We start from the raw sequence: 72,089 nt of genomic DNA, 5'->3' as shown, positions 1-72,089 counted from the left end.
TCATTGTTATCCTTCGAACTATCTCAATGTTTCCTCGAATCCTCCCAACTTAAAGGGGATAAAATATATGCATCTCTTATGCCTTCAATCATCAATTTAACTCATGGTGAATCACTCTCATCCGGACGATTACATACTTTTCTATTTCTATTATTAGGAGTCTTTAGGGTTTCCTCATACCCAACTCCCTTATCATTCCTCAAACTCTGTTGCCTTTTTATTCCTTTCCACTTCAATTCCTTTTTATTTTCCTTTCTCTTATCATTATTTCATGAACCAACACAACATAAGCATTGATTTCAAATATCCCGTCATTCTGGATTCGTGTCCTCAGAACGAATCTTGACAACTTTTACAACTTAAATTCACCATTCATCATACTCGTATGCCTTTGTTCTGGCTCTAAAGCTTTACACTCTCTCTATAACCTCGGGAATTACTTTCCCAAAAACAATTGGCTGAACTTTAATCAGTTTATCATAACCTCTGGCTCCGTGCCTTTCTTGGTCTTTCACCAGCGGGTGGTCTCTCTCTTAGGAGGGTAAGTGATAAAAACAGTCTTTTGTGATTCGTCAATCATTTAGAATCTCAAATGATTCCTATATTTCCTTTAGCCAGGCTCTTGCCTCGACTGGGTCAGCTTGTTCCTTGGAACTCTGAGAGCTTAGCGATTTAAAGGTCCTGAAAGAATTTCTCACCGCACTGTCTCCTCAGGGTGGTGGTTGGGGATAATAGTCTAAGTTCTTTTTAGACAGGTCCATGAATTGCCGTATAGGAGTACCGTCTCGGGTCTCCTTTCCTTACTCGACTTTCTGTTTCCTTAGTATGAAATGTTTCATCCTACTCCCCATAATTGGGGTCATCTTTTAATTTAAAATCCTCATTTTCCACTCCATTATGTCATGGGTTCCTTCTATCTTGATGGCGACCTCCCTGACTATCACGTTCAGGGTTTGCTCTAAATCTTATTCCTCAAACTATGGCTCTCATCTAAGTTCTCATCCTTACGCTCTTGAACTTTCGGAACCCAAATTCTATAGGAATACCTCATTATTCCCTTATCATCTTTCTCGATATTAATCTTTTATCTAATTGTTGGCTCCCTGCCTTCATTCATAACTTTTTCTGGCACAATATGATCTTTTCCAATAATTCGGGCTGTATTGCAATCTCAAACAGCTTTTCGGTACCGGCTCCGGTTACCTTCACTTCTATTTCCATTTTCTCAAAATCTCTTATAAACTCTCCAAAAGACATTATCATCTTGAGTCTCTCCTTTTTACTAAGGGCATCAGCCACCATATTGGCTTTCCCCGAATGATAAAGAATCTCCCAATCATTATTCTTGATTAGCTCTAACTGCCTCCTCTGGCATATGTTGAGCTCTTTCTACGTGAAAATGTACTAGAGCACTTATGGCTTAGGTAATTCTTGCACTTCTCTCCATACAAGTAGTGCCTCCAATCCTTAGGGTAAAACTATTGCCACGAGCCTAAGCTCATGAACGGGGATATCGAATTTCATATTACCTTAATTGTCTTGACATGTACGCGATTACCTTACCGTGCTGCATAAGCACGCACCCTAAGCCCTTGTGCGAAGCGTCACTATACTTCACAAAATCTCTTTTTCCATCCGGCAATGCCAGCATAAGGGCCATCACCAACCTCTGCTTCAGTTCTTGAAAGCTGTTCTCGCATTTCTCTGTCCATTCGAACTTCTCAGTCTTACGAGTAAGCCGCGTTAAATGGGCTACTATCTTTACAACTTGAACGAACCTCCGGTAGTGACCGGCCAATCCTACCTCTGGTAGTCGACCAAACCATGGTCATCAATTCATCAGTGGTCCTTTATCCAATCCTGTCAGGATCCTCCATGGGATCCTCCTCAACAACTATCCCTTCTAGGACAACATCCTCAACCGCTAAATCCTCAATATCAACATCATCCGGTCCTGCATTAGGACACTCTATCGGATCCACAATCCGATCTCCAGTTAGTAATAAAATATCATCGCGATGTTGCTCCTCAACCTCAGGGTTCGGAGTCCCGCTACCATATACGATAACGAACTACGCTCCTATCACGATATTTATAAGGGTTCCCATAAGGGTTTTAACTGTCAGTACTACGTTAGGTAGCCCGACTATGAACTTGGCAAGAGTTCTTATTATCTTAGTGAACTTATTATCTTAACGTCCCATCATCTCTGAGGTTTATAACGCTTAGCTCTGATACCATTTCTGTAACACCCCCGGATCGGGGTCGGGGATCCGGGTCGTCACGGTCTTTCTTTCCACAATATCACTTCACTTAATTAATAATAACCAACCTTATGCTGTGACCCCACACTAACATACACCACAACCCGTTATAGTCTCAGAGATGAAATTCAAATAAGTACAAGTCTTTGAATCCACAATTTAAAAGTTATTACAACCCGAAATGATTACTTGATAAATTTACAGTTAATTGCCATTATCTGCCACAAGTTATAATTATACATAATTGATTCTCAAAAGTAGATGGTCTGATCTACAATAGATCTACCTCTGCAGCTATAGCAGCTACAACATCAACGGGAAGACGCGGGACGCTTCCCACGCGCTTGCGCTGGGTCTGCTGGAGTCTGGCCATCTTTCCTAACTGTTGTTGTGTGATGAAGAAATAAAGCAAGGGTGAGCAGCAAGCCCACCAAATAATATGTATAATGATTTACCATATATGAGCCTACTCATAATACTCATGAAAGTCTTGGTCAAAAGAAATGAACCAAGTTTGATATCTTAATGCGATGAAGTCGCAAAATATTCAGTATATATACATATATACTTTTCAAAATATTGGAAGTCCTCTTCCATGCATAATATACACAAAGTCCCAGTGTATAACTGTATAAAAAATATCGTTGCAAGGTGATCTCATATATCTAACCTTGTCCCAACGTTTTTCTGAAAATCTTTGTCATTCAAAAGACAATTATTAATTAGATATAAGTCTAAAAGATGAGGTTACCAAATACCCCAATATACTTATATCTTTCCCAATACTACTTGAACTACCACCGTTCAAGTTATAATCAGTTTCAAAAGTTCATCACATAGATGAGATTACAAGACAAGATTTGAATAGATTCAATCTTTGAAATATTATTTAATGAAATAAAGTTATGAGATACTTTATTTAGTCCCGATATATATATATCCACATATATATATCCCTTTCAACATTTCCTGAAACCTCTGTTATGTAAAGTATGAACAGAGTTTGAAACATCCAATGAATTTTGGAAAGGAAAAGAATTTTGGCATAAACCCGATATCTCGCTGATCAGGCAAAGATACCAATAAGTAACCTTTTCTACTAGTAGATGGACGAATTCCCCACTGGTCATCACCCTGGTCATAATTAAGACCTATGCTGGACTGCCACTCAGCCACTTATGCATTTGATGGACTCCCACTGAGCCACTTACACAATAATAGACCGTACCCCGGCCTGTCGCTTATGCCGACTCAATGAGAGGGGCTTACTTCCCGAACGTTGGGCAAGTAATCAATTCATTTACCAAATCTGCAACCTTGTTGCGAATATAAAATACACCACAGAGCCGGATTCCCCAGGTTTTGAGCGAGTATTTAAATCCCCTTAAAAGGAAGATCTTAAATATAAAAAATGAGTTTTGGGATCCGCTCTGACTTTTAAAAATCATTTTGAAGACTCGAAAACACTTTAAAGAGTGTTTGGAGTAAGGCTGATTTAATGAAGTAAATCAGTCCCCAGAATATTTAGAAAATGACTGAATATTATTATTTAAATAATATTCCCATAAAGAATAATCTTTATTAAAATAATTGAAGTAGAAGTATTAAAACTTATACTTGAAACGAGTATTAAATAACCCAAGATATACATATATAAAAGTATTATCTTTAATTGAATAATCGAAAATAAGTTTGATTATTTACACCTTATTCTTTAATAAAATAAAGAATATATTTCAGCAAATAATCGGAGTCATAGATCCTCAAATGAATATTCAAATAATATTCAATAAATAATATAAACTGAGTCATAAACCCTCGAATGAATATTCAAATAATATTCAATAAATAATATAAAAGGAGTCATAAGCCCTCGAATGAATATTCAAATAATATTCAAATAATAAAATAAAGGTATCGAATAAACCTTATTCGATCCATAGTTTTAAAAACTATATCCATATATATATATATATATATAAATATATATATATATAATATACTCGGGAACATCGACTCCCGGTTTAGAAATATGTTCACCTTTATCCCCTATACTAAGGGTATACGCAACTACTTGTTTTTTTCTAGCATAGGTATTATGCAACTATAAGCATTGAAATCAACAGATAGATAACCAGATTACGAAACAGACATGCATATATACCATATTAGCATGCTCCAATATATCGCAAAATTTGCTAATAACAATCATGCAATATCACAAGATAATGCATATACATATATTTACATCACAACAACAGTATAACGGGTAGAAAACTTGCCTGAGTGCTCCCGGATAGACTTAAGCTTAGAGTGGGTCCGATAACCTATGAACAACAATATAAGTCGGAATTAAACCAAAGTCACTTGTGAATCTATACTTTAACTAACTTAGACTCTAACGCTTGTTTTGCGCTCACTGATTCGCTTAAGTCACTCGGGTACCCTCGGCTCCACCATTTTTAATAATTTAACCTTTACGAGTTTTAAAGCGATTCCTTCGCGAGTGACTTACCAACTGCCTAAAACACTTACCATAAATGTTTCATGCATTAATTAACCCTTTTTGGTCTTTAACCTATGTTTCAAAGTAAGGCGAGGGAAAAAGTTTCGTTCGCGAAACGCCGTTACTTGAAACGGTCGTTTCTCCTAAACCGTAAATCGGAATCGAACGAACTACATATCAAAACGAAGCTCGTAACATGAGCTATCTAAACATGGCAGTGGTTACAATCTAGCAGTGAGTTCAAGGGTTCTGATGCTATGCACAAAACAGTCCAAAGAAAATCGGCCGTTACGACGGCTATGTTTACGCGATTTCCCAAATTTAAACCACTCGATACCAACCACAAATCAACCCCAAATCAATCATACAACAATCATCCATCCTTATCACATCATAACAACCCCAACAAATCCATATTAACCATTTATACTTATTCCTCACATGAACTAAAAGCTTTACTTAGGTTCTTTAACTAATTACCAAGATTTACAACTCCAACAATACAACAAAACCAACTAATCTCTACAAACTCAACCAAACTTCAACCAATCAAGCATCATGCCTCACATATGCTATATCAAACACATTCAATCCTAATTACTCAAAACTAAAGCTAGGGTTTGTAGTTTATACCTTCCTTGGAGAGTGGAGAATCAAGAGGATGGCTTGGAATCACCTTTAAAGCCCTTAACCAAGCTTAATCTAAACAAAACTTCAAGAACACAAATTTTAGTTCTTGAAAACACTATTCACCATCTTCTTTGATGATTTATAGAAAAAGATTGGCTTGGAATTAGAAGCTTAAACTTATAGGAAGTATGTAACTTAACTAGGAGGAGCTAGGATAATTACCTTGGAAAATAACAAGTGGAGGAGCTTGGACTTCCCATTTCTTAAGAAACCAACCGAGAGCTTCATGAACAAGCCTTGGTTGCTTTTGATTTTTGATGAAAATGGTTTTTTCTTGGCTTGGTTGCTTGGTTTTTGTGCTTGCTTTAGCAAATTACTACCTTGCCCTTGAATTTGTGTGGTTCTTATTCAACCACACCTCCTTCCTTCCTATGTCATGCTTACCTCATCCTCATGATGTCATCCTTCCTTCCTTGTCTTCTTTCTATTGGTTGGATGACATCATTCCCATTAATCCCTTTGATTAACTTCCTAATCGTTTGCCTAATGACCGCTGATCTGCTATACGGTTCGCTTAACTTTCGTTCTCGTTTTATCGTTTGAAGGATCATACCCGGGATCTTATTACTTAGGTTCCCTTAACCTTTCTCAATATATTAAATTCCTTCTATGATCCTCTTTTATAATCCTTTAATTTAAATCCTTTTTATCCTGTTACCTTATACTCAATTCTCTCCGTATATTGTGGATTTCCGGGAAAAACCAAAGTGTTCGGAATTGGATTCTGACGATCTTTACATACACTTATATACTCCATAGAGTACTAATAATATCCCATAAGATCAATAACAGAACCCCTACATAGCGTGGCATGAAAAGTTTTCTCATTCAGCAAAAACACTATTCATAAGGGTTTCAAAATTTTCCAAAAATTGGGGTTATTACATTCTCTTTCTACACTTTAATTCTATTTACGGATCACTGGATTTCTTTTTATATGCCTCGTTTACTCTGCTAGGCATCATAATTATCTATCAATACTCAATCTCATATCATTTTAATCGTCACATAGACATCAAAAGCTTTTATCTACCCTTCATTTTACCCAAATCCGATTTTCAGATTGAAAATTATGACTAAAATAGTCAAACAATAACCACATAGGCATATAACACATCAATCATATAGCACGTAGCACATAGCACGCAAGATATTCGATCAAAATAATTTTTCAAAGAAGATTCGGGGTTAAAAGGATTTTTCAGGTATTTAATACGAATTTTTGAACATTTTTCGGAATTAAAATGGGTCTCCGAATCATTTTATAATTAAATAATAGGGTTCAAAAACCCGAATCTGACTTTAAAATAATTTTATAATAATTATCAAGCCTTGAAAATATTTAAAATAATATTTTAAAGCTCGAAACTATTTTTCATAATTTTTAAATCCAAATAAATAATTAAATCTAATTAAATAATCAATTAAAATTAATTAATAACTAATTAAATTAATTAATCAATTAATATATATATTAATTGAGTAATTAAATAATTAATTATCAACTAAAATTAATTAATTAATTAATTAAGATTTATTTTGGAATTAAAAATAATTTTCAGAATTAAAAATATTGATTTTTGGAATTCAAAATAAATAAAATCAATTTATGAAACTAATTATCAACAAAAATATCATTTTGAAAATAATTAAAACTGAAATCATGTTTTTGTAAAATTTTAAAACAGGAGTACTAATTTTGCAAGTTGTGGAAAAGTTCAGGGCTAAACAGAAGTTTGCCACCTTCACCTTCCTCACCCCAACTCCGGCGGTGGCGGCAGCCATTAACGCCGCCCCGAGCTCACCGGAAAACCGCATGAAAACCCAGAAGTTGCCAGAAATGAGCAGACCAGGAAAGCTTGATGTGATAAACTCTATTATGCCAACAAAATTACAAGAAATTCAAAGAATCAGCCGGAAAATCGGGTCAAACTTCGCCGCCGGCGAAGCTTTCCCAGAATCCGGGGAACGATTTCGGCATCCAAAACATAATTGGTTAACATGGTTGAGTTGCTCTGGTCCCAGATTTAACAAATCAAAAATCCGGCCAAAAACATGAGTTTTCTGATGGATTTCTTTATGAACACCAAGAACGCACAAATTCAAAGATCAAACCAACTTTTCTACATGTTATTGGATTCCAAATTTGACATATAATATACCAAAATGACCCGGAAGAAAAGATCTACATGATTATGCCATCAAATCATATCAAAAACATTAAGAACAAAAATTCCTAATTTAATCCATAAATAATTCGAAATAAAATAATTAAATAAGAAAAATACCTTGATTTCTGCACTAGAATAGATTATTGATTCAGAAAGAGTTTTTCGAGAGCTTCGTTTGATATATTGCACGCCCGAATCAAAGTTCGATAACGCCTTCGTTTGTGCGATTGATTTTCAAGAACGCGACATTTTATTAGGGTTTTCTCTTTGTTTTACTGGTTTGTACTGTCTGATTATGATTTTACGAGTAAAATGAAATAGGAAAGGGCTATTTATATATACGGAATATTAGTACGTTCTGGATCGTGTTGGATTGATAAATACGTTTCCTAGCCGCTAAGTAACTATAATAACGATCCTATCGGATAATGTTTTGGATAAACATTATCCTGTTTTGGATAAGCATTATCCTATTTTGGATAATTATCAAAATCGGGATTTTATAAAATGATTTGTACGAAGATAATGTTATCGAAGAGGTTGTCGTATCGAAAATATTGCCACAAACCGTAATCCGGATCGAAAAAGTCAAAACATGGAAAATGTCTGGAATTACTAGATTAGGTTAGAAAGGAGTTTTCAGAAGAGTTTCGGGTTGTACAAACATAAAAACGGTTAAGGTTGGACGATTCCCGGTTTTATAAAATAGTTTTGTAATTATTCAGAAAATAATTTATAAATTCATAATTAATATAAAATCATATAACACTCCAAAAATTACCAGAAAAATACCTTAATTATGTGTATTTTATTCTGGACATAATAAAATTAACATACCTAGACTTTACCAATATAAACATCCACATAACAACACCAATCATCCAATAATTCACCAAAAATCACATAATAATCACATAAAAATCAGTTATAGATAAAAATAATTACACGTCATGTCCCGGGTATTACAGCTATGTCAAGAAAAATGACAGTGGTTATGTCATGATGATATTGTATGTGGATGATCTACTTATTTTCGGAAGCAATGATAAAGTGATCAAATCTACTAAGGACATATTAAAATCGTGATTTGACATGAAAGATATGGGACAAGCAAATGTTATTCTAGGAATTAAAATTTCTTGAACATCAGAGGGTCTCGCACTAAGTCAACCTCATTACGTTGACCAGATCCTAGAAAAGTTTCTTAAGGAAGACTTTGAGAAAGCTAGGACACCTGTGGATATGACTTTACATCTATCCAAGAATAAAGGTGTAGGAGTCTCCCAAGTGGAATACTCGAGAATAATCGGAAGTCTGATGTACCTTATGAGTTGTACAAGTGTGACGCCCTCAATCTCGGGGTTAGGAAATGAGGACTCACACACCTCTATTCTAATAATTAAATATGCATAAACCCCGATTAACTACTAACAGGATCAACAGGATAAAGTATGAGACAAGATTACAACTACCAATCACAAAATATAACTTACAAACTCAAAATATCATTAAATAATCAATATCGATTCCGGCTGGGAACCGAAAGATAACCCATTGTATCATTATACACCTCTTTCTAGGCGCGAGCTCACTCATAAAAACCACTACCTGCTCTGGCAACCGGAAGCCCTCAACACGGTAGGGACCACAAGGTACGCTCTTATGAGCAGTGCGCCTAAGCCTGGCCATCTTCTTGCTTAACTGCCATGGTTAGATTAAGACAAAACAAATTAGTATAAAACTCAGCAAGTAACTATATAGCAGTTCTACAATATTGAATCTCAATGTACTCTGAACAAACTAGGGCATTCTACTTTAACTATTCTAGGTGGCAGATTTCCATTTTTTTTTGGGATAAGGAAAGGTATCTGAAGAATAGTTGGGCTTCAAGAAGCAAGGCTCGAAACAGGACAAAAGCCGACATTCATCACAATCATTATAGGATCAAAATAGATCTTCCGATAGAGGAAAGCAACAGTATTTCAAGATATAGAATCAATCATATGATCAATAATTTCAAGAATCAGGGTTCTCGAGCTTTAAGCTCCACAATAACATAATCAACTCTTTTCAAAGCATTATAAACCATTGTCATTTCCAAAAATTAATTTATCGAATAAAAGTTTCAGTTCCCTTTTTAAATAATCATTTAGAACCCTTGATTGGATCACTTATCTTTCCATTTCATTATATACGGGTGATCAGCCCGTATCGACCTCCATTCCGGTCTTTAAGGTACCAATCGGCATAATTTCAGCCTCTTACCATGACTGGACTAGTCCCACTAGCCTCTTACGTCTCAATCCAATCCATCAGGAATTCATTTGGAAAACCTTGAGTTGGAAAAACAAATAGGTTTTCTAAAATTCATTTTATCATTACCAAGCATTTGAAATCATTCGGACTCTTTCAAGTCGAAACTCATTCTTAATTCAGATTTTAAAGAAACAAAGTTCAGGGAGTGAATCAAAGATACGCAAGGAACAATTCACAATAATTTTGTATCAAGGACGACAAGGCACTAAATTTGAAGGATCAGTAATAACTTAGGGATCATTAGGGTGATCAAGAGAAACAGGGTATCATTAACAGAGTTAACCAAGATAATTAAAGGTTCAATGTGATTCATGGCATTATAGGGAACTTGAACAGAAAGGCAGATTATCAAAGGGTGAAATCAATAGGATTATCAATAAAGGTTATCAAGAACAAGGGTACTTCAAATCAATATCAAGGTTTCATAAAGCAAGGGTTTCATACTTTAACAGTTCCATACTCTACATGGTATGAATAACATTTCCTTTATAATCATTTACACAAGTAATCAGAGTTACTTGCCTGAAATTGCTTTCCTGAGGGTTGAACTACTGCCACCTAGTAAATCCTTTCCTTTCCTAGCCTGAATGCCCTCACGCTCTGAATCGAGAGAAATCAAAGAGAGAGAGAAAGAGAGTTGCCGAGAGAGAGAGAGTGAGAGTGAGAGTGAGAGAAAAAGAGGAGAGAAAAAGAGTGAGTGCACGGCAAGAAGAAGAAAATGGGGGAAGGAAGGAGTGTTTTTATACTCCACCAAAAATAAGGGTAAAATGGTAATCTAATAACCCCCTTTTTAATTTGCATTTTGTTTCTCTTTTTACTCAAATGCAACGAAATCCAAAGTAAAAATATTTTCTCTCGGAAAGATGAAATTGCCTTGAATATAATCTTTAACACGTAGGTCTCGAAATTAGCTTTTTATCCATTACTCATAATAAGAATTTGAGCGAACGGTTGATTTTATATGAATTTCGCAAACTTGCTTTAATAAATACATTTTCCTCATAATATCGATTCAAAAATGCAAGGTCCAACAATTAAATTCACTTATTATTTTAAAAAGTCTCTAGGACCTTTACGAAGATAACAAAACAAATCCCATGTTTTTATCCTTCTCGGGTGATTTTATAAAAATACGCGAAGGTTAATTAAACCTTTACTTAAATCACATAATTCCTTTAAAATTCACAAAATTGACACAGAACATATAGTCATGCACACAGTCAAGCAATCACACGCATATAGTCACATAACGACTCAGGTCTGATCATAGAATATAGCCCTCTTTAATCTTTATCCTCTTTTACGCGTACCGGTCACGTTCAGCCTGACGGCCCGACGCTCAGCGTTTCGATTACGATTCTCATTATCTTTGCCAATCAACACGTCTCTTAAGACGAAATACTTTATTCATTCACTTCACATATAATTCACATTTTATATTATTTAATTTTCATACTAGGACGGGTTCCGTTCTACCTGACAGCCCGAAACCACAGCTCGACTTCTAAGCTGACTCTTTAAATTGGAACGTTTTTATCCACGATCCTTAACTCTAGTATACAGATAAGACAAATAATCACCACTACTTAATCACATAATTATAATCTCATCACATAACACATACTTTATTTTCTTAATTATGACACAAAATTCTCGGTCGTTACAATCTACCCTCCTTAAAAGGATTCTGTCCCCAGAATCTAATCTAAGCAAACAGATGGGGATACTTTTCTTTCATTTCGCTTTCTAATTCCCAAGTCGATTCCTCGACTAGTGGATTTCTCCACAACACTCTAACTAGAGGTACAACTTTATTTCTAAGCGTCCTTTCTTTTCGATCCAAAATTCGCACTGGCTGTTCTATATAGGATAAATCTGGTTGGATTTCTACTGGTTCCAACTCGATCAAATGGCTCGCATCAGCATTATACTTCTTCAGGAGAGATACATGAAACACATTGTGCAGATGTTACATTTGCGGCGGTAGCGCTAATTCATATGCCACTTTCCCAACTTGTCACAATACTTCAAATGGTCCAATGTACCTTGGACTTAGCTTTCCTTTCTTTCCAAATCGAGTTAAACCTTTCCAAGGAGATATCTTCAACAAGACTTTGTCTCCAATTTCGAATTGCACATCTTTTCGCTCTTGATTCGCGTACTTTGCCTGTCGGTCTTGAGCTGCAATTAATCTCTTTCGTATCATTTCAACTTTTTTCTTCGTTTATTGCACTAGTTCGGGGCCAATTAACTTGCGCTCCCCAACTTCGTCCCAATAAGTAGGGGATCTACACTTTCTTCCATACAACGCTTCATAAGGCGGCATGCCAATACTTGCGTGATAACTGTTGTTGTAGGAAAACTCAACTAAGGGCAAATGATCGTCTCAATTTCCTTTGAAATCTATTGCACAGGTTCGCAACATATCCTCAATTGTCTGAATTGTCCTTTCACTTTGTTCGTCTGTCTGCGGATGATATGCTGTACTCATTTTCAATTTCGTTCCCAAATGATCATGGAATTGTCGCCAAAATCTCGAGTTAAACCTTGGATCTCTATCAGACACGATAGATACAGGAACTCCATGACGCATCACGATTTCATCCAGATACAATTTAACCAGCTTCTCTAATGAAAACCTTTCGTTTATCGGCAAGAAATGTGCTGACTTTGTCAACCGATCGATTACCACCCAAATCGCATCATGATTTGACTTGGTTTTAGGTAATCCTACCACGAAATCCATCGCGATATGTTCCCATTTCCATTCAGGTAAGTCCAGTGGCTGAAGCAGTCCGCTTGGCCTTTGATGTTCCGCTTTAATTCTTTGGCACGTGTAACATTTGCTTATCCATTCCGCAATTTCCTTTTTCATGTTTGGCCACCAAAAATTTTCTTTCAAATCCTGGTACATCTTCGTACTCCCAGGGTGAATTGAAAATCTCGAGTTATGCGCTTCTTGCAAAATCTCGTACTTTAGTTCCACAACATTAGGTATCCAAATACGTGAGTTAACACGGTATATCCCTTTTCCATCCTTTTGAGCTTTAATTTCTTCTCCCGTCAACTTATTCCTTTCGCGATTCATCACTTGCTCTTGACAGCATCTAATCTTTTCCAAAATTTCAGGTTGAAACCACATTGCTCAAATAGCTCCACATTTTGGAGTCTGTACATCTATTTCCATCTTGTCAAAGTCTTTGATTAATTCTTCCGATGACGTTAACATATTCAACCTTTCCTTTCGACTTAAAGCATCAGCTACCACATTTGCCTTTCCAGGATGATAGTTTATCGCACAATCATAATCTTTGATCAATTCCAACTACCTTCTTTGTCACATATTCAGTTCTTTCTGAGTAAAGATATACTTTAAGCTCTTATGGTCCGTATAAATCTCGTACTTTTCCCCGTACAAATAATGCCTCCAAATCTTAGGGGCAAATACAATTGCTGCCAATTCCAAATCGTGTGTTGGATACTTTTGCTCATGCGGCTTGAGTTGCCTTGACGCATATGCTATTACCTTCCCGTGTTGTATTAGCACGCATCCAAGTCCTTTATATGAAGCATCACTGAATATCACAAATTCACCTTTATCATCTGGTAATACCAACACTGGGGCGGTTACCAATCTCTTCTTTAATTCTTGAAAACTTTCCTCACACTTTCCTGTCCAAACGAACTTCTCATTCTTTCTCGTCAACTTTGTCAATGGAACAACAATTTTGAGAAATCTTGCACAAATCTTCTATAGTACCCGGCTAATCCCAGAAAACTTCTGACTTCCGTCGGAGTCTTGGGCCTTTCCCAATTCATTACGGCTTCTATCTTGGCTGGATCCACTTTAATTCCTTCTTTATTAACTACATGACCAAGAAATTGCACTTCTTTTAGCCAAAATTCACACTTTGAAAACTTTGCATACAGCTTCTCTTTTCGCAGAATTTCCAAGGAAATCCTCAAATGCTCCTTATGATCTTCTTCCGTCTTGGAATAAATCAGTATATCATCAATAAACACAATCACGAACTTGTCCAAATACTGCTTGAACACTCTGTACATAAGATCCATAAATGCAGCTGGCGCATTCGTCAAGCCAAATGCCATTACCAAAAACTCATAATGTCCGTATCTTGTTCGGAACGCTGTCTTGGGTATATCTTCCGCTTTGATCTTTAGTTGATGATACCCAGATCTTAAATCAATCTTTGAAAAGCACGAAGCTCCTTTCAATTGGTCGAACAAGTCATCGATCCGCGGTAGAGGGTACTTATTCTTGATTGTCAACTTATTCAGCTCACGGTTTCGATACACAATCGCATACTTCCATCATTTTTCTTTACAAACAACACCGGTGCGCCTCACGGGGATACACTCGGTCGGATCACTCCTTTGTCCAACAACTCTTGCAACTGAGCTGCCAATTCCTTCATTTCAATCGGCGCCATGCGATAGGGAGCTTTCGACACTGGTTCCGTACCAGAAGCCAAGTCAATTGTAAACTCGATCTCTCTGTCTGGAGGTAGTCCAGGCAATTCATCAGGAAACACGTCCGGAAAATCTCTTACTACCGGAATATCGTCGATCTTTACAGATTCTTTCTCCACGTCCACAACATTAGCCAAATAAACTTCGCATCCTTGACGTATTAATCTTCTCGCCTCAATAACCGTTAGAAATTTCTTCTCTTGCCTTTTTCCTTTAAATATCTCTTCCTCACCATCCTTGGTTCTTATTTCTTACTTTTACACTCTATTTGCGCCTCATGGTTTGACAACCAATCCATTTCTAGTATAACCTCAAACTCTCCCAACTTAAAAGGAATTAAGTCAGCAGAAAAGTGCCGACCTTCTATAGACACATCACAGTCGGGACAAATCTTATTAACAAGAACTTTCTCTTGATTTGCTACCTCTATAATCAAATTAGGCTCTAGAGGGTACGCAACACAATTTAACTTATCAAGAATGCTTTCAGAGATAAAAGATCTGGTTGCTCCAGAATCCATCAAAACTTTTACTTCTACTGAGTTTATAACAAGCATACCTGCTACCACGTCTACATCTTGCACCGCATCTTTCATTGACATGTTAAAGGTTCTAGCTCTGGGTTGAGCTGATGGTGCTGGGAGAGACGGCGGTCCAGCAATTCTGAGAACATTAGCCTTCTGCACAGGCTCCTTGCAATTTCTAGCCATATGGCCTACCTTGCCACACTTGAAACAAGCCAAATCAGGCTTTCTTATTCCATTTGAACATTCTGAAGAATAATGCCCCTTCTGGTTGCACTTAAAACATGTTATATCCAGCTTATTACACCTCCTCAGGTGTCTCTTCCCACAGTTCCTACATCCTTGCATCTGGGGTCTGCTTTCCTTTCCCGGTTGTCCGGCTTTCTGGAAACGGTTCTTCTGAGCTCCATTCCCGGGTCCAAACTTCTGGAACTTTTGGTTCTGACCTCCACCATTCTTCCCAAACTTTCCTCTGAACTTTGAATTTCCTTGCTCTTGCTCAGAGCTTTCAAACTTTCTCTTCCTTCCTTCATTTTCTCTTCGAGCAGCTTCCCGCTCACCTTCCACTATCATTGCTTTCTGAACCAAAGCAGCATAGTTCTTGATCTCCAACATTGCTATTTGACTCCTAATCCACGGCTTAAGTCCCTGTTGGAACCTCTTAGCCTTCTTCGCTTCAGTATTCACGTACTCTGGTATGAACCTTGACAATTCCGAAAACTTCACCTCATATTCTGCTACCGACATTTCCTCCTGTCTAAGATCCAAAAATTTCATCTCCAACTGATCTTGCATATAACTTGACAAATACTTTTCCAGAAACATCTCGGTAAACTTCTCCCAAGATAAGTCTTTGCCTTCCAACAACGCCTTAGAAGACTCCCACCAGAAACTTGCTTCATCTTTCAGATAATAACTTGTGTACTGAGCTTTCTTATCATCCTTAACTTCTGCTAACTCAAAGGCTTTTTCCATCTCTCTCAACCACGACTGCGCTTTAATCGGGTCTGGCACACCTAAGAACTCTGGAGGATGAATAGATTGAAAGTGCTTGAAATTTCCAACTTTTAGGGCCACAGGTTGTTACAAAAGCTGAGCAAGTCTGCTCATCATACTGGTTTCTGGGTTTATTTCTGGGTCTTGGGTGGGAATTTCTTCTTCTTGGTGGTCTGGTGAGTTGGCCATTTCTTACAAACCTGATTGAGCAATTATTTAGCAATACGATAGCATGGCATATATATAACAACAATTTTTATGAAATCTCTTTTATGGGTTTTAAGTTTTACCCAATTTGCACATGCAATCCTATTACTACATAATTCTCATATCAGTGTTATTTTATCATGGCACGGAATAGGGTTTTATGATCTTTAAACATGGTTATATGAAAACATGGTTGTATTTAAAACATGGCATTGAGAACAGTTTATAAGATAATCAAGGTGCACAAAGGAAAGTAAGATAATATATTTATTTAATCGAAGGTTACATGAAGAAATATTCTGGATTTTAGGGTTCTGAAACAAGGTACAATAAATAGCAGGGTTAAACAGAGGAAAAACTGGAAAACATCCCCCTATCTACCCCTAACTTCCAACTACTACTACTACACTGGTCTGAAATACAACAAGATAAATGAAAAAGGGATCCCGGCATCTGACCAAGTATCCCAAAGCCTATCGGCACTGAAAACAACAACAACGACCTACGGGCTCAACCAACAGTCCCGTCTAATCATCTAGAATCTCTCTCAACACAACCAACATCCAGTGAATGATCTTATGCAGCCTCCGGGCCTCGGCATCAGCATCGCTAGTGGATGCTCCCTCATCCAATCTCTTCCTGGCAACCTGCTCCACCATCTTCACTCGAACTCGCCACTCATCATCCATAACAGAAGCACTCTGCCTAGACTCTCTGGCTAGTCTATCCACCAAAGCTCCCAACTCAGGAATGCGGGAGTACACAAAGTCTCGGTCCTGGGCTAACTTGCCACCAACACTGACAGGAATAGTCTTAGGCATCTCCGACTCTGGCTCAGGGGCAGGGGTCTCTGAATCAGGCCTCAAGCGTGAAATCTGCATGGGGATCTCACTACTCTCAGAAGGGTCCTCATCTGGGTCTGAACTAACATATACAGGCTCCTCTGGAGAGGGTGGAATAGGGTCCACAGGGGTACCAGTCAAGCTAATCTCTGAGTCTGAGTCACTACCACTACTAGGATCCTGAGAGAAAACACAAAATAGCAACCAAGAAACAATGTTAGGGTTAAATAAAGCTTCCAACTAACTCACACCCTAACTCTAGTTTCTGCTTTACCAATCAACACTTTCCTTAGACTATACCTAATAGTCTAACTCAACTCTACATGAGTCGAACTCTCTCGCGATATAGATATATTCCCAAAATACCCCTTTTTAAAACCTAACTTGTCTCAGGGACTAGATCCTGTAGCTCTGATACCAAGTTGTGACGCCCTCAATCTCGGGGTTAGGAAATGAGGACTCACACACCTCTATTCTAATAATTAAATATGCATAAACCCCGATTAACTACTAACAGGATCAACATGATAAAGTATGAGATAAGATTACAACTACCAATCACAAAATATAACTTACAAACCCAAAATATCATTAAATAATTAATATCGATTCCGGCTGGGAACCGACAGATAACCCATTGTATCTTTATACACATCTTTCTAGGCGCGAGCTCACTCATAAAAATCACTACCTGCTCTGGCAACCGGAAGCCCTCAACACGGTAGGGATCACCAGGTACGCTCTTACGAGCAGTGCACCTAAGCCTGGCCATCTTCTTGCTTAACTGCCATGATTAGATTAAGACAAAACAAATGAGTATAAAACTCAGCAAGTAACTATCTAGTAGTTCTACAATATTGAATCTCAATGTACTCTGAATAAACTAGGGCATTCTACTTTAACTATTCTAGGTGGCAGATTTCCATTTTTTTTTTTGGGATAAGGAAAGGTATCCGAAGAATAGTTGGGCTTCAAGAAGCAAGGCTCAAAACAGGACAAAAGCCGACATTCATCACAAATTATTATAGGATCAAAATAGATCTTCCGATAGAGGAAAGCAACAGTATTTCAAGATATAGAATCAATCATATGATCAATAATTTCAAGAATCAGGGTTCTCGAGCTTTAAGCTCCACAATAACATAATCAACTCTTTTCAAAGCATTATAAACCATTGTCATTTTTGAACTACCGCCACCTAGTAAATCCTTTCCTTTCCTAGCCTGAATGCCCTCACGCTCCGAATCGAGAGAAATCAAAGAGAGAGAGAAAGAGAGTTGCCGAGAGAGAGAGAGTGAGAGTGAGAGAAAAAAAGGAGAGAAAAGAGTGAGTGCACGGCAAGAAGAAGAAAATGGGGGAAGGAATGAGTGTTTTATACTCCACCAAAACAAGGGTAAAATGGTAATCTAATAACCCCCTTTTTAATTTGTATTTTGTTTCTCTTTTTACTCAAATGCAACGAAATCCAAAGTAAAAATATTTTTCTCTCGGAAAGATGAAATTGTCTTGAATAAAAATCTTTAACACGTAGGTCTCGAAATTAGCTTTTTATCCATTACTCATAATAAGAATTTGAGCAAACGGTTGATTTTATATGAATTTCGCAAACTTGCTTTAATAAATACATTTTCCTCATAAAATCGATTCAAAAATGCAAGGTCCAACAATTAAATTCACTTATTATTTTTAAAAAGTCTCTAGGACCTTTACGAAGATAACAAAACAAATCCCATGTTTTTATCCTTCTCGGATGATTTTATAAAAATACGCGAAGGTTAATTAAACCTTTACTTAAATCACATAATTCCTTTAAAATTCATAAAATTGACACAGAACATATAGTCATACACATAGTCAAGCAATCACACGCATATAGTCACATAACGACTCAGGTCTGATCATAGAATATAGCCCTCTTTAATCTTTATCCTCTTTTACGCGTACCGGGTCACGTTCAGCCTGACGGCCCGACGCTCAGCGTTTTGATTACGCTTCTCATTATCTTTGCCAATCAACACGTCTCTTGAGACGAAATACTTTATTCATTCACTTCACATATAATTGACATTTTATATTATTTAATTTTCATACTAGGACGGGTTCCGTTCTACCTGACGGCCCGAAACCACAGCTCGACTTCTAAGCTGACTCTTTAAATTGGAACGTTTTTATCCACGATCCTTAACTCTAGTATACAGATAAGATAAATAATCACCACTTAATCACATAATTATAATCTCATCACATAACACATACTTTATTTACTTAATTACGACGCAAAATTCTTGGTCGTTACAACAAGACCAGATATTGCATACTCAATTAGCATTTTGAGTAGATTTACGAGTAATCCGGGAGCTGATCACTGGAAAGCAATCATAAGGGTACTGAGGTATTTGAGGGGAACTCGAGACTATGGACTGCACTATGGCAGATATCCAGCAGTATTAGAGGGATATACTGACGCAGACTAGATATCTAGCAAGAAGGCACTAAAGTCTATGAGTGGTTACGTATTTACACTAGCTGGAGCGGCAGTATGATGGAAATCCTTTAAGCAAGCGGTAATAACTCATTACCCGATGGAAGCTGAGTTCGTGGCACTAGATAAATGTGCTGAAGAGGTTGAATATCTACGCCAATTTTTAAAGGATATTCCAAGATGGCCAAAGCCTGTGACTGCAATAGGGATACATTGTGATAGTCAATCCGCTATTGGCAGATCATAGAACACGATGTATAATGGAAAGTCCCGTCATATATGACGACGACATAGTTCCATTAGACAACTAATCTCAACCGGAGCTATCACTATTGACTATATATCGTCAAAGGATAATATCGCGGATCCGCTAACCAAAGGGTTATCAAGAGAAGTGGTTTAGAAATTATCGAGAGGGATGGGCCTTAAGCCTATTGCTTAACGGCATCATGGTGGACACCTAACCATTATTGACTGGACATCTCAATGACTTGGTTCAATGGGACAACTAAATCATGATGACCAAAACACTGTGGGGGTAAACCCTGGCCTGTTCCTATGATGAGAAACAATGAGACCTGTAAGGTACGAGGTTAACTTTTTGAGCTTTTAATGATCTTTGATGAATACATGAAGTTCAGAAGTGAACATATGGAATTCAGTTGAGTAAACGCGGGTTACTCTACAAGATAAAGATCACCTATGTGAGAGAGAAAAGGGGTCGCTTCAATGGAGAATTGCGAGGCACAATTCTTTAGAAACTCCTGCAGAACCAAGACGATGTTTCATGGCCAAAATGGACATACCCATGAGAGCTGAATGAGTCAGAAAAGATATAGTGATAAGTATATCATCATTTAAACAAATGGTCGAACAGTTCAAGGACAAGCACGTCTATTGTCTACCAGTCTAGTCAATATGCTTACTCGAGCGAAGGTTCAAGGAGTATTCTCTACCTATCGTATGCTACATATGATCGAAGAAACTATCACCAAGTCAAACTCCGTGTCTTTTTGTCTGATGTGTGCTACTGAAATATCAATCTCACCCATGTGGGGGATTGTTAGAAAATGTGGGTATTACACCTCACATTGTCGAGTCATTTTGAGCCGCGCTTGAGTGGTTGGTTATTGCGTGTGTGCAACGAGTGACGCTTGGAATGTGTTCTCTTTCACGAGAGCTTTCCGAGGCACTTTGAATCACTCAAAATGATTAAGGGATGAGTAAGATATAATTACCCAAAGATGGTCCCTTAAGAGTGGAAAATGAGTTATAAAACCTTAAGTCCCACATTGAAAAGCAAAAGAGATTTCCTTAGCTTTATGTAGCAACACACGTATGTAGTGTTCACTTGTGTTGTCTATGTGTTGCTCCATCACCTACGCAGGAGCGCAGGAGGGGTGCAAATTGTGGGATTTCGAGGGGAAATCTGAGGCTTTGCAAGCCTTCGGGCTTTCCGCGTGTGCGACTGGCGGACACGAATGTGGCAGAAAATTGGTCTGAATAACGCCGGACTAGTTTTGCTAATTTTTATTTTCCGCTGGGCCTGGGCTCAAATAAATTGACTTACGTTTTTCTTTTTGTGTCGGTCGAATTAATTAATTAATAATAATTAATTGACCACCGACCTAATTAATTAACGCGTTTTAATTAATTATCGCAATTGAGTAGCGCACAAATTTTTCCTTGTTATATAAACACCTCTAGGGCATTAGGGTTAAACACAAAAAATACACGATTGTTCCTAAACACATATCCTCTAACCCGTGATAGTTTCTTTCTCGCTTTCACGCTCGTTGAGAGTGCTGACCTTCGGCGTTCCTAGTGCAATCCATTTTGTCCCGGGAGGCTTTTTGCTCGCACAATACGGTGAGGGCTAATAAGCTTTAAGGAGACAGTTCCGCACTGGACTCGGGTTTTTATATCATTCGCAATACACTTCCAGTCTCCGTTCTTTTTTTGTTATTCGATTCTCTGGTTTGTACACCCACCTATACATATATTTGTTTCTGCACAGATTGTTACTAACAATATATCATGTTCTTTTATATAATATATATTTTTTGAAGGAGATTAGTAGTAAATTGTGAAAACTATTGTTGACTTGTACAAATATATTTATTTATGATATTTTGGGCTTCCTTTCCATATTGAGTTATTTTTGGTGTCGTTTGCATGCCATGCGGCATTGCCCTTGACCCAGTGTGCATATGGATGTTAGATCACTTACCCCCCATCCTCACCGGAAATCTGTCTCATCTTCGATGACAAGGTAGCTCTTTTTCTCCGTTTCCTTCTGAAATGTATATATTAATTAACTCAATATCTATCAATAAATCCGCACATGTACACTATCATGATCTTGTCAAACCAATGATGAACTATCTATGTTTCAAGAATTTACCTGGTACACATTGTGTGTAATGTAACATAACTTGTTGTACCTATTGGATTTGGATTTATATGGATAATTACAATCACAATCACAATACTCCATATCAATATGTTTATAGATACCCTTATGGACATAACTATCCCTGCACATCCACACCTCAAAATCAACAAAGTCAGCCGTACAATCATCATAATCAGCCATATCATGTGCAGTACTATCAGTATACAGGGCATCCATCTAGCCACAGTTATCCGTATCCTTACCCTTACCCTTACTTAAAACATCCAGGACCTCGTGTAAACACCTCCAGCTCCGAGTATAGTACTTACCATTATTCATCACATTCTAGCCCGGTCTTATTTCAGTATCACCAGCAGCACCAGAATTCCTCTGCTTTACCTGAGCCAAGTATTAAACGTCAGAGTTCGTTTCAACATGGTCCCAATCGTATATACTATCGACAACATTCAAGGCCTTTACGACCTCCTGAAAGTTTGGCATTAGAAGATAATGTGTCAGTTCGCAGTGCTAATGTTCCTAGTTACACTTCCATTTACCCACCTAATGAAGATTGTTTAAGTTACATGCATTCTGCCCCTGCATCTCCACATGCGCCCTCTGAACCGTTAGATAATGATAACCCTCCTAGTGGCTCAGATGTTAATTATTCGGGGGAGATTGTGTCTCCCAAACCCCATCCTTACTTGAAGCATTCAATTTCATATGTTGATCCAGTAGCACGTGGTCATCAAAGTCGACAAGTTGTTCAATATACTACGTCTAAAGATTCATTGAAGTTGTTGCTTCTGCATGGTAATCTTGACATATGGATATATGAGGCAAGGAATCTTCCAAATATGGATCTGTTTTATAAAGCTATAGGAGAGGTGTTAAACAAGTTACCGGGGAAAGTTGGTAAACTTACGAGTGATCCATATGTGTCGATATCTGTCACAACTGCAGTGATTGGAAGAACTTATGTGATTCCTAATAATGAAAATCCTTCGTGGATGCAACACTTTTATGTTCCTGTGGCACATTATGCTGCTGAAGTGCACTTCTTTGTCAAGGATAATGATATTTTGGGGTCTCAGCTTATGGGGATAGTATCGATTCCTGTAGAAAAGATTCACTCTGGAGGTCAAATTCAGGGTCATTTTCCAGTCATTAATACGAGTGGTAAGCCGGCAAAGCCAGGAGCTCAATTAAGCTTGTCTATTCAGTATACCCCCATTGAAAAGTTGACAAAGTATCACAACGGAGTAGAAGCTGGTCCTGATTACCAAGGTGTCCCTTCCACATACTTTCCCCTCAGAAAAGGTGGAATAGTTACTTTGTACCAAGATGCTCATATTATTGATGATAACCTTCCAAAGTTTCAACTTGAGGACGGCATGCCATATGTCCATGGAAAATGTTGGCACGATATATTCCATGCAATTCGTGAGGCTAGACATTTGATTTATATTGCTGGGTGGTCAGTGTGGCACAAAGTTCAACTGGTTCGCGATTCTTCTGTTACTGAGGATTGCAGCACACTAGGTGAACTTCTCAAGGCCAAATCACAAGAAGGAGTTCGGGTACTACTACTTTTATGGGATGATCCCACTTCCAGGAACATTATGGGCTACAAAACAGTAAGCTCTCACCTATAATTCTTGTGATCAAAGCGATAAATAATGAAAGATGCATCCCTAAATAAAGTAAAACTTGATCATGAAATGCAGCCTTATAACTGATGCTGCAGGTTTACTGAAGTATCATTATATTCAGAGACAAACAATCAAGGGAAAGTTTTTTCTTTACCTATACCTCTGTTGTCAAAATATCGTTAATTCACATCAAAGAAAAGTTATTTTTTTTTTTAAATTCTGAGAGCCCAAGTTAGCAACTATGCTAACCATTTCCGGACCTGAAAGAGATTTCTGTGTTTGATCACTGTGATCTTCCTGATGATACAAATAGGTTGGACTATTACAACTGAAATTATACTTAAAATGTATCTGTAGGAATTGTCTAGAAATTGTAAAAATTAAATGAACAGGAAACAATGAGCCCCATTCCCTCGAAACACTTGAACCTGCAAGGTCCTGCAACTTTCCTGTGGTCTGCACAGCCAGGGACTTATGAATCTAGGATCACACTTATATATTAAAGGGTCATTATTTTAGCTCTTCAGTTCATACTGCTGATATCATACCTTCCTACGAGTATTCCTATTTAATTATTATTATTATTACATTGAAGGGAGTTATGCAGAAAATAATTAGCAGTTAAACCTTTTTAGTAAAAATAAATTGCATTTCATCCAGCAGCAAAAGATGAAGTCACTTGTACATTGAGTTACTTAAGGAAGCTAGTGTAGAAGTTCTGCATACATGTAGTATTATTTGTCCTTAGAAATGTTAAACATGAACCATTTCAGGATGGGCTGATGCAAACCCATGATGAGGAAACTCGGCGTTACTTCAAGCACTCCTCAGTTCAAGTCCTACTCTGCCCACGTGTTGCTGGGAAGCGACATAGTTGGGTTAAGAAGAAGGTATGTTGCACAGACCAATACATTTTGAAGGTTATGAGAACTTAAAAAAAGTTATGTAGATTTCCAAAAACACTATGTAATTTCCCAAGTCACGAGGATTGTACACTGAAATTAAGGTATCGTGATCAGGAAGTCGGAACCATTTATACACACCATCAGAAGACTGTATTAGTGGATACTGCTGCTGGAGATTATAAAAGGAAAATTATAGCTTTTCTTGGAGGACTCGATCTCTGCGATGGCAGATATGATACTCCACACCACCCTATCTTTAGCACATTGCAGACGGTGCATAAGGATGACTATCATAATCCTACCTTTGCGGTAAGGTCATTGCTCTTATTTGTCTTTTCCACTCTTTATCTTACCATGTTTACTGAACTGAATTAAGGCTTAGTATTGCCTTCACACAGTATGAGAAACTTTTCATTACAGTATTAATCAAATTTGTTGTAAAACTCACTAACAAGTATAGCAACATAGAGGCAAGTGTATAAAGAATTTAACAAGTTTAGGCCAAGACCACAGTTAACAAAACAAAACATGCAGGTAAACAAAATCAGTAACTGAAATAACGAAGAGAGAAAGAAAGATGTACCCGAAACCATAGTTTTCAACAGTGACTGAAATAAAGGTTTACAGATACAAAACGCCAAGAAAATGATCACAGCTGAGTCACCAGGCCTTGCTCGAAGTCCTGGCTGCTCTTGAAGAGATTATTGCCCCCTACCTGCTGCGTTTGGGATGTGCGCAATATCTCCACCAGGATAAAACAGCTCGGAGTTTATGTTAACAGCAGCAACAAAACCTCCACTTCGACCAGCACCTCAGTCGCCGGAAAATATCAGCACTTCAGGACTTGTGGGAGAGAAATGCAGAGAGGTTGAAGAGAAGAGATGAGAATGTAGTGTGTTATATTCATTCAGTTTAGCCTCTATTTATAGGAGAGGAAAAATGAAACTGTCCACACACTTAATGTCTGAATTAAACTGCTCCATTAATGAAAAAATCAAAACTGATCAGATTTTGAATTCATAAATGAAAAAATCAAAACTGAACAGCTTTTGAATTTAAATTATTTGTAACAGTTTTTCACATTAACACCCACATTATTATCAGAACTTAAGTTCTGATTCGACTCATCAGTACTTAAGTTCTGATTCGACTCATCAGTACTTAAGTTCTGATTCTGATATCAGAACTTGTTAAGTTCTGATTTTATTCATCAGTTTTGATTCTTATATCAGAACTTGTTACAGATCAGATTATTTGCAGGTTCAATATATTTAGACTACTTAGCCTATTTCAGAACCCAGCCCAATAATCCAATCACCGATAAATAAATTCGAATTAAAATAATTCTCAAATAAATAAAATCCTCGCCCAGGTCGCCTCGCGTACGCGAGACGCCGAGACATTCGCCCAAATCGCCCTTCGACCCGGTCCGGTCCGGTCCGGTGCGGTGCGGGGCGGGGCGCGCGTGAAGCACACAACAACACAATGGACCATCACACACCTTAGTAGTTGTATACTACTCATGTGGGTAATACCATATAAAGCACACAACCCCCTTTATTTATTTCAATGTGGGACAAACATTCTCAAATTTTCCAAGCTTTTCCAAGCTACTTTCAACTCTCATTTCATATGGATTTCATTAAGAAAATTCTTAAAACCATACATGAAAATTTAAGTTCAAATATCATTGAACAATTTCCAATCATTAGATTTTAGGATTAACATCAAGAACATAATTAAATTAAGCTCTAAAATCCTAATTTTCTAACAATCCCCCACAAATCCATACAGAAATGTGATCAATTTCCCATCATGACTTGTTTTTCAGAGTCGGTACCCTTCCGGGTTTAAACCCTCCTAATTCCTCTACTTCAATGGCTATCGGACTCAGATGGAATGTTTCACCTTGAATCTTAATCCGTTTAGTATAACCATATTCCATAGACGACGACAAGTCAAAGGTTATGGTGCCAATCTACGGCTTTGAGATATTAATGGTCATGTCTCGATCCTGTTCGTCGAATGCTTCAAGGATTAACCCTATCCTCTAATTGCGACCACACAATTAAATTCGCTTAGCTGGGCATCTCCAGAGATATACTGCCTCTATCTCGTCAAATGACTTGATCCCATTCAGAGTTTTAACACTCTTGCTTTTCTGGCAGTGTCAGTACCTTCTAGGTTTACAGGGGATAGATTCAGATACTATAGTATCATCTATGTAGCAAAGGTACTACCAACTCATCCTTACAGCTTGTTATTACCCATTGAATACACTTCAAGGAATCTCCTCTCATGTGTATTGGGTTCCCACTGTTGATGAATTATGATGGGTTGACAATCCCATCCCCAACCTTGACTTAAGGACCACTGCAGGTTCCAGTCCTTTAGTAAGAGGATCAGCTATATTATTCTGAGTTCCTATGAACTCTATAGCTATGATCCTATCAGTCACTAAACCCCTTATAGACTTGAGTCTAACTTGGATGTGTCTCTTAGTTTTAGCATTATGCTTTTTACTGCTAATCTTGTCGATAGTTGTTCGACTATCACAGTGAATAGCAATAGCAGGAAGCGGTCTGCTTACTACAGGTATTGCAGACATAAGTCCGTGTAACCATTCAGCCTCCGTCCCTGTGGTATCAAGTGCACACAACTCAGCCTCAAAAGTAGACCGAGTAACAATAGTCTGTCTGCTTGACTTCCAGGATATTGCTCCACCAACCAAGGTGAACACGTATCCAGTCACTCCATTGGAACCAGACTTCTTAGCTATCCAACTTGCATCACTGTACCCTTCAAGCACACCAGGAAATCTCCTGTAGTGTAAACTAAGGTACATTGTGCCTTTTAGATATCTAAGTACTCTATCAAGAGCATCCCAATGAGTTCTGTTTGGACAGCTTGTATATCTCGCCAATTTAGACACAGAATATGAAATATCTGGTCTAGTGCAGTTAGCAAGATACTACAAGCTCCCAATAATCTGAGAATACCTTAACTGAGACACAGGCACTCCTGAAGTATTCTTGACAAGGGAAACTTTCGAATCATAAGGTGTACTAGCGATTCTACACTGTGAATAACCATATTTCTCAAGTATAGATTTCTCTATATAATGAGATTGAGTCAAGGTTATTCCTTCAGTGGACTGAACCAGTTTGATTCCAAGAATCACACTTGCCTCACCCATATCCTTCATTTCAAAATGCCTTTTCAAGAATTCTTTAGTCTCGTTAATAATCTCAATATTGGTTCCAAACAGTAAAATGTCATCCACATATAGGCACAAAATAACACACTCATTACCTTTAACTTTAGTGTAGACACACTTATCACTTTCATTAATCTTATAACTGAAAGGCAATATAGTTTCATCAAACTTTTTATGCCAATCTCTGGGAGCTTGTTTCAATCCATAGATGGACTTGATCAACTTACATACTTTCCTTTCATTGCCTGATGCAACAAATCCATCAGGCTGATCCATATAAATCTATTCCTCAAGTTCACCATGAAGAAAAGCCGTCTTTACATCCATCTGATGGATGATAAGACCATGGACTGAAGCCAATGCTATAAGCATTCGGATTGTTACCATTCTTGCAACCGGAGAGTATGTATCAAAATAATCAATTCCTTCCTTTTGCTTAAAACCCTTAGCTACCAGTCTAGCTTTGTACTTATCTATTGAGCCGTCAGGGTTTAACTTCCTTTTAAAGACCCATTTGCACCCAATAGTAGAACACCCAGGAGGGAGATCAACCAACTCCCATGTTCCATTAGAAACAATAGAGTCAATTTCACTCTTGACAGCGCCCTTCCAGTGCCTTGACTCAGAAGAATCCATAGCTTGCCGGAAAGTTAAAGGTTCGTCCTCGATATTGTAAGTGATGAAATCACCTCCAAAATCCTTGACTACTTTTGCACGCTTACTTCTCCTTGGTTCCTCTAATTCCTTAGGAATAGAGCTACTACTAGGTTCCGCCCCCACATTTGTCATCTTTTCCACATGATCAGGAATAGAACTTGATGTGTGAGTAGGATCTTCCTCAGAAGTCATTTCAGGTATTCCAGTCTTCATAGGGTAGACATCCTCAAAGAATGTCGCATCTCGAAATTCAACTATCGTGTTTGCCACTATACCATCTATGTCAGATTTTAACACTAAAAATCTCATAGTTGTAGTGGTTTCAAGATAGCCCAGAAAGATACAGTCAACAGTCTTTGGACCTAGTTTCTTTCTCTTGTGTTCAGGAACAAGCACCTTAGCAAGGCACCCCCACACACGAAGATACTTAAGACTAGTCATCCTGCCTTTCCATAACTCCAAGGGTGTTTTATCCATGTGTTTCAGAGGGACTCTATTCAAAATATGGCAAGCCGTATTTAGAGCCTCTCCCCACATATATTTAGGCAACCCAGAGTTAATAAGCATACTATTAATCATATCTTTAAATGTTCTGTTCTTTCGCTCAGCAACCCCATTAGACTCAAGTGTGTATGGTGGAGTAACTTCATGAATTATACCATTGTTTGCACAAAATTCATTAAAAGCATTACTCGTATACTCACCACCTCTATCAGATCTCAACCTTTTAAGTATCTTACTAGTTTGTTTTTCTACTTCAGTTTTATATATAATGAATTTACTAAGTGCTTCATCCTTATGTCTAAGTAAATAAACATAACAATATCTACTACTATCATCTATAAAAGTAATGAAGTATCTAAACTGGTCCTTGGTCAACATACCACCAAATTCACAAATATCAGTGTGTACTAAATCTAACAAGTCTGAATCCCTAACAACGTTATGAAAAGGTTTCCTTATCTGTTTAGCAGACACACATACTTGACATTTAGAATTCTTTTCTATGGTATATTTTGGAATCAACTCTAAGTTCATCATGTTCTTAAGAGCACCAAAGTTTAAATGACCTAGTCTAGCATGCCATATATTTGAGGATTCGATACAGTTAACAGTAGGAATAACATTATTAATCAAATTTCCCAAAACGGGATCCGCATTAATAACAAATAAACCATTTGACAAGTAACCCTTGCCAAAGAATGTACCAGTGTGAATAAGAACTACTTTATTACACTTAAACGAAATTTCAAAACCACTACAAACTAAACAGCTTCCACTTATTATATTTCTACGCATGTTGGGAACATGATGCACTCTCGTCAGAGATAGAATACGTCCTGAAGGGAACTTCAGATCCACGTTTCCAACTCCATGTACTTGAGCAACACTAGCATTCCCCATCTTCACAGTCAGGCTATGACTCTGTTGATAAGATACAAATAAACTAATATCAGCACAAATATGTACATTAGCTCCAGTATCTATCAACCATTCATTTGACAGATAGGTAGAAAATATCACAGGGTTGTAGGATACATACCGGTCAACGTTGGTTTCAGAAGCCGTAGCCTCACCAACAACCATGTTCACTACAGGCCCACTTGCGGTTCCAAGCACAACATTTGCTTGTGCTACCTCGGTTTTCTTCGCTTTCTTCGTAGGGCAGTCCTTACTCCAGTGCCCAACCTGCCCACAAGACCAGCATGGTTTGTTTGCCTTGGGTTTCTTGGCCTTGTCCTTGTCACTCTTAGGTTTATTACTATTAGCTTTCTTAGCAAAAGCCTTCCTCTTTTGTCCTACAGTTGCTATGTTTACCTTCGAGGTACCGTGTTCAGTTGGCATCACATGTCCCTGTTTGGACTTGTGTTGTTCTTGCACCGAGATGTCCAGCATAAGGTTGGTCCAGGTGATCTCTCCTTTCTGTCTTTTCAGGGAGAGAGAGAACTCTTCCCAAGACTTCGGGAGCTTTTCAATCACACTCATCACCTTGAACTTCTCCGGGAGATTCATTCCAGACTCCTTCAAAGCATGCACTATCATCTCGAACTCATGCACCTGCTCAGTCATGGACTTATTGTCCACCAGCTTGAACTCGAGGAACCTTGCCACAGAATACTTTTCTAGACCTTGTGAGTCAGTATTATGTGTCTGGTCCAGCTTCTCCCATAAGAGTTTTGCAGAGTAGGCATCAGAAGAATAGACATCAAACAAAGTATTTGTTAGTGCCGCCAGAATGGCCGCCCTAGCCACTCCATCCTTCTCAGCCCACTTCGCAAAAGCCTTAACTGTGTCAGCCTTCTCTTGATCCACTACTGGTTTCTCATATTCCACAACCGGCCACAGACCCTTTATAGTCAACCACAGCTTCATCCTTTTCTGCCAGCGAGAAAAGCCAATGCCACCGTTGAATTTCTCCGTTAAACCGGTTAGTTCAACAGCCTGTGGGAAACTATAGGTGGTCCAATCAATGGCCCCAGCAGTTACACCCGAACTGCTACCACCGCCAACGATAACCTCACTTTCGTTAACCATTATGCTAAATTCTATATAACTAATAATCTCTTCAAGAATGTTGTAAAACTCACTAACAAGTATAGCAACATAGAGGCAAGTGTATAAAGAATTTAACAAGTTTAGGCCAAGACCACAGTTAACAAAACAAAACATGCAGGTAAACAAAATCAGTAACTGAAATAACGAAGAGAGAAAGAAAGATGTACCCGAAACCATAGCTTTCAACAGTGACTGAAATAAAGGTTTACAGATACAAAACGCCAAGAAAATGATCACAGCTGAGTCACCAGGCCTTGCTCGAAGTCCTGGCTGCTCTTGAAGAGATTATTGCCCCCTACCTGCTGCGTTTGGGATGTGCGCAATATCTCCACCAGGATAAAACAGCTCGGAGTTTATGTTAACAGCAGCAACAAAACCTCCACTTCGACCAGCACCTCAGTCGCCGGAAAATATCAGCACTTCAGGACTTGTGGGAGAGAAATGCAGAGAGGTTGAAGAGAAGAGATGAGAATGTAGTGTGTTATATTCATTCAGTTTAGCCTCTATTTATAGGAGAGGAAAAATGAAACGGTCCACACACTTAATGTCTGAATTAAACTGCTCCATTAATGAAAAAATCAAAACTGATCAGATTTTGAATTCATAAATGAAAAAATCAAAACTGAACAGCTTTTGAATTTAAATTATTTGTAACAGCTTTTCACATTAACACCACTTAAGTTCTGATTCTGATATCAGAACTTGTTAAGTTCTGATTTTATTCATCAGTTCTTAAGTTCTGATTCTTATATCAGAACTTGTTACAGATCAGATTATTTGCAGGTTCAATATATTTAGACTACTTAGTCTATTTCAGAACCCAGCCCAATAATCCAATCACCGATAAATAAATAAAATCCTCGCTCAGGTCGCCTCGCGTACGCGAGACGCCGAGACATTCGCCCAAATCGCCCTGACCCGACCCGGTCCGGTGCGGGGCGGGGCGCGCGTGAAGCACACAACAACACAATGGACCATCACACACCTTAGTAGTTGTATACTACTCATGTGGGTAATACCATATAAAGCACACAACCCCCTTTATTTATTTCAATGTGGGACAAACATTCTCAAATTTTCCAAGCTTTTCCAAGCTACTTTCAACTCTCATTTCATATGGATTTCATTAAGAAAATTCTTAAAATCATACAAGAAAATTTAAGTTCAAATATCATTGAACAATTTCCAATCATTAGATTTTAGGATTAACATCAAGAACATAATTAAATTAAGCTCTAAAATCCTAATTTTCTAACAAAATTAACGTAACAGCCTCCAGCACACAGTTGGGGTTTGATATGCCTATTCAGTGTAGTCATGGTTATTTATAGTTGCCAATTCATATCCGCTGTAGTATACAGGTTTCCGAATTTTCAGCTGTGTTAATATCTTTTACATGTAAATATTTTGCATTATTTCACTCTTTTTCTAGCAATCAACAATTTTCTCATTATTGTTTCTCTGCTGTTTGTTGAGTTTGAAGTTCTATCACTATGTTCAAAAGCCTGTTAGTCGTTGTTATCAGAACTAAACCATGTCTAGAGTTGTTTGATTCCATTGGAATCAAAATCTCTCTGCGCATCATATGTGCTTGTGAATTCTTTCCAACTCTTCTCAGTTTTCAAGCAACTGTAGTTGTTTAAACACATGTATATTATACTGCAGGTCTGATAGATGTTCTGGAATGAACATTTTTGTTAGCTGTAGAAAACAGGGCAGTCTTTATTTTTTTCTACTAGATCTGGAAAGAGATGCTAAACATTAAAAATTATATGTCTTTCACAGGCAAAGGTGGCTGGGAGTCCTAGAGAGCCATGGCATGACCTACACTGCAAAATTGATGGTCCAGCAGCATATGATGTTCTGACCAACTTCGAGGAGCGCTGGGAGAAGGCTGGAAAGCCCCATATCATGAAAAAGCTGAAGATATCATATGAAGATGCTTTACTTCGAATAGATAGAATCCCTGATTTACTTGGGATGTCTGATGCTCCATTTCTTGATGATAGCGATCCTAATGCTTGGCATGTCCAGGTAATCCATAACGAATTTACTGCAAGAGTTTAATTTAAGTAACTAATATTAGTTTGCAAAAATGTATCATATTAAATACTCTTTTGCAGATTTTTCGTTCAATTGATTCAAGTTCGGTTAAAGCATTCCCTAAAGACCCAAAGGAAGCCACGTACAAGGTGGGCTAGAAATAAGTTCTTTTTTAAATCTAAAAAGTTTCAGTTCCTTTTATTCTTCTGAAACTTTACAAATTGCTGTGACAGAACTTAGTCTGTGGGAAGAATGTTCTTATCGATATGAGCATACATTCAGCATATGTAAATGCCATCCGTTCTGCCCAACATTTCATCTATATTGAGAATCAGTACTTTATCGGGTCCTCGTTTAATTGGAGTTCTTACAGGGAGTTAGGTGAGCTGTTATTCGTAACTAGTACAAGTGCATGACTAGCGTGTGTGTTAATTTTCTAAGTTGATATGAAGTTGTACTGTATTTTAGGTAAACAAAAGCTTCTGTATGTGTTTAAGCTTCACATTTTCGTTTTGAATCATACTGTAAATGGTGTATTTATACCCTTAGGCCTACATTAGGAAGTATGACATGTAGCGCTTAATACATGAGCACTTGAAAAGTATTAGGGACATTTATAAGATTTGTTTAGAGGGTGTTGTCTGGAACAAGGTATATAGATTTACAAAATGATCTAATCTGGGAATGTAGGAAAAAGAGCGTTGCACGTCTTTGAGTAAATCAGGAGCATTAATATTGTACTAGCTAAGCATCAGACTGGGATATCTTAAATTTGAAATTTAAAACAGAGTTGATAGGAAGTCATTAAAGCTTGTGTAGCAGTATAATATGAAAGACAGTTGAGTTGATAGAAAGTCATTAAAGCTTGTGTATCAATCTAATAAACAATAGAAGCCAAATGATAAAAATCATAAAAATGGTAGCAGCAGACACTTGCCAATTCTTTGTTGTAAAATGTTTTTGTTTATTTCGGTTTTTGGTAGAGAAGGTTGTTCGATAGTTCTCTTGTTTCTTACTCCACCCTTTATACTTAAAAACACTGCACTAATCGAAAATGTGTATTCTGTATAACTTCAGGTGCTAACAATTTAATTCCAATGGAAATTGCCCTTAAGATTGCAAATAAAATCAGAGCACATGAAAGATTTGCAGTATACATTGTTATCCCAATGTGGCCAGAGGGTAATCCGACCAGTGCTCCCACTCAAGCAATATTGTTTTGGCAGGTACTTTAATCGCCAATCATATCTGTCTTAAAATTGGAGTGATTTTCAAGTTATAAAAAAGCATAATCTGTCGTGCTTAAAGTTCTCATCTTAAGCTTAATTTGAAGCGTTTGAGTCAGCTGAACTCATTTAATTGTGTTTCATGAGTTGTGCTGTAAAAATCAAGTATTATACATTTTTGGAATTTTGCAGATTTCACAACACTGCAATGCATCCTCGCCTTGTTTAATTTGTAATAATCATACTTCTGAGTAGCAAATATTGCCTCTACTCTACTCTACAACTTTGATATTTCCAGTGTGTTGAAGTAAATATGAATAATTCATTGTTCCTTTTTTTGATACTACAGCACAAAACAATGCAAATGATGTATGAGACTATATACAAGGCTTTAGTGGAAGTGGGACTTGAAGATGCATTTTCGCCACAAGATTATTTGAACTTCTATTGTTTAGGGAATCGGGAGGAATATGGTGAAGCTGGACCACCTGATGGGGCTCCTGGTGCTGGAACACCTCAGGTATCTACACTTGACCACTCAAACTTCGGGTTTGTTGAGCCTGTAATCAATTTTTGATCTTCCTCTCTGTTTATATGTTCAGGGACTATGTCGAAAGAACAGGAGATTCATGATATATGTTCATTCTAAAGGCATGATAGTAGATGACGAATACATCATATTGGGGTCTGCAAATATTAATCAACGTTCCTTAGAGGGCACCAGAGACACAGAGATAGCTATGGGAGCTTATCAACCTCACCATACATGGGCAACACGACTTTCGAGCCCAAGAGGACAGGTAATCACTAGAGCTGATATGTTCTTTCGTGTTAATGTATTGTGATCGACTAACTGCACTTTACTAACTGAAATCTAAAAAATTAATCCAGTTGACTAATATCAATTTAAAATTTTAGTTGATGGATCTGCGATTGAAGAAAATTATCAAACTATTAATGTTTCATTTGTAGATACATGGGTACAGAATGTCATTGTGGGTAGAGCATCTTGGAGTTCTGGAGGACTGCTTTACGCGACCAGAATCTCTAGAATGTGCAAGACGGGTGAAATTAATGGGGGAGTTGAACTGGAAGTTGTTTGCATCTGATGAAGTTATAGCTATGAGGGGACATCTCATGAAGTATCCTGTTGAAGTAGAAAGAAATGGAAAGGTAAAGCCTCTTCAGGGATGCGAAACTTTCTTAGATGTAGGAGGGCGTATAATTGGATCATTTATAGGCATTCAAGAGAATCTTACCATTTAATTACAATATACACAAATATGCACAAGACTGTTTAATACAGCAAGTTTTCCTTCTCAATTGGTGTTCATTGGGACTTCTCCCCTCCCCTATCCATGCTAATCGTTCTGTACTGCTGTATTTTCGGGACTCTCCCTAACCATGCTATATGTGAGAGCTTATTGCACCGCGCAACCGACAACAGTGTTTACATTGTCCGGACAATGATTCCAAGCTATCCAAGGGAGTGGCAGCCATTGCCCTTGGCAAGCTCCAGTCTTCAAAATTATATCGAATACAACCTGCTGAAAGCTGAACATAATAAACGAGCCTTCTTCAAGATCTCTTTTTGACATAATAACTGTAGAAAGTTTAATTTATAACATAATTGATGATCATGAACAAAACAAATTCATGTCTAAATTCAAAATCCTAAATCTAGTCCGATACTCGTGAAGATGACAGCAGTGTGCCATTCCGGTATGCTAGAGGGAAGGAAACAACATTCCGCTATTAAACATAGCGAATGCTCGCCCTCATCTCGGCCCTCATTAACTAATATAAATAAACAATTGTGCTTTTGTAAAAAAAATAAAAAGTTCTTTTGACGGCTTGCTGTTCACGTTTGGCGTATGCGCTTAATTAATTGATATTCATCTTAAGAAGAAATTGGTTCTTCAGGCTCCACTCTCCAGCACCTAATGAGGTGCTCTTAAAAGCAGAGAACGGGAGAATTGACAAATACTGCACATCTATGCAACTGATAAGTACTTGAACTTCCTTACAAAACTTGAACCTTCTTTTCAAATAAATTGAATTAAACCTAATATAGTTTGTAGTATCACGCATATAATAACAAACATATATATTAAGAAAATGAGCTGCTGCTTAGAATATCGGTAAAACTACGTTAACCGGGGTTTATTGAAAATGAAGCAAGCTAATGATTATATGGGAAGTTCTCGACTATTGATGCTTGACTTCGCCCAGCAAATAGCTCAGTGTAAAAGAAAGGCAAAGGACCTGCAATTTTCTGCACAGAAATAACAAAGTAGATGAATCTAGTAACTTTTTTAGGGGGGGGCGTTATGGCTTCAGATCTATCTTTTTATATAAATTTATATTTATTTTCCGCACTCACATACATCCAGTGTGTTTTCCTCCATCCACAAGTCAAAGTTTAATTATTTCAGAAACACCATCTGAAATTCAAATTCTAATCTCGACTGTACAAGTTCAATTTAAACTTAAACTAGTTATTACCTTAAATATATCATTTTTAACTAATAACTTCCATAAATCAACGACTGGTAGTAAAGGGTTAAAAAGCCTGATAGCGTCCAGAAATGTAATTTGGATCATTTTTGTGGTCAAAGTTAATGATTTATACAATTGGTGCATCAGGCTTTGTTCCAACAGATTATAAAAAATAATTGGAAAAAATATTCATGTATACACAAACTCACCTCACTGTAGTGCAAGAGAAAATTCCTCTAAGCTTGATGGTTTAGCAAGCCAGTTCTTCAAAAGTGGACTCTCTTTAACAATCTTAGAAGCTGATCGGTATCCTTCAGCCCCTTCCTGCAAATACAATTAATGAAAGAAATTATAGTACATCAGTATAATATACTATCATGTTTTGACTTTTCTGACTAGAATAGATAAAAGAAATGCTTAGGGTGGTCAAGTGAAGGCTGGGATTGTGAGTCAACAAAAAAAAAACTTCTTCAAGGGAGAGCCACATAACCTGCTAGTTCAGGCCCATACAGAATACTATAGAGAAGATAAAAAAAACTAATATGACTGAAATTTGAAGGGAAATTTGAAGGGAAACAGATTATGTTTTGAGGGTAACAACCAAAAGAGATCTGCCTGAGAGGGCTGCACTGCAAGTGGCTACAGAGCTCCGGCATCCACAGTCTTAGTAAAAGGATCCAGCTTCCACAACAAGGCATTACTACAATATTGAACTCTAAGCATGGATGCTTTGACAGAACTCCAACTTCTATTGCTCTAAGCTCGGATTTGGAGAATCATACTGATTCTCGCAAGGATTAACACTACATGCCTCAAAGTTCTACTCATTATTATTTATGATCGACTCTTTAAGCTTCACATAGGCTTTCGCGTCAGGGAAACTGTTTCAATGAATGGTATTTATATGGTCCAAATCCCAATACCTCTGGTTTTGGGATAGACGGTTACTGCCAATGTTGCCAAGCCTCCGCGGCTCTGAAGGATCTTCACAACAAAAATGGTGATATGGCGCCCAAAGCATTTATAAAATTGTATAGGGATGTTGTGTAGAAAACTCTTGAGACGGTTGCAAAGAATTGCAACAACAAATCGGCTAAACTTGTCATAGATTTTAATGTCAACGTTACAAACCCCTGTTAAAACCCTAATTTCTCTATAGTCTCTCTGTTTATATGTAGCATTTGTTGGAGAAGGAAGATAAGGCATCTCGGCCTTCGACTTGTTATTTTATTAAATCCTTTTTCCTTATCGGGCTTGACATAAAAGCCCAATCTCTCAGAAGATGATAAATTATAATAAATATATTAATAATTGACTAGAAAAAAAATGCCAATCTCTCCTACCCGATTAATAAATTATGGGCTTTTCTTGAAGGTATCTTGTTTCATCTTATTTTTTATTGCATCTCTCCTGGTACTTAATACGTTATACCTCTCCAAATGAGCTATCTTGGTATGAAAGCTATAAAAGCTTAAATCTCACATTCTTTTAAAAATTCAGAGGTGTTAGTTGGTAGGAGTATGCTTCTACATTTCCCAGATCATCCACATCATAAATCTAAAAAATCTTGTTAAATTTTGACTGGTGGCCCTATATGCTATGACATTGAATTGTGATGATGGGTATATGATCAAATTATTGCAAGAGGATTGTATTGCTCATAATGTGATGCTATAGTAAAATACTATAGAGATTGGAGAATTTTAAGAAATATGAGCTCTCAATCCAATAGCTAGCCCCAATCATATCACTCCTTTTGCATCTTTCTCTCCCATCTTCCTCCTTGAGTAATCCATGAAGTTCTTCTTCAGTGTCCCCTCTAAAAACTGAAGTTCAGTTTCCTTAAAAAAGTTGATGATTGTACTATAACCAAGATGGTAGAATTTTAGTTACCAATAACTCTTACTGAATCCATATAAACACTTCACCAGGAAATAAAACTAAATGTCTTGAGTTGATAGTGTCATGAGATGTTAGACATGTTCTTTTATCTAACAAGTTGAGCTTTTTAAGGAAAAAAAAAAACTTATTCTATCAACAAGACTACATATCCTAGTTCTCTCAATTGGGCAGATTTTCCGCATACTCCTAAGCAAGTCATTATCACAGCTACAGAGAGTTCATGGCTAATCTCCACTTCATTGACAAATATTTGTTTCGAAAGTGTCAAAATGGCTTCTACCGTGTATGAAAGGAAAGTCCTACTGGTAGTTGCTCGACTAGCCTTGCTCTACAAAGGTTTCAGCAATGCAGTCATGCATGCATCTCGTTGTCCAAGACTACTCTATTTTGAAATAGTTCTACGACGCACTTTTCCTGATGAATCTCCTAAATAGTAATTACAACAATCTCAAGGTCAAACTTCATATAGCAGGAAACCACAAGTTGTATGAATTTAAATTGTTTCTCTTCACTATTATATAGCTTATGATGTCAGAAATCATTCTGGCTACAAAAGTCTTCCTAGTAATGTGGTTGAAGCTCTCTCCATATAAATGCCAACTCAAAATCCCCTTGTGTCTATGTTCCAAAAGTAATTCCAAGAAATGAGCTTGCTAAACTTCTTCTGAAGTCATTGCTCACTCCTTATGAGCACATATACATGCAAAATTCACCCATCCAGGCATCCAATGGGTAAAGTAGTCATCTATTAGAAAGTTGACCAAGGCTAAGATACTTTCGACCACTACAAAGCATCCCTAAGCATGATCATCTAGAAGAAACAATTAAATAGGATAATAAATTAAAAAGCATTTCAAGCACGACAAGTGTAAGGATATCTTATCACAAAGGATAAGTTTATCATCACTCGATTACACACTGATACAAACCAATCCCAAGATGACAAGTGTAAAAGACATCCTATCATCCATAGATAAAATTATCCTTCTACAAATTTTTCTTTATTGATTACACACCACACACTTTTACTTCTTTTAAGAAAATAATCATTACATTTATTCTTTACTCAACAAGGAACCAGCTCCATTACAGAATATTGAAAAAAAAATATAAATCTAATATATGAACTAAATTATGAAAAATGCTATGGTGCACACTCGACCACCTTTTTTTTAAATTAACAAACAAGAATTTTTCTTTTAATTGTAGATTTACTTATGTATTAACCTACTTACCTACACAGAATATCAATATGACATACCTATACTATGTGTTACAGTGACAACTTAAGGTAATGAAACACACAGGGAGAGGCAAGAATGTAGGGATTTGGAGGGAAAACACATAAGTTCGAAGTAGAATATGCGTCCAGGCCTTCATAAATTAAGACAAAATCTTGGTCTCAAAATTTTGCATATCTTTTCTATACTCTTAATTATAGGCACTTTCTTTTATAGTCAAATACTTATCCCCCCTCCCTGAACTTCCAGAATCAAAGAGCTATGTGATTGTACACCAAATTCACGAGCTTAATACTCGTAACTTCCCTTCGATAATATCTATACTTCAGTAGAATAAATTGAAGACATAGGAACTTCAACTCATCATCGTGTCACAAGAAACCACTAGTCACAAAAAGAAGTCTTAGCTACATTTTTTGGAATTGAAAGTAACCTTAAGTTTCTGATATGAAATCTTGCTGCTAAAGTATCTGGTTAAGCACTGATGCCTCAATGACAGAAACAGCTCGAATAATCGTTTCCTGGCACAAAATAATGTTAATCAGAAAGCCAGACCTACACAACGCTTAAGGAGTTATATATTGATGTTAGTAGCTTACTTGCATAAAGATGACTCGCTAGATGGAAATACCGATCCTTTTCTGGACGTGCCTTGTTTTCTTCCAGTAGTTCCAAGAATGACTTCATGACAGCCTGACTTGTCCCAGCCAATTGAATACCTGTGGCACAAAGCATAATCCTTTGTAAGAGAATTACTCTAGTAAATAATAATAGAGCTACTGAATACTTTTGTTTATCTAGAACAATATTTGATAGTGTACCCGCATGTCAAAGTGGACAGAGCAGTTTCAGAATGCTGAAACTCCTTTAATGGTGTTGAGGCCACCGAAAATACTGGCTACCAATTGCAACCAGAAAAATATGATTAGTCCACCCGGTGCCCGTTCGAGTAATCTTCACCCTCACCCCAGAAACACACAAACGAGTACATCAATAAATAATCAAGACAAAAGAATAGAAAGGAAAGACATTCTGCACCTTACAACCTTATTAACTTGATAGGGACGATTCAACTTGTTAGACAGAGGCAGAATCCGATCATATAAAGCTCTTTTTAATTGATCTTTGACTTCACTGATTTCAAACTTTTGGAGGGGCTGTCCAACAGTCACAGTAGATAGGTAAACTGGCTGAAGAAAATAAGAAAGCAATGCTCCTGCAGCAAGAGATTGAGAGAAATTTATAGGAAATCTTATGGGCGAGAGGTGAAAAGAAGCAAGAGGAATGTCACTGCGTATAACAGTCAATTGGAAGCAACGTAACCACAAACCTATTACGAAGAAAAAAAAGGGGAAACAAAGAGCTCTATGTTGCTCGTAAGAACGTAAGAAGGTGACTTCTTCATCAGCCAACCTGACTTACTATAAGTTTCTACTCCTAACAAACTATTTGAAATAATCAGTCTACATGTAGGTTACAGGTGACATGTATGCTTGCTATCTCATATTCAATGTTCTCCAGTTAAGGATTCAATATCAACATGGACAAGAAAAGAAACAGTATATATACCTTGAACTCCAACAACGTTCCAACGTGCAATCTTGTCAGAACAGCTAACTGACAAGGTTGTCTCTCCACGACCTGGCTTTCTTTGAACAGTGCCAATTACTTGTGAGCAATCACCTAATACATGAGGCGGCTACTTAATAAATGCACAAGGGGATATACCAACTTATAAGCTTCTAACCTACATCAACTAAACATGGATAAACTATTGAGATATCTACAAACTGTTAAGACACCTACATCAGCAATAAAAGTCCAGGTTGTAAAAATGTATAACATGCGGGAAAAACTGAAGATAGCACAGGAGACGCACATAAAGATGATATATGTACATTTAAAATCATGCACGCATTACAAGAAACGGGGCTAGATATGGATTGTTTATCAGGCCAATTCTGTTTTTTTTAAAACGAATAGAAGCATAGATAGTTTAAGGCATTGTTGTCACGGAGCTCGACTGGTCGCGACTAGTCGACGACTAGTCGACTAGTCGGTTTTAGAAAATCGACTGGAGAGGTCGACTTGCGAATTGCGAATTGTTGACTAGTCGGTCGACTTGGTCGACTAGTCGGTCGAAAAGTGCAAAATCCAATCAAAATTGAAAATGAAAAAAAATGAAAATTTCAAAAAACCTACTCAACAAAAGCAATAATCAACATGCTAATCTCAGTCATTTTATAAATCTTTGTGTGTGTGTGTGTTTATGTATGTTTGAATTTATTAAAACTGAACATACATGTATTTAGTTTATATACCGGTACAATTAGCATATTTATGCGTGTACATGAAAGGAAAAAAAGATATGTTTGTAATTAATATATTCTATTTTGTAATTGATAAATATATGAATATGGGAATGTTAGGATTTTGTTGTAGGAAATTACATATATAAGATATGTATTATTATGTATTATTTAATTAATTAATATTAAGTTGTCGACTAGTCAGCAACTAGTCTACGACTAGTCGACAAGCTAGACCTCTATCGACTCGACTTATCGACGTGACAATCATCGTTTAAGGCATCGGAGAGGCCCAAGATTACCGTTTGTCCCCACAGATGACTCCAGAAATTCTTCCATGAGATCATTAAGTTTTTGTGTAGAGGAACGTGAATCCCCTTCTCTCAGTGAACTACTTAAACAAGGGAAAAGTTGTGAGCTCAATGACGCATCTCCACCTAAACAAATAACAAACACAATACAGTGATTAGAAAAAAAAAATTACAATGCAATCCCACTATGAGATACTCGTATCGTAGACACTTACACGGCAACTGTGATATGTAAAGATGTAATTTCAAGCCAGGCCTCAGTTTGTATTTTCCTTGGCTAAACGCTTCTGCCTCCAATTGGAAGAGGAAGTCGTCACTTGCAATTTTACTACTTTCACTACTGAGCTTATTATTGTTTATATGAGATTGAAGCTCTACGTAAAAGTACCTAGCAGCAAAAAGACAAACTTAAAAGACTAATATTTCAAAGTTAACTTGAAAAGGTAAAAACAGCGCATACACCAGTCCAATCTGTGGCACTATAAATAGCATGGTTATTCAAATTTATAATATCTGAACGTTAAAAAGAATTCAGTCGAGACAATTCATATCATAAGCAATGAAACAAAAGAAAGAAAACAATATTAGATAGAACCATTCAAAAGCCAAATTCAATTTTATACAGAAAGAGAAAGTTAATTTCAATTGATCCCAGTTTCATGTATGTTTTTCCAAGCCCCTACTATAGTAGCAAGGCTGGGCTGTAAATAAAGTAAGGTCGATACGCCACTGTAACCCATGAAAACTTACAAAAGTGAACAAGCTCCTTTAATTTCTTTTTCAAGACAAAACTCTAACCTGCTCCCAAAGAGTATTGATCAGTTCAGGGATGAGAAAAACCGATCCGAAACAGAACCCACCTTGCTGTGTTCTTAGTGATGAACTTCATCGGACATTTTGTTCAAGTTAGGGGATTGGTTCGAGTCGTGGTTAATTGCTACTTATAAGTTTAGTTATATGCTGGTACTGTTATATTTTTTTCCTTATTGTACAGGATTAATGTAAAACTATATTTTCATTCACAGATGCAGGTTGTAGGTTGGACTGGAGCATTCGAGATAACCATGAAGTGATGCAGGACACTGTAATGGACCAGCCCATGACTAAATCTGTGGACCAGCCCAGTACCAAATTAATTACGTATGCAAGAAAACAGCGGAGGGGCAAAGACGTCATTATACAGCCAAAGTAAAGGGTAAGAAGGGAAGTGAACAAGGAAGGGAAGGGGAGATATTAGAGAGAGGAATTAGGAAAATATCTTATCTAATTTTCTGTTCTTTTAAACCCTAGGAGAGCACTGGACCTCTCGAAAGTCCAGATATCTATCTTTATGCAGTTGTAATCGTTGAGAGAAGTGTTTAATCGAGTTATATTTATATCAATTAGTGAGTTTCCTCTTTATTTACAAGTCCAAACATCACAAGTGGTATCAGAGCCCCTTCTTTCCGATGGGACCTCCGACGACAGCGCAGCGCTTGGATCTAATAGAAGAAAGGTTGTTGGCGGTGGATGAATCAGTAAAGGAGATGGTGTCGAAAACAGTTGAGAAGGCGATTGAAGCTATGAAACATTCACTAACAGAGGTGTTGATGGAGGGTCAGGGAGTGGCGAATCAGAAGATGGGGGCAGAGTTTGAAGCCATGTCCAGCCGGTTGGAAGGACGAATCAACCGCAGCCGAGAGTACAACGAGACACTCATCAACACGATGCGCAATGAGCAACTCAAATTCCAATCAGAGGTACGTTCCACGCTCACAAACCTACAGTCCTTTCAAGTACCTGTTCCAGAGAAAATAGATGCTAGTGTGAATCAACTGGGGACCACAGTTGAAAAATTAGGTGTAACCCCGTTGGGTAAAATGGAGATGAATGGGGGCTGATGGTTCGCAATTTACAAGGAGGCAGTGTTGTAGGAGGGGGATCAGGTGGAGGTCCGGGTGTAACGTATGGTGGATATGGAGGAATGGGGAGCTTGGGTGGAGGTAATGGGAACTGGAGGTATCGCAAACTAGATATGCCTATCTTTGACGGAACAGATCATGATGGGTGGGTGTTGAGAGTCGAGAGGTATTTTGCGTTTTACCATCTTACAGAGGAGGAAATGTTGGAGGCAGCTGCGGTGGCTATGGAAGGCGATGCCTTACGGTGGTACCAGTGGGAAAATAAATGACATCCCATTCGGAGATGGGTGGATTTGAGGATGTTTGTTTTGAGGCAGTTCAGATCTGCAACTGGTGGCTCCCTGTACGAACAATGGTTAGCGAATGTACAAACCTCTACGGTTAAGGAGTATAGAAGGAGGTTTATTGAGACAGCTGCACCATTGGATGGAATCTCAGAAGATGTTTTGTTAGGACAGTTCATAAATGGGTTAAAGGATGAAGTGAAGGTGGAGGTACGGATGTTACATCCCGTCAGTCTGGAACAGGCAATGGAGTTGGCTGTTCGAGTAGAGGAAAAAAATCAAGTGGCAAGTCACAAAAGAATTGGGAGCAGTTCGTTTAGGAGTGGGTCTTATTCAGTTTATAGCAAAGGGTCCTCAACGGTTCCACCTTACTCTTTGGGCCCTCTTAATCCACCTGTATCAAGGTCTTGGGGGCCCAGCTCACCGGAATCTATTATCTCAACACATAGCCCTAAATCAACGATCAGTGCCACTGGATCCACAGGGGAAGTGAGGCGATTGACTGAGAAGGAGCTTCAAGAAAAAAGGGCCAGAGGATTATGTTATCGATGTGATGCTAAATGGGTCATGGGTCATAGATGCAAGAAGAAAGAGCTAAGTGTAATGCTTATTGAGGAAGAGGATGAAAGGGACTTGGAGGCGGAAGAAGGTGACTCACCAATCACGCAAGCAGAAGAAGCTATTACAGAAGTATCTCTTAACTCGGTAATTGGTCTCTCAACCCCCAAAACAATGAAACTCAAAGGCTTAATTGGTAATCATGAAGTGGTAGTGATGGTTGATCCCGGGGCTACTCACAACTTTATTTCATTAAACACGGTGGCCTCGATAGGAACTCCAATTTCGGAGTCGGGTGGATTTGGGGTGTCACTGGGAAATGAGGAGTCGATTCGAGGAGAAGGATTGTGTCGGGAGGTTTGCTTACAATTGGATGGAGGAGTTGAAGTGGTAGAGGACTTCCTGCCTTTAAAATTGGGGGGCTCGGATGTGATCTTGGGGATTCAATGGCTTGAGAAGTTAGGGATGGTATTGACAAACTGGAAAACTCAAGTGATGAAATTCGAGTTAAAAGGGGAACTGTCACCTTGGTAGGGGACCCAACTTTGGTGCGAGCACAAATCTCTCTCAAGGCCATGTTGAGGACGTTGCGCAAGGAAGGTGGGGGGTTTAAGGTGGAGTGTAACCAAATGGAGACAATGGAGTGCATAAAAACAGAGGATGGCAGGCCTGGAATTCCAAACTTTCTAACAAGGATCATTGAGCAGCATAAAGGGGTATTTAATGAGCCTACTGGTCTGCCCCCGGTTCGAAATCACGAGCATTCCATTGTGTTAAAGGAGGGCAGTAATCCGGTAGGGGTAAGACCTTATCGATACCCGCAATGCCAAAAGGATGAAATTGAACGAATGATTGGGGAAATGCTCGCAGCTGGTATCATTAAGCCCTCAACTAGTCCTTTTTCCAGCCCCGTTTTATTAGTTAAAAAGAGGGACGGGTCTTGGAGATTCTGCGTAGATTACCGTGCACTCAACAAAGAAACAGTGCCCGATAAATATCCGATCCCTGTCATAGATGAGCTTTTGGATGAGCTCAATGGAGCAACCATTTTCTCTAAACTGGACTTGCGTGCGGGGTACCACCAAATTTGAGTAAAGGCAGACGACACCTACAAAACTGCGTTCAGAACACATGATGGGCACTACGAATTCTTAGTCATGCCGTTCGGGTTGACAAACGCCCCAGCAACGTTTCAATCTCTCATGAACGATGTTTTCCGGCCTTATTTGCGGAAGTTTGTTTTGGTATTTTTTGACGATATCCTAGTGTACAGCCCGAACAAGGAAGAACATAGAAAGCACCTGCAACATGTAAATGAGAAACTGGCAGAAAATTCACTCTATGCAAATTTAAATAAATGTGCGTTTGGGCAAACAGAGGTAGGATATTTAGGCCATTTGATTTCTCGAGATGGAGTGGCAATTGACCAGGAGAAAGTGCAAGCAATAATCGAATGGCCAATTCCCAGAAATCTAAAGGAGTTGAGGGGTTTTCTCGGTCTCACCGGCTATTACCGCAAATTTGTGGCAAAATACGCCCAAATTGCGAGTCCTTTAACTGAACAGTTGAGAAAAGATAATTATGGGTGGACAGAAGCAGCAACAGTCGCCTTTAATACCTTAAAATCAGCAATGGTCCAACCACCTGTACTGCGTACGCCTGATTTCAACCAACTGTTTGTGGTCGAGACGGATGCCTCGGGTTATGGCGTTGGTGCTGTATTAATGCAAGCTAATCGCCCCATAGCCTTCTTCAGCAAATTGTTAGGGGTCCGCGCTCAGCAGAAATCGATCTATGAGAAAGAATTGATCGCGATTTGTCTAGCAATACAAAAATGGAAGTATTACCTCCTGGGTTGACACTTTGTCGTACGATCAGACCAGCAAAGTTTAAGATTTTTGACTCAACAACGAGAAATCAACCCGAAATACCAGAAGTGGGTGACTAAACTCCTGGGTTACGACTTTGAAATTCAGTTCAAGCCCGGAGCTTCAAACCGGGGGGCCGACGCCTTGTCCAAAAAAACAGAAGGAGAAGTGGTGTTAAATTCATTAGTGTCTCAGCATGGAGTGTCGTGGGAGGAATTGGAGAAGGAAGTTGGGGGTGACAAGGAAATTCAGCAGGTAATGCAAGAGTTGCAAGCTGGCTCGAAAGACCATTTGGGGTTTACGATGAGTGGCAACAAATTATTTTACAAAGGTCGAAGGGTTATACCAAGGACGTCAGCTGTTATACCAGCCTTACTACAGGAGTATCATAGCTCTGCACTAGGGGGGCATGCGGGAGAACTCAAGACTTACTTACGAATGACTACTGAATGGTACTGGAGAGGAATGAGAAAAGATGTGACCAGGTATGTCCAGGGCTGTACCATATGTCAACGGCAAAAGATATCACAACAAAGCCCAGCAGGATTATTACAGCCGATGCCGATTCCCCTGCTAGTCTGGGAAGATATTTCCCTTGATTTTGTGGAAGGACTGCCCTTATCCAAAAGGATTAACATTGTGCTTGTTGTAGTGGACCATTTGTCGAAGTACGCACACTTCATTGGTCTTCGACATCCCTTTGATGCATTCAAGGTAGCTGAAGTTTTTGTCAAGGAAATAGTCCGGTTACATGGCTTCCCAGGCTCCATTGTGTCGGACTGAGACCGTATTTTCCTTAGCACATTTTGGAAAGAGATTTTTAAGCTCCAAGGCACAACGTTGAAGCGTAGTACGGCTTACCATCCTCAAACGGACGGCCAGACAGAGATTGTGAACAAGGCTATGGAGACGTACTTGCGATGCTTTGTGGGTGGTAAACCAAAGACATGGGCTCAGTGGCTGCCCTGGGCAGAATATTCGTTAACACTTCCCCTCACTGTTCTACGAAGATGAGCCCATTCAAAATCTTGTATGGACGTGATCCACCACCTTTAATGAAAATGACCCAAGGGCAGTCTGTGGTGAACAGCGTGGAAGAGCTTCTGCAGGAGCGAGATGCCATTCTTGCGGACTTACATTTTAATCTAGTCAGAGCCCAGCATATGATGAGACAGACATCTAACTCTAAAAGGAGGGAAGACTCGTTTGAAGTAAATGATTGGGTATACCTTCGTTTGCAGCCCTATCGCCAAAGATCCTTGGCCAAACGCCCTTACGAAAAACTGGCAGCTAGATTTTATGGTCCGTTTAAGGTTACAAAACGAGTAGGCATGGTGGCTTATGAATTGGGACTACCAGAGAGCAGTAAACTTCATCCTATATTCCATATCTCGCAACTCAAAAGAAGTATTGGAGTGACCCCGGTGTCTCCCACTATTCCTCCACACCTATCTGGTGACATGGAGATGGTTGTGGAACCTGAAGCAGTACTTGAAGTCAGGCAAGTGCAAAAGGGGTCTGCTGTTGAACTCGAAGTGTTGATCAAATGGAAAGATTTACCAAGATTTGAAGCAACATGGGAAGATGCTACCACCCTCAATCACCAGTTTCCATTGTTCCACCTTGAGGACAAGGTGAGTAATTGGGACGGAGGTATTGTAATGAACCAGCCCATGACTAAATCTGTGGACCAGCCCAGTACCAAATTAATTACGTATGCAAGAAAACAGCGGAGGGGCAAAGACGTCATTATACAGCCAAAGTAAAGGGTAAGAAGGGAAGTGAACAAGGAAGGGAAGGGGAGATATTAGAGAGAGGAATTAGGAAAATATCTTATCGATGAAATTGTAATTTTCTGTTCTTTTAAACCCTAGGAGAGCACTGGACCTCTCGAAAGTCCAGATATCTATCTTTATGCAGTTGTAATCGTTGAGAGAAGTGTTTAATCGAGTTATATTTATATCAATTAGTGAGTTTCCTCTTTATTTACAAGTCCAAACATCACAGACACGGACAATAGGAGTTATAAAATGTAGAGTCTGATCTGGGGTTGTTGAACTATTTTAATTTCAGAATTAGTACTATATTGGATTTGCTATTTGTAATAGTTTCACAATTTGTAAGATTTAAATACAATGGAGGGGTGTGCGCGGGTCGGTTTGGCTCGGCTATTAGCAAAAACCTGACCGTTCCGTATATGTCGGTTCGGTTCAGTTTTTAGCTACTAACCGTAACCGAACCGTCCACAACGGTTTTTCTTGGTTCGGTTAACCGTTGATCGGTTTCGGTTTTTAGGTTATTTTACCTAATTAAAAAGTATTTAAAAATTAAATAACATAAAGCTTGAAAATATTATACAGCTAGGAAGCACCGACACTCCAAAAAGGATGCCGTATGCGTATCGGACACGGCCGACACGGCGACACGGCACCGACACGGCTGAGTACGTGTCCGACATGCCACATGGTGTGTCGACAGAAAAAGGCAACCGATACGCGACCGACACGGGTTCGACACGCGACCGACACGGGTTCGACACGCAACCGACACGGCCCACCGACTCAGCCCATATAGAAAAGCCCAAAATCATCTTAAAAAAGCTTAACATCTTTTTTTAAAAGCCCAAACCATCTTATATTAATCATAATTTTGTGTCTCTCTGTCTTTTATAACCTCCCCTCTTCATCTTTTATAACCCTATATATATACAATCAAATATATACATACATCTATATATATAACACATATAAAAATATTTTTTATATTTTTATAGTTTTTTTTGTCGTGTCCCGTATCCTGTACACTTTGATAATTGACGAATCCCCGTGTCCCGTGTCGTCGTATCAGTGTCAGTGCTTCTTAGTTATACAGTAACAAAAAAGAATTTAAATTTGGAATTCACAATAACACAGTTTTTATTATTTTAAAGTTATAACTTCTATTTACCACCTATGTTTTGATAGAAACAGTATGCATGGCAAGAGCTCTTTAATCTCTATGTTTTATATATTAGCAACACAAGGCACAAGTACCTTTTCCTTGAAATCAAATACAAAAATCTACCAACTGGTCTTTAACTATGTTTGTCATGTTTAGTATAGGCAGCTAATACAAGGTATTTTTAGTAGTGAATAATATATTTTATATAATTTTATATAAAAATAATTTATTTATATGATTCTATATCAACGGTTCAGTTTCTCAGTTCGGTTATAGGGACAAAACTGTAACCGTTACCAAACCCCGTTACATCGGTTCGGTTCGGTAACGGTTTTTTCTGGTTTACGATTTCGGTTTTTTTCAGTTTGGTTTTTCGGTTTATCGGCCCGGTCTCGGTTTTTTCAGTTTTTTTTTGCTCACCCTATTGGCATTGTACCTGGTTCTATTCTAGTATTATTACCAGACTAGCTGCTAAGGTTAAGTTGCATTGCTCTGTCAAATTGTCTGCACCAATGCCTTGTATCAATCTTGTGTTAATCATATAGCAGGAATGAAAATTGAAAAATTTTCAAAAATTACGGTTTTCTTATGGACCGAACCAAATGAAGCGAAATATTTCGGTTATGTCCGGTCCAGGCCCGAATTACAACTTCGGTCCGGTTCGGTCCTAAAAAAACACTAATTCGGTTTTCGGTCTATTTGGTTAGGTCCGGTTTTTGGACCGAACCGCCCGAATGCTGAGCCCAAGATCAGTTTAAGTAATTAACTTCTCCAGCTGACTAATTAAACCACATAACTAAGGCCTGTTTGGTTGGAACGAACAAAATGGGGGAATAGTTGAGATAAATTTAAATAAATGTCTCCTGGGAATGTATACATAGCTGTTCTTCCAATTCCAATTCCATTCCATAAGTTTAGGGTAACAAATCGCTTTGCTTTCTTAGAAGTACTCAATCCTTCCACGTACACACATCATTCACTAAACTTACAATAAAAACGTTACGCTCCTAGCATTTTCTTTGTTCTCCCCAATTCTTTTCTTCCTCCATTCCATTCTGCCCAACAGAGCTTATATGTTGAATAAGGAACCACAATGCCCAGGAAGGTGGCAGGAATAACGAGTTAAAGCGCATAGCTAATTAAAAGTCTAACCAGAAAGTATATAAACATCCAAAATAGGCCAAATTTTCTACATATATACACGCTGTTTGCATGTTTATAAATCCTCTTATGTTTGTTGTGATGCAAGAAGTGAATTATGTTTCTAGTCATGTGTTTAGGGACAGAACACGGAAAGTATATATAATATATATCTAATGATAGACTGAATACTATGGTACTTCCATTAGGTAACATCTAATGATAGGCTGAACACTATGGTACTTCCATTAAATAACAAAAGCAAACAAACTAAAACACAAAACTACTTTTACTTATAACTCAACTCTTAAATTGATCAATCTGCAAAAAATATAAAAACCATGTCAATGACACAGCAGAAACAAGTAAATATAGAAGATAAATTTATATTATAGTCTAATTTATCTAATTTCGGCAGAAAATAAATTCAAGAAAAACAACTTCAACTATGTATTAAACAGCAGTTCTATTAATTAAACTTGATTCTGATATGGATGCATTAAACACGTAAGAAATTATAAGATTTCAAACACATATAAACTATTACTACACTACATTAGTCCAGTACATATAAATCTCAGCAGAAATTATCAAATTCAGTTACAAAACAAAAAACGAAAATGTTTATACATTAAACGCCAGAATCAAATCAATCAAGTAATCCGCAAAACAGATACCTCAATAGAGCTCTTCTGGCTACAACTTCAGCATGCGAATCATTCATCACGTCACCGTTCAAACTAAGCCGCGACCGTCCAATGCACTTGGTTCCGGTCCCCAATGCTACAACTTTCAATTCTAATCACACAAAAAGAAAACAACCATATCACGTATTGAAAACGACATCATAATTTAAGCAAATACAAGTTTGCCAAATTGCAAGAAATCAAAACCAAATAGGCCATTGATTAAGAAAAACAAATAATTTAAAACCTGAATGTCAGAGGGTTAAAACTACTTGAATAAACAACGAAAAGCTCAAACTAGCCACACTCTTCACCAAATTACATCAAATCAAATGCACAAAATTTAAATGTTTTAAGGCGCGATCGTACTATGCACTTAGTTCCAGCTCCTAATGCAACATATTAGTTTCAACGCACCAGATCACTTCAAATAAAATCCTAATCACAAACAAACTTAAACAACAAATTTACATCAATAAAAACGTGGTAATCTAAACAACCAAAAGTATTGCCAATTTACATTAAACCAAGAGGCAAATACTTCAATAACTGAATGTTTCTGTTCCCGGAACAACAAATTTCAATTCTAATTACACACAAAACAAACGAGAAAGCAAAGACAGCCTTAAAGACGATTTTCTAATTTATTTAAATACATTTTCCACCAAATCGTATTTTAATCAAATTCAATTTCCACATCACAAAATTTCACTAATTACGTCAAATCAAACATAAAGAAATGTTCTAGTGTTAGTACACTCAAATAACAACCAAAGCCACGTCCTATTCAATCAAACTCAATTTTTAAAACAACGAATGTGCTAGGTGTAGTAACACTTCAAAACTCAAAATCAACCACTATATCACGAAATTATGCCAAATCAAACGTAAACACTTCACATTTAAACATTCTATCTTCAATTAAAAAAATAACAACTAAAACCACAATTCAACTTCAAAATCAATAACAATTTCACCAAATTACACAAAATCAACCACAAACACTGCAAAAATAAACATTCTAGCTTCAGATAAACACAAATTAACAACCAAAACCACAATTCAACCACAATTCAACCACAATTCCAAAAAAAAACAACCCGAAACAATCGAAAACCAAATGCGATGAAATTCGGTAACGTAATACAAACCTTGAGAAGGAGAGGAGACGAGAAAGGCGGCGATAACGGTGACTTCGCGGCCTTGAGGCTTTCCTTTCTTAGGCAGAGAGTTGTATTTCGAAAATACTGCTTGTGATACTTTCTCTCCCCACCGTTTATCAACCGACGACGACGGCGGTGATGAAAACGACGTCGTTGTAGTGGTGAAAGATGAAGAACGAGACGCCATTGAAAGAGAGCTCCGGTGAAGATGAGCGAGCTCACTTGTGTGTGAGAGCGAGAGGGAGGGGGAGGGGAGTGGATAATTTGAGCTTTTGTTGGACTTTTTTAATTCGAGTAAATTGTCCTCCCTCGGTTGGCCCGGTCAATCGAGCGAAAATTCGATCTGATTCGAGGTTATTTTAACGGATATGGATCAACCTATTAAAAATCCGATCCGGGATCCGATCAGATAAGAAATATCTGATTATAAATGGAGTGGATAAGGATTTAGGGCAATTCGATCTGTTAATAACCCGATCCGGTTATATATATATAATAAAAATATTTTTTAATAATTGTAATTTTAAACGTATTATTCTCGAGTCAAGTTACATTATTTGTATTTCGTTCGGTTCGGTTTCAAGCGTACAACCCATTTCTATAACCTCATTTCTATGACCCCGGTTCTCCTACTTTTTAGAGCCGCGTAACCCAAAATCTCAATTTATATAACACTTCCATTTCACAACATCAATTTTTTCATAGTTAGAATTAAAATATTCTACAACTCGGTATGTTTATTTCAAAAAGCGAATTTTAGTTTGTAATTTATCTTTGAATTTCGTTGTATTCTAATTGTATTTTAATATTTTTCGGAATTGTAAATTATAAATAAATTTTGTAATAAGTTAAGTTAAAAAAAAAAATATACATAAATGGAGCGGATATCCAACCCGAAATCCGTGATCCGAACGGATCCGGATATGGATCGGCCTATAAAAATCCCGAGCTGATCCGATCCAAATCTGAATCCGAAAAAATAATGGATATGGATATGGATTTAGGCCGATCTGATCCAAACCCGATCCATTGACAGACTTAGCCCCGCGCATATAAATGAACCTAAATGTCCTTATTTCAGTTAAAAGACTTAATTGTAGTTATATTTGAAGTATAATTTTGTTGCAAGAAGTTGTTTAAATTAAATATTTAGCCAGTTTAATGGCTAAATTTTTTTTTATATTGAAAGGACTCCGTGTAATCTCTGTGCAGAGCTAAGGGTATATCTGTCTAGACATATTTTAATGGATATATCGTGTATGTGGAAGCAGTAGCTTGTACCAGGTGTAGTGCAAACATAAATTGAACAAAGAAAATTAAATATTTATGTGGAAGATGGGCGGTGGAAAGGACAGCGTAGACAGATGACAACGCTCGTAAAAGGTTTTCAGGTTGCGTTGAAGGTGAAAATGGTTATGGATTTTTCAGGTGGGTTGATGCTCCATTTTGCAATCAAAGTAAAGGGATGATTGTAGGGTTGTTAAGGAGGCTTCGAAAGATTGATGAAGAGAAGAAATTTTATGCACTTCATGAAGTAGAAGTGAAGTTTTGGAAGAAAGAAGCAAGGAAGTGGAAATGTTTATTTTTTGGTCTAACTCCGGTCTTTGTTTATGGTGTATTCCGTGAAAAATGAATTGACAGTCGATGCAATGTCTTCATTGTAATAGCTCCTAATGTAATAACCCCAATTTTGGGAATCTTTGAAACACTGATGATTAGTGATTTTGTTGATTATGCTGATTAAGAAAACTTTTCATGCCACACTATGTAGGAGTTCTTTTATTGATATTCTAAGATCATATTAGTACTCCATAAAGTAAATAAGTGTATGTAAAGATCGTCAAAATCCAAATTCGAACACTTTGATTTTTTCCCGAAAATCCACCAGATACCGAAAGAATTGAGTATAAGGTGACAAGATAAAAAGGATTTAAATTCAAGGATTTTAAGAGGGGATCATAAAAAGGAATATAAAATATTGAGAAAGGTTTAGGGGAACTCAAGTAATAAGATTTCGGATATGATCCCTCAAACGACGAACGAAAACGAAACTTAAGCGAACCGTAAAACAAGTAAGCGACCAAGAGACATGCTTGTACAAGAAACCAAGGATTGTGACATCATCAAACCACAAGGAAGAGACATGTGGCAATTGGATGACATAAGAATGATGACCTAAGCATGACAAAAAGAAGTGTGTTGTTGGTTGATTGTGAGCCATTCATTTTTTACCATGGTAAATCCTCAAAATTAGCCAAGCCATAAACAAAGAAACAAAACAAAAAATCATAACACAAACTTGACTTTTCATTTTAAAGAAGCAAGCTCTCGGCCAAAACCAGAGCAGCAACTACAAACTATCATATCTCCTTCAATACTCACTCAAATAGTATGTACTATAGCTCTTTGGAAAGGTATTGAGATGGCCTACAACTCCTGTTCACAAGTCTCGTCCAAATAAGTATGGTAAGACCCTCATTTTTACAGTTCTTTCAATCGGACTTTTAGAAACTTCAAAGCCTAACTTTGTGTTCTTGATTTCTTTGGAAAGATCAAGCTTGTAGAAGGCTTCCTAGCAACTTAACACCTCCCAAGGAAGGTATAAACTTCAAACCCTATCCTTTACTTTGATTATTAGTGATTTTGATGGTTGGTTTCTAAATGAGAAACATGACCTTTGATTATTAGTAGTTTGATTTGGATTTGGATTTGGAGTGATTTGGTGAATGAATCTTGTTATAGTTAATAAAACTTGATTGTGGTTGGTTGAGATGAAGAATCTGAAGAATAAGGATTGGTATAGTATTATTTAGTTGAGTTTTTGATGTGTTAATGATTGTGGGTTGTTTGGTGAGGTTTTGGTGTAGTGAGAAACTTGGAAAACTCGTAAATATAGCCGTCGTAATGCCCATTTTTATTCAACTGCTTGTTCTTAGTGTTCAGGACAGAAAACTCAATAAACAATCTGTAACATTTCCATGTTTATCTAGAGCGTGTCGTAAGCTTCGTTTTGATATGTGGATCACTTGGTTCTGATGTACGGTTTAGGAGAAACGACCGTTTTAAGTAACGTCGTTTCGCGAACGAACCATTACCCATCGCCTTACTTTGAAACCTTGGTTAAGGTCCTTAAATGACTAATTGGAGTATGAAACAATTATGTAAAGTGTATTAGGAAGTTGGTAGAGTACTCGCGAAAGAATCGCCTTAAAATTCTTAATGGTTAATTTATTAAAAATGGTGGAGCCGAGGGTACTCGAACGACTTATGTGATTTGTTAAGCGTAGAACTGACCATAAGCAAACGTTAGGGTTCAATTGGTTAAAGTCTAGTTTCTTAAGCGACCGTGGTTTAATTCCGGCTTATGTTGTTGTTCATAGGTTACCGGACCCACTTTAAGCTTAAGTCTACCCCGGAGCACTCAGGCAAGTTTTCTACACGTTATACTGTTGTTGTGATGTATATATGTATATGCATTATCTTGTGATTAGTGCATTATTGTAATTAGAAAATCTTGCGATATATTGGAGCATGTTGATATGATATATATTCATGCTTGTTTCGTAATCTTGATATCTAATTGTTGATTCAATTGCTTATAAGTTGCATAATACCTGTAATAACTCGAATTTTTGAGACCCTGTAAAACGTTTAATGAATAGTAACCCTGACAGACGGGAAAACTTTTGAGCCCACACTATATAGTGCATAAGAAAATGAGTTTCGGAATCGATATTACAACTATACGTACCAAATGAGTGTATGTAAACGCTATTAGTTTTCGAAGAAAACGAACTTTGAAAAACGATCGTAATTACGACTTATCAAGGACTACGGGAATCACAATATAATTACGAGATTAAAATCCTACGGATTTATATTCAATTAGGATAAATAAAAATATAAGGACTAGAAATGAAAAGAATTACTTTGCGAACCATTTACGAATAAGTATTGCGGAGAACGTTTAAGTAATCGAGCGAACGCGTAAACGATTAATTAAACGTAACGCACTAACTAAACCATGGTAAGGAAGTAACCATGGTTACTTCATCAAATAGTGAGCTAACCCTAGGATGACCAAGCTAGCTAGCAAATAGTGTGCTAAGGAGCTAACCTTGTAGTTTAGCTTGTAAGCTAGCAAGCTACAAAGATTTGTCCATGGATTTGGAGACAAGGAATAAACCTAAGCTATCCTAGGAAGAATAAAGATCAACTTGCAAAGATATCAAGTCACCTTCCAAGAAGCAACCTAGAAATCATCCAAGAGAAGCAACCAAGTGCTATAAATACCCCCCCTCACAAAGCTCCCATTTGGCTATTTTGAAGAAAAAAGGGGAATTGTAATTCAAAACTCCAAGCTCTAGTTCTTGTAAAGTCACACAATTATTTCCCAAGCCTCCTAGCAACTAAACTAAGGTAAGAAAAATCTTTCATCTCTTTTTATCAAGGTTTGATGGGTGGAATAAATTCAAGAAACTCACTAGTGAATAGTGTGAATAGTAACCTCTCTTTGGTTTCTTGATTTTAATGGTGGTTTTAGGTTCCAAAAATCATACCAAACACTTCCAAGCCTCCACCATCCTCAAGAACACATCTCAAGCTTTCAAGAAAGGTAAAAATCTTTGGCCTAACTTTATTTAAGGTTCATGTTTAAGATCCATTTAGTGGGTGTTAGTAAACTTAGCTTACTAAGTGTTGTTGATGAAATCTTGATGATTAAGTTGAGTAGATTTAAGGTTGGTTGTTGTTGCCTCAAGAACATGATGTTCTTGAGAGGAGTTTGTGTGTTGATGATGATATGATGATTGTTGGTGGTTGTGTTGATAGTTAAGGCATAAACGAAACCCCGATCGTAAACGTAACTTCGTTAAAACTAATAAACCGTAACTTTAAGTTTCTGCAGAAAGTCTCGAAGTTGTAAACTGTATATTCTTGAGAAATAACCTTTTTTTTTAAGATAGAAAATGTTATAAGGATCATTTAGGCGCTTGAATCGCTTAATTCCGATTTACGGATCAAAAGTTATGATCGTTTTAGTAAAAATGTTTTACGCGACAAAAACTGCTACGAATCACGAACTTTGAAAATATAAAGGATAGACTTAAAAGTATTCATAAATCATGAAATTTTTACAGAGAGTAACATGTGGAGTTTCCTAACTTTCATAAAAATTTCAAGTGAAAATAATGATTTCTCAATTTTATAAAAATGTCGGAGCCGAGACCGCGCGAGTAGAAACCGTAAGAATCCTTAAGCGGAGCCGACAACGATAATGAGAATGAACTCAAGATACTTAGGAAAATGAAGTGACCATAAAGTGTTTATGACTTAAAATAAATGTTAAGGGTAGTATGAGTTGAGAGGGTGTATAATGAGTAGCGCATGAGTGCGACTTACCGTGAATTAGGACGGAACCTAACGAAGTGAAATGTGTTTATGGTTATAGATTTCTGAGCGGAACCTAGAGCATCCTTGTTAGGAATGTATGTGCATTAGTTTGATGATATGTTTAACAAAATACTTAAGTAGAAATTTAGTGTCTGTAGCCTCAACGGATAAGACCACTTTGGCTATCCGTTGATGGTGTAGCTTTACTTAGAAATAAGTCTAGTGTTGTAGCATATTTCAGTCTCTGTATTTAAAATGTAATTCTTGGAAGTTGAGAGAAACTATGAGTCATGTTGACTACTAGATGATATGCAGATAGGAAGGCCAATTGTAAATACTTCATGCCTTGTAATTTTGTATAAGTGAAGTGGTATCAACGGATGACTTAAAGACCTTCAACGGATGAGAAGCTAAGCTTCAACGGATGTCTCTAAAGCTTCAACGGATAAAGTCATCAACGGATAACATCCTTCAACGGATGAGTGCATCAACGGATGAAAGCTTCAACAGATAACATCCTTCAACGGATGAGTGCATCAACGGATGAAAGCTTCAACGGATGTTCTGATGATTAGCCGTTGATAAGGGGTAGTTGTACCTACAAACAGAGGCACATGGGTTGATAGAGACAACTGAGATGTGGTAGCCGAATTTCAGGAACAACAGAAAAAGCAGCCGTTCTTCTTTAGTACAAAGATGCAATAGTCAACAAAGTACTGGAGTGAACAGGAAAAGAAGCAAGTGAAGATCTTATTTTATTACTGTATTTTATATTGTTCTTCACTTGTACACTTGGTAATATATAAACCAAGTAGAAGCTAGTAATTAGATGAGAGATTTTCCAGAGCTGTTTAGAAAAATATTGAGAGAAAATTCATCTAGTTTGTACTAGGATGCAGCTGTGATCAACATTGTTTAATCACAGATTTTCTAAAATACCATCTCTGGTGGAACAACAAATCCACCAGAAAAGTTTTTAAGGTCTGTTGTGTTCTTTACATTTGTGCTTGAATATATATCTGTCTGTATTAGCTTAAAGCAATTCACACACTTGTTCTTCTTGAACACACAACTTTCATAAACTGCTCAAAACTTGAAAAAGTTTTGAGATTTACATTCAACCCCCCTTCTGTAAATCTCATTGTTAGTCCACTAGGAATAACAATTGGTATCAGAGCAGGCTCTTGACATACAAAGAGTTTAAAGATCTTGGAATCTAACAAAGATGAGTAAGAAGGATATTGGAGTAAAGATCTCAGTTCTTGACAAAGACAGTTATCACCATTGGAAGGTGAAAATGCACCTTCATCTACTCTCCCAAGATGAAGGTTATGTAAACTGCATTGAGAATGGTCCTCACATTCCCCACAAAGTAGCAACAGTTGCTACAGCCACAGTTGCTGTTGGTCAATCCATTCCAAAACCTAGAGCAGAATGGACAATGGAAGACACAGAAGAAGTCCACAAGGATAAGAAGGCTATGAACATTTTGTTTAATGGTCTTAACATGGATATGTTTGATAATGTGATAAATTGCACAACTGCCAAAGAGGTTTGGGACACAGTTCAACTACTGTGTGAAGGTACAGAACAAGTGAAAGAAAACAAAATGCAGCTTCTCATTCAACAGTATGAATACTTTCATTTTGAAGAAAATGAATCTTTAAATGAAACATTCAATAGGTTCCAAATGCTGTTGAATGGACTGAAGCTGTATGGAAGAGTGTACCAGGTGAAGGATTCAAATCTTAAATTTTTAAGATCCTTGCCAAAGGAATGGAAACCCATGACTGTCTCCTTAAGAAACTCTCAAGATTATAAGGACTTCACTCTTGAAAGATTGTATGGAATCTTGAAGACTTATGAACTAGAGCTGGAACAGGATGAGATATTGGAGAAGGGGAGAAAGAAAGGAAATTCAGTTGCATTGGTAGCTGAAGATGAGAGGAAATGCAGACAAGAAACTGCAAGATCTACATCAAACTCCAAAGATGGTATAAGAAATCAGGAATCAAGCAAGGGGAAAGAGCAAGTTGCTGAAAATGAAGACAACTCCAGCCAAGATGACTCAGATGGTATTGATGAGCATCTTGCATTTCTGTCCAGAAGATTTGCAAAGATGAAATTCAAGAAAAACACTAGAGCCACTAAACCTCACAAAAACACTGTGGACAAATCCAAGTTCAAGTGTTTCAATTGTGGTATAAGTGGACACTTTGCAAGTGAGTGCAGAAAGCCAACTTCTGAAAAGAAGAAATTTGAACAAGTAGATTACAAAAAGAAATATTTTGATCTACTCAAGCAAAAGGAGAGGGCTTTCATTACTCAAGAAAGGGACTGGGCAGCTAATGGAGATGAAGAGGATGAAGATGTGGAGTATGTCAACCTTGCTCTCATGGCTGATTCTGAAGAAAATGAAGTTAGTTCATCAAGCAATCAGGTAATCACTACTGACTTAACACAGCTTACTAAAGAAGAGTGCAATGATGCTTTTAATGACATGTCTACTGAATTGTATCATTTGCGTGTGTCTCTTAAATCTCTTGCTAAAGAAAATAGTAGGATTAGAGAGAACAATCTGTCTTTAAGTAATAAAAATGCTTTGTTAGAAGATAAGATGATTGACCTAGAGAAAACAAAGTTGCATTGTATATCTGTTGAAAATGAACTAGCTGAATCTGTTAAGAAAGTAGAAATACTTTCCAATCAATTAGAGAAAGAGCAAGAGGTGATTAAAGCCTGGAAGACATCTAGGGATGTAAGTGCTCAAATTGCTAAGGTCCAAGGAATTGAATCATTCTGTGAAACTGCCTGGGATAAAAATAAAAAGAAACTGGAATTAATTGATGGGCTGTCAACGGATGTGGAATTAACGGATGATGAAAGTTATCCGTTGAAGGAAGAAAAGGAGCATCCGTTGAAGGTTCCTCAATCAAAACAGGCAGATGTTTCTAAAAGAGAGAATCTAAAGAAACTCAACAAAAAGTTTGGTTCAACTTCAAAGAACTTTGTCAAAGAAGAAGCAAGCACATCCAAAGATGTCAGTAAGGTGAATGTAGGGCACATGACCTTAGAACAGTTAAATAATAGGCTCAAGATGGTTGAGGATAAAAAGGAATCTAAAAGAAAATCCAACAGAAATGGGAAGGTAGGAGTTAATAAACATAACAATTACACACCTGATAGGTATGCTCCTAGAAAAAGCTGTGTGCATTGTAGTAGTGTTAATCATCTATCTGCTAATTGTAAATCCATTAAGAAGACTCCCATAACTGTACCCTCTTCTATGCCTAATATGTCTGCATCACCTTTGCATGCTATGCCTGTTATGTCTCAACAAAATCCTTATGCACATTTTGTAAACATGCCATATTTTAACAATCCTTATCTTGCTGCATTTAGTATGCCTCAAATGCCATACAATATGCCCATGTGGAATGACATGTTTGCACAATCAATGCCTAATAATTTTACAAATGTGCTAAATGATTCTGTGACTAACCCTACGCCTCAACCAACTACATCTAAGACCAAGGTTGACTCAAACTTACCTAAGTCTAAAGATGTAGGAGGAATGAAGTCTAGGAGAAAGGCTAACAAGAATGGACCCAAGGAAACTTGGGTACCAAAATCAAATTGATTGATTTTATGGTGTGCAGGGAAATGGAAGAAATCTATGGTACTTGGACAGTGGTTGTTCAAGACACATGACAGGAGATTTCTCCCTGCTCACAGAGTTCAAGGAGAGAGCTGGCCCTAGCATAACCTTTGGAGATGACAGCAAAGGGTTTACTATGGGATATGGCTTGATTTCAACAAGGAATGTCATCATTAATGAAGTTGCATTAGTTGATGGTCTCAAGCACAATTTACTGAGCATCAGTCAACTATGTGATAGAGGGAATACAGTTTCCTTCAATTCTGAAGCCTGTGTTGTCACTAGTAAGAAAGACAACAAAGTGGTTCTAACTGGAGTTAGAAAAGGAAATGTGTACATAGCTGACTTCAACTCTACAGATGCAGAATCCATTACTTGTCTCTTCAGCAAAGCAAGCACAGTTGAAAGTTGGCTATGGCACAAGAAGCTATCTCACTTGAATTTCAAGACAATGAATGATCTAGTCAAAAAGGACTTAGTTAGAGGAATCCCTCTAGTTGAATTCTCAAGGGATGGTTTGTGTGATGCTTGTCAGAAAGGCAAACAAAGGAAAGCATCATTCAAAAAGAAGCTTGAAATAACAATTGATGAACCATTACAGCTGCTACATATGGATTTGTTTGGACCAGTCAATGTATTGTCTATTGCAAGAAAAAGATATTGCTTAGTGATTGTAGATGATTTCTCAAAGTTCTCATGGGTCTATTTTCTTGGATCAAAGGATGAAGCAAGTGAAATCATTATCAATCACATCAGGCAAGTCAACAATCATCCTGACTTGAAGGTTAGAAATATCAGGAGTGACAATGGAACTGAGTTCAAGAATTTGACATTAAGGCTGTTATGTGAAGAAAATGGAATCATGCATGAGTTCTCAGCTCCAAGAACACCTCAGCAAAATGGGGTTGTTGAAAGAAAGAACAGATCTTTAATTGAAGCTGCCAGAACAATGCTTGAAGAATCAAAGTTACCAACATATTTCTGGGCTGAAGCTGTTAATTGTGCCTGCTTCACTCAGAATATTTCTTTGATCAATCAAGCTAAAGGCATGACTCCTTATCAGTTGTTCAAGAGAAGAAAACCAACTCTAAACTTTCTTCATGTCTTTGGATGTAAATGCTTTATACTGAGGAATCAATCTGACCATAAAGGAAAGTTTGATGCAAAGGCTGATGAAGGGATATTTGTTGGTTACTCAGCTGGAAAATCTTATAGGGTCTACAATCTAAGAACCAACATTGTTATGGAATCTGTGCATGTTGTGTTTGATGATAAAAAGATTGATGGACTAACAGATAAGGGACATAATGAGAGACTCAAATTTGACAACATTGAGATATATTGTGATGATAGTGAAGAGGAGACTGATGGAGATGACACTTCAAAAGGGATTCAAAACATGCCCTTGGATAATGCAGTATCCGTTGAAAGACATAGTGCATCATCCGTTGAAGTACAAAATGAAGCATCCGTTGATCATAGTTCATCAACGGATAATCGATTTACATCATCAGTTGATAGAACTCCAAGTTCCCTGCAAAGGACCAACAACTCAGGGGGAGTTTCAACTAGTCAACACTCTGTCTCACATCATGACAATACTGAGGCCACCTCATCTAGAGCACATCTTCCACCACAAAGGAAATGGACCAAGAATCATCCCTTTGAACTGATCATTGGTGATGCATCATCTAAAGTGCAAACAAGAAAAGCCACTCAAGATGAATGTCTGTATAGTAGTTTTCTGTCTCAGGAGGAACCTAAGAAAGTGGAAGAAGCTCTATTGGATCCAGATTGGATATTAGCTATGCAGGAAGAGCTGAACCAATTTGAGAGAAACCAAGTATGGAAGCTGGTACCCAAACCAAAGAACAAGAGTCCTATTGACACAAAGTGGGTATTCAGAAACAAGATGGATGAAAATGGCATTATCATAAGGAATAAAGCCAGACTGGTTGCTAAAGGCTATTCTCAGCAAGAGGGAATAGATTTTGATGAAACATATGCTCCTGTTGCAAGACTTGAAGCCATCAGAATATTTCTAGCCCATGCAGCCCATGCCAATTTCAAAGTCTATCAAATGGATGTCAAGAGTGCATTTCTAAATGGGAAATTAGAAGAAGAAGTCTATGTAAGTCAACCTCCAGGATTTGAAGATCCAAATTTTCCAGACTATGTGTATTATCTATTGAAAGCACTCTATGGACTGAAGCAAGCACCTAGAGCCTGGTATGAAACCTTATCAAAATTTCTTTTGCAGAATCACTTCACTAGAGGTACTGTTGATAAAACTCTCTTCTTTAGGGATGTTAATGGCTCTAGTATACTTGTTCAAATTTATGTAGATGACATAATATTTGGCTCTGTAGATGATAAACTTTGCAAAAAGTTTGCTAAGCTAATGCAAAGTAATTATGAAATGAGCCTAATGGGAGAACTAACCTATTTTCTTGGTTTACAAGTTAAACAAGTTAGTGATGGAATTTTCATTAGTCAAACTAAATATATTTATGATCTTTTAAAGAAGTTTGACTTAATGGAATGTTCATCTGCAAAAACTCCCATGGCCACTGCCACCAAACTTGAATTAAATAAGACTGAAAGGTCTGTGGATATTACAAGTTATAGAGGCATGGTTGGTTCACTTTTATATTTAACTGCTAGCAGACCAGATATAATGTTTGCTACATGTCTATGTGCTAGATTCCAAGCTGATCCTAGGGAGTCTCACTTAATTGCTATCAAAAGGATTTTCAGATATCTCAAGGGTACACCAAATTTAGGTATTTGGTATCCTAGAGAATCTGGCTTTGATCTAATTGGTTATTCAGATGCAGACTATGCAGGTTGCAAAATAGATAGGAAAAGTACAACAGGCTCCTGCCAATTCCTGGGAAACAAGCTTGTATCATGGTTTAGCAAAAAGCAAAATTCAGTCTCTACTTCTACAGCTGAGGCTGAATACATTGCTGCTGGAAGTTGCTGTTCTCAAGTGTTATGGATGAGGAACCAACTCCTTGACTATGGACTTCATGTTGATAGAATTCCTATCTTTTGTGACAACACAAGTGCCATAGCCATAACAGAGAATCCTGTGCAGCACTCAAGGACCAAGCACATTGATATCAAGTACCACTTCATTAGGGAGCATGTCATGAATGGTACAGTGGAACTACATTTTGTTCCAAGTGAACAACAAATTGCTGACATATTTACCAAGCCACTTGATGAATCAACATTCACAAGATTGGTAAGTGAGCTAGGTATGCTTAATTACTCTTAAAATTCATGTCTTTATTGCAATTTGAATTGAAGCCTGAAATATATTAGTTGCTAAGAACAAATTTGACTTTTAACATAGTTTATTTCATCAACGGATGTTCCCTATCCGTTGAAAGTCAAAATTGCTCTATCAACGGATAGTCATTATCCGTTGAAAGACAAATACATTTCTGGAATTTTTATCCGTCAACGGATAAAACTGAAGTACCTTTCAACGGATGACAATTTGCCTTATCCGTTGAAATGTCACATCAATCGATTCAGGTGTTTAACAGCCGTTGATTCTATTCTCTTAACCGTTGATACTCATACATACATCTGTATGTATTGGTTTTAAAGGTAGTTTTTAGAATACTTACAGTTTATTCTTAAACGGCTGAAATTCACTAACGCATATTTATTGATAAATCTTTCTTTTATATTTTTGTTTATTAAATTGAGAAAGCATATAAGTCCTTCTGATTGTTCATTTTTACTTTACGCTTTCTTGAAATTTCAAGCATTTACCATTTTCTCTCTGCAAAAACTTCAAGTTATTCTCTGCAATTTCTACTCACAAAAATGGCACCAGTCGTGAAGATTATGTCTCAATCTGGGTTCATCTATGAAAAGAACAATTTCATAGCTTTGGTAGAAAAGAATGAAGCCCACTCAGACTATCACAAAATGATGGACTTCATCAAAAACTGTAAACTTAGCTATGCAATGCTGGAAGCCCCAACAATTTTCTGTGAAGTAGTTGAGGAGATTTGGACAATTGCTGAGTTCAACTCCATGGATATGACTATCTCCTTCACTCTCAAAGGTAAAACTCACTGTATTAACTGTGATGATTTACAAGCATGTTTTAAATTGCCTGAGAACAATGCCATGACACCACACACTGATAGTGATGTATCCAGCATGTTAGATTCCATAGGTTATTCTCTTAACTCTGCTAATTTAGGGAGTATTAGAAGAAAAGGCCTTAGGAAAGAATGGAGTTTCCTTGGGGATGCCTTTATAAAGGTTTTCTCTGGGAAAATTAGTAATTTTGATGCCATAACTTCATCTCTAGTTAATATGCTCTATATGCTTGTTTCTGATAGGTATTTTAACTTTAGCAACTATGTGATGCTAGAATTAGGTACTAGATTGGGTAATGTAATAACCCCAATTTTTGGAAATTTTTGAAACCCTTATGAATAGTGTTTTTGCTGAATGAGAAAACTGTTCATGCCACGCTATGTAGGGGTTCTGTTATTGATCTTATGGGATATTATTAGTACTCTATGTGGTATATAAGTGTATGTAAAGATCGTCAGAATCCAATTCTGAACACTTTGATTTTTCCCGGAAATCCACTAGATACGGAGAGAATTGAGTATAAGGTAACAGGATAAAAAGGATTTAAATTAAAGGATTATAGGAGAGGATCATAAAAGGAATATAATATATTGAGAAAGGTTAAGGGAACCTAAGTAATAAGATCCCGGGTATGATCCCTCAAACGATAAACGAAAACGAAAGTTAAGCGAACCGTATAACAGATCAGCGGTCATTAGGCAAACAATTAGGAAGTTAAGCAAAGGGATTAGAGGAAGTGATGTCACCCAACCAATGAGAAGAGGACAAGGAAGGGAGGATGACATAGCAATGTGATGTAAGCATGACATAGGGAAGGAGGAGGTGTGGTTGGTTTATAACCACACAAATATAAGGTTATTAAGGTAATTAACCAAAAACAAAACAAAAAAACAACCAAGCTAAGCCAAACAAATCAAAAAACACAAAATAATTTCATTCTCATCATCTTGCTCTCGGCTTTTCATCTTTTTCAAGGGCAAGAATTTCAAAAATCAAGTTCCAAGCATTGTTAAATCACAAGGTAATTATCTAAGCTTCCTTGTACATAGATATGGATATGCTATAAGTTTAAGCTCCTAATTCCTTCACAATCTCTTCCAATAAATCAAGGAAGAAGATGGTGAATAGTAACCTTCAAGAAATAACTTTAGTTTTCTTGAATTTTTATGAAAGATTAAGGTTATACAAGCAAGGATCAAGGTTCTTTTAGGCATTCAAAGCTCTTGGGTTGTGTTAGGAAGCTTCAAGAAGGTATAAACAACTTTCACCTTTAACTTATAGTTTGAACTTTGAGTTTTGATGGGTTTATGGATGGATTAATGTATATATAGAAATATCCATGTATGTATAGCAAGATCCATGTATGTTAGATAGTTTGGTTGGATTTGTGGTGATTTTGGATATGAATCTTGGTTAATGGTTAATGAATCTTAAGTTATGGTTAGTAGATCATGTTTGCGGTTGAATAAGTTGGAAAACCTTGAGATTATGGACTGACTTTGCCTTGATATAAGTTGTGTTTGATGTATTGATGATGGTTGGGTGGTTTGTAGTGAATTGGTAAAGAATTGGAGTGGTATAAATATTGGTAATCGCGTAAACATAGCCGTCGTAACGTCCGATTTTCTTTAGACTGTTTTGTGCATAACATTAGGACCCGAGAACCCCCTGCTAGTTTATGACCACTGCCATGTTTAGATAGCTCATGTTACGAGCTTCGTTTTGATATGTAGTTCGTCCGATTCCGATGCACGGTTTAGGAGAAACGACCGTTTCAAGTAACGGCATTTCGCGAACGAAACTTTTCCCCTCGCCTTACTTTGAAACATAGATTAAAGACCAAAAAGGGTTAATTAATGTATGAAACATTTATGATAAGAGTGTTAGGCAGTTGGTAAGACACTCGCGAAGGAATTGCCTTAAAACTTGTAATGGTTAAATTATAAAAAATGGTGGAGCCGAGGGTACTCGAGTGACTTAAGCGAATCAGTGAGCGCAAAACAAGCGTTAGAGTCTAAGTTAGTTAAAGTATAGATTTACAAGTGACTTTGGTTTAATTCCAACTTACTTGTTGTTTATAGGTTACCAGACTCGTCCCGAGCCATTCGTAACCCCAGTCGCTCAGGCAAGTTTTCTACCCGTTATACTGTTGTTGTGATGTAAATATATGTATATGCATTATCTTGTGATATTGCATGATTGTTATTAGCAAATTTTGCGATATATTGGAGCATGCTAATATGGTATATATGCATGTCTGTTTCGTAATCTGGTTATCTATCTGTTGATTTCAATGCTTATAGTTGCATAATACCTATGCTAGAAATAAGCAAGTAGTTGCGTATACCCTTAGTATAGGGGATAAAAGGTGAACATATTTCTAAACCGGGAGTCGATGTTCCCGAGTATATATATATATATATATTTATTTATATATATATATATGGATATAGTTTTTAAAACTATTAATCGAATAAGGTTTATTCGATAACTTTAACTTTATTTTATTATTGAATATTATTTTGAATATTATTCGAAGGCGTATGACTCCTTTACATTATTTATTGAATATTATTTGAATATTCATTTGAGGATGTATGACTCCTTTATTTTATTTAATGAATATTATTTATAATATTCATTCGAGGTATTATGACTCAGCTTATTTTATTTATTGAATATTATTTGAATATTCATTTGAGGATCTATGACTCCGATTAATTGCTGAGATATATTCTTTATTTTATTAAAGAATAAGGTGTCGATAATCAAACTTATTTTTGATTATTCAAATAAAGATATTACTTTCGTATAAGTATATCTTTGATTATTTGCTATTCATTTCAAGTATAAGTTTTAATACTTCTACTTCAATTATTTTATAAAGATTATTTTTTATGGGAATATTATTTAAATAATAATATTCAGACATTTTCTAAATATTCTGGGGACTGATTTACTTCATTAAATCAGCTTCACTCCAAACATTCTTAAAAATGTTTTGCGAGTCTTCAAAATGATTTTTAAAAGTTAGAGCGGATCCCAAAACTCATTTTTTAAAGATCCTCCTTTCGAAGGGGATTTAAATACTCGCTCAAAACCTGAGGGATCCGGCTCTATGGTGTGTTTTATATTCGCAACGAGGTTGCTGTTTTGATAAATGAATCGATTACTTACCCAACACTCGGGAAGTAAAATTCTTGGAACAAGTTAATCCATTAACAGGCATCGCCTGGGAAATATCGGTGAGTTCTCCTTTCCAACTAGATATGACTTCTTGGTGGAGCCGTATCAACAAGTTTCTACTTGGGGAAAGTGGGGACGAGCTTTACGTTTCAGAGTCATGGAATTCATCTGAACTAGGAGTGGCGTAAGTGGCCGAGTAGCGCCGGCCCAGCCTTATTATATTGGCCCAATTGGCCTGGAAGTTCCGCTAAGGCGGTCCATTCCTTAGGAGTTCAGTGTTCGGTTGACAAGTAAATCCGACAGGTTCTCCTCTACATGTAGAAAATGGTGGGGTTGTACTACTACGACTGATCATCGTAAGTGGTCTTCCTGGCGCGGCAAACTCCCGTAATGAGTTCATCATCCAATTGGATAATTTTTGCAACACTACCCAGAGCACTTCGATGGAAAGGCTACGGTTGGGCGATTGTTGAGTGTTGGCAGGGTCAAGTTTTCAAAATGATGTTTACATCAAATGAAGTATCTCGTAACTTCATTTTATTTTGATAATATTTTAAAGATTTAATCTATTCAAATCTTGTCTTATAGTCTCATCTATGTGATGAACTTTTGAAGCTAATTTATAACTTGAACGGTGGTAGTTCAAGTAGTATTTGGGAAAGATATAAGTATATTGGGGTATCTTGTAACTTCATCTTTTAACCTTATATCTAATTAATAATTGTCTTATGAATGACAAAGATTTTCAGAAAAACGTTGAGACAAGGTTAGATATATGAGATCACCTTGCAACGATATTTTTTTTATACAGTTATACACTGGGACTTTGTGTATATTATGCATGGAAGAGGACTTCCAATATTTTGAAAAGTATATATGTATATATACTGAATATTTTGCGACTTCATCGCATTAAGATATCAAACTTGGTTCATTTCTTTTGACCAAGACTTTCATGAGTATTATGAGTAGGCTCATATATTCTAAATCATTATACATATTATTTTGGTGGGCTTGCTGCTCACCCTTGCTTTATTTCTTCATCACACAACAACAGTTAGGAAAGATGGCCAGACTCCAGCAGACCCAGCGCAAGCGCGTGGGAAGCGTCCTGCGTCTTCCCGTTGATGTTGTAGCTGCTATAGCTGCAGAGGTAGATCTATTGTAGATCAGACCATCTACTTTTGAGAATCAATTATGTATAATTATAACTTGTGGCAGATAATGGCAATTAACTGTAAATTTATCAAGTAATCATTTTGGGTTGTAATAACTTTTAAATTATGGATTCAAAGACTTGTACTTATTTAAATTTCATCTCTGAGACTATAACGGGTTGTGGTGTGTGTTAGTGTGGGGTCACAGCATAAGGTTATTTATTAATTAAGTGAAGTGATATTGTGGAAAGAAAGACCGTGACGACCCGGATCCCCGACCCCGGATCTGGGGGTGTTACAGAAATGGTATCAGAGCTAAGCGTTATAAACCTCAGAGATGATGTGACGTTAAGATAATAACTAAGATAATAAGAACTCTTGCCAAGTTCATAGTCGGGCTACCTAACGTAGTACTGACAGTTAAAACCCTTATGGGAACCCTTATAAATATCGTGATAGAAGAGTAGTTCCTTATCGTATATGGTAGCGGGACTCCGAACCCTGAGGTTGAGGATGTTGTCCTAGAAGGGATAGTTGTTGAGGAGGATCCCATGGAGGATCCTGATAAGATTGGATAAAGGACCACTGATGAATTGATGATCATGGTTAGGTCGACTACCAGAGGTAGGATTGGCCGGTCACTACCGGAGGTTCGTTCAAGTTTGTAAAGATAGTAGCCCCTTTAACGCGGCTTACTCGTAAGACTGAGAAGTTCGAATGGACAGAGAAATGCGAGAACAACTTTCAAGAACTGAAGCAGAGGTTGGTGATGGCCCCTATCCTGGCATTGCCGGATGGAAAAAGGAGATTTTGTGATTTGTAAGTGACGCTTCGCATAAGGAATTAGGGTGCTTCTTATACCGCACAGCAAGGTAATCGCGTACGCGTGAAGACAATTAAGGGAATATAAAATTTGATATCCCCACCCATGAGCTTGGGCTCGTGGCAATAGGTTTGCCCTAAATATTGGAGGCACTACTTGTATGGATAGAAGTGCGAGATTTACACAAACCATAGGAGCTCTAGTACATTTTGCGTAGAAAGAGCTCAACATACGCCAGAGGAGGCGGTTAGAGCTAATCAAGAATTATGATTGGGAGATTCTTTATCATTCGGGGAAAGCCAATATGGTGGCTGATGCCCTTAGTAAAAAAGGAGAGACTCAAGATGATAATGTCTTTTGGAGAGTTTATAAGAGATTTTGAGAAAATGGAAATAGTAGTGAAGGTAACCGGAGCCGGTACCGAAAAGCTGTTTGAGATAGCAATACAGCCCGAATTATTGGAAAAGAACATATTGTGCCAGTAAAGGTGATGAATGAAGGCAGAGAGCCAACAAATAAATATGAGATTAATACCGAGAAAGATGATAAGGGAATAATGAGGTATTGGGTTCCAAATGTTCAAGAGCTTAAGGATGAGATCTTAGATGACAGCTAGTTTGAGGAATAAGATTTAGAGCAAACCCTGAACGTGATAGTCAGGGAGGTCGCCATCAAGATAGAAAGAACCCATAACATAATGAAGTGAAAATGAGGATTTAAAATATGAAGGATGACCCCGATTATGGGGAGAAGGAGGAAATGTTCAGACTTAAGAAACAGAAGTCGAGTAAGGAAAGGAGACCCG

At 37.5% G+C, this 72,089-nt stretch overlaps 2 protein-coding genes across 2 annotated transcripts; one reads left to right on the top strand and one right to left on the bottom strand.

Annotated features, from left to right (window-relative positions):
* The first annotated feature begins 21,916 nt into the window (after positions 1 to 21,916).
* Positions 21,917 to 35,575, top strand: LOC141690047 (phospholipase D gamma 1-like). The gene is made up of 10 exons (XM_074494629.1): positions 21,917 to 23,520; positions 24,309 to 24,425; positions 24,555 to 24,749; positions 32,656 to 32,904; positions 32,994 to 33,062; positions 33,147 to 33,294; positions 33,991 to 34,139; positions 34,489 to 34,659; positions 34,742 to 34,939; positions 35,112 to 35,575. The coding sequence occupies exons 1-10, from the start codon at positions 21,952 to 21,954 to the stop codon at positions 35,403 to 35,405; spliced, it is 3,159 nt and encodes a 1,052-aa protein (XP_074350730.1). The 5' UTR covers positions 21,917 to 21,951; the 3' UTR covers positions 35,406 to 35,575.
* A 567-nt stretch (positions 35,576 to 36,142) lies between these two features.
* On the bottom strand, positions 36,143 to 53,206 carry LOC141690048 (tRNA-specific adenosine deaminase TAD1). The gene is made up of 11 exons (XM_074494630.1): positions 52,930 to 53,206; positions 51,770 to 51,890; positions 42,617 to 42,789; positions 42,393 to 42,527; positions 41,351 to 41,464; positions 40,828 to 40,997; positions 40,603 to 40,679; positions 40,381 to 40,500; positions 40,215 to 40,302; positions 36,848 to 36,962; positions 36,143 to 36,414 (listed from the first exon to the last, which is right to left on the bottom strand). The coding sequence occupies exons 1-10, from the start codon at positions 53,126 to 53,128 to the stop codon at positions 36,849 to 36,851; spliced, it is 1,311 nt and encodes a 436-aa protein (XP_074350731.1). The 5' UTR covers positions 53,129 to 53,206; the 3' UTR covers positions 36,143 to 36,414; position 36,848.
* Positions 53,207 to 72,089: the final 18,883 nt, after the last annotated feature.

The sequence above is a fragment of the Apium graveolens genome, chromosome 10 (genome assembly GCF_009905375.1).
Source record: "Apium graveolens cultivar Ventura chromosome 10, ASM990537v1, whole genome shotgun sequence".
Lineage (NCBI taxonomy): Eukaryota > Viridiplantae > Streptophyta > Magnoliopsida > Apiales > Apiaceae > Apium > Apium graveolens.
The sequence above is the reverse complement of the archived record's forward strand: the minus strand, read 5'-3'. Positions and strand labels throughout refer to the sequence as shown.

What these genes read in the sequence shown, in the direction of transcription:
- LOC141690048 (XM_074494630.1), bottom strand. Translation starts at nt 53,128, where the DNA reads ATGGCGTCTCGTTCTTCATCTTTCACCACTACAACGACGTCGTTTTCA. An exon ending in GCCAGAAGAGCTCTATTGAG is followed by an intron (nt 42,790 to 51,769) that starts GTATCTGTTTTG and finishes TTTTGCTGCTAG; the next exon opens with GTACTTTTACGTAGAGCTTC. An exon ending in GTCCCTATCAAGTTAATAAG is followed by an intron (nt 40,680 to 40,827) that starts GTTGTAAGGTGC and finishes TGCAATTGGTAG; the next exon opens with CCAGTATTTTCGGTGGCCTC.
- LOC141690047 (XM_074494629.1), top strand. Translation starts at nt 21,952, where the DNA reads ATGGATAATTACAATCACAATCACAATACTCCATATCAATATGTTTAT. An exon ending in CTAATGCTTGGCATGTCCAG is followed by an intron (nt 32,905 to 32,993) that starts GTAATCCATAAC and finishes ACTCTTTTGCAG; the next exon opens with ATTTTTCGTTCAATTGATTC. An exon ending in TTTCGAGCCCAAGAGGACAG is followed by an intron (nt 34,940 to 35,111) that starts GTAATCACTAGA and finishes TTTCATTTGTAG; the next exon opens with ATACATGGGTACAGAATGTC.